The following is a 72089-nucleotide window of genomic DNA, read 5'->3' as shown; positions in this document are numbered from 1 at the left end:
AAAGGCATCACCACGAACTCGTAGTGCCCGTAACGAGTCCTGAACGTTATCTTCTGGATGTCCACATCTCGCACCCTCACCTGATGATATCTAGACCTCAAATCGATCTTGGAGAACTAAGATGTTCCCTGTAACTGATCGAACAAATCATCGATCCTCGGTAACGCGTAACGGTTCTTGACCGCTAGCTTGTTCAATTCCATGTAATCAATGCACATCCGATGTGAGCCATCCTTTTTCTTAACAAAAAGGATAGGTGCTCCCCACGGCGAACTGCTCGGCCGAATAAACCCCTTCCCCAGCAGCTCCTGAAGCTGTGAGGATAACTCTTGCATCTCTGGAGGCACAAGGCAATAGGGCGCATTGGCGATAGGCACAACCCCCAGAACCAAATCGATACAAAACTCCACCTGCCTCTAGGGAGGTACACCTGGTAACTCCTCCGGAAGTACATCTGGGAACTAACGCACTATCGGAACCTCATCAACAGACCTGGGTTCTCCGAATCAACCCTTGTATCCATCACATACGATACAAATCCCTTACAGCCCTGCTGTAGACTCTGTCTCACTCTAGCAGCTGAACAAAATGTCGACCCAGAACGCGTACCCTCGCCGTACACCGTAAGAACTCCCCCACTATGGTCTTGTATGGTCACCAACTATGTCTCGTAGTCAATAACCGCTCCAAATTTGCTCAACCAGTCCATGCCCACGATGATGCAGACATCTCCCATCACAATAGGAACTAAATCAATCAGAAACTCAACGCCAAAAATCTCGAGTACACACCCTCAGATCACCTTGGTGGCATACACCGCTCTCTCGTCAGCTATGGAAACTCTCAGGGGTCGACTCAACGCCTCTCGACTAATACTGATGTGCTAACTAAAGGACAAAGATACAAAAGAGCGACTCGCCTCCGAGTCAAATAACACCAAGGCAGGTACATAACTTACAAGAAAAGTACCTACGCATATCATAATATAAGCACAATATCTCAACATAAAAGTAAATACACGAAAGAATACATACCAGCCACGACATCGGGCACTGCGCGGACCTCTTCTGCAGTTAACTGGAAGGCTCTCCCTCGTGCCTTCAGTGCCTCGGCCTTTACGGGCCGACTGTCCGTAGCTCTCACTGCAGCAAGGGTAGATCCCAGAGAAGCTCCCTGAGCTGTCCCTCATAACTGTGGACACTCTGCCTTCTAGGGTCCGTTCTGGTTGTAGTGAAAACATACTGCAAATCCCTTGGGGAAATCCTTGGCCATATGCCCCTCCTTGCCACATTTGTAGCAAGACCCTGCTCTGCACACCCCATCGTGGCTCTTTCCGTACTTGCCACAAGTGCGACCCTTCTGACTCCCATATCTCAAATTAGCGGGCTTGGCCCGCTTGGCTGTCGGCTGAGCCTGCGCCTGTTGCCGATCCTTCCCCAGAGACTCAGCCTCCTCCCTAGCCTGGGTCTCTAGCTAGATCTCCCTATTTCGGGAATTTGCATGAAGCTCAACAAATATTCGGTACGTTGAGTTCGACATGAAATCTTGTATATCACTCCTCAAAATGCTCAGATATCGGCTCATACGTGCCTGCTCGGAGGACACGTGCTCTGGGCAGAACATCGCCCGCTCATCGAACATCCTCGTAATCACTGTGACAGACTCATTACCCTGCTTGAGGGTCAGAAACTCCAGGGCCAAATGCTCCCTCTCCACCTGGGGAACGTACTTTTCTTGGAACATAGAAGTGAACCTCTCCCAAGTCACTGCAGCAAGCTCAGCAGGCGAATAACTCGCCGTCACAAACTTCCACCAGTCCTTCGCTCCCAAGAAAAGATGGTTCAACGCGAACCGGGCTCTCAAATGCTCTGGATATGAGCAGGTGAAGAAACACCCCTCGATGTCTGAAATCCACCTCATCGCTACAATCGGGTCCTGGGTCCCATCAAACTCTGGTGGTTTTGTGTCGCTGAACTCCCGGAACAGCAACGCATCACCACCTTACAGAGTTAGGGCCCCAAAATACCACACATAACACATACTAGCCACTCGAGGCTATAACTCTATGGGCCCTTGGGCCCTAACTCTGTGGACCCTCTGGTCCTAGCTCTGTGAACCTTCCGGTTCTAACTCTGATATACACATGGCATAAATCACATAGAAATAATGCAGTGCAATACATCACATAAATAGCATACAATAACTCTATCACATAACTCTAATTACCACTCAAGGTAAAGTATAGTGAGAAGACTCACCTCAGATGTCTCGGTAAATCCCTGACTCGGTAGCAATATAGTCTAGCCTTCACTTAATCACATAAAATAAGATACGCTCATAAATATAACTCTCGAGAATAGACCCAACCCTCTCTTAGCATCCTCAGATGGGTAAAAGACCATTTTACCCCTCTCTTGACTCAAAGACCCCATTGTTGACCAATCCCTAAAAGTCAACATAGTCAACGGTCAAACTTTGACCTAACTCGTCGAGTGCACTTGGGCGACTCGGCGAGTCCACACATGAAATCTTGTCCTCTGATTCTCTTTTGACTAACCGAGTCACTCACTTAACTCGGCGGGTCAGTCTCTAGATTCTTAGTCTCGGGACAACTCGACTTGACTCGTCGAGTCTATTCATGGACTCAGGGAGTCCAATCTATGCTCACTTCTAATGGATTCCTAAGGTCAGATCTGATGCTCTACTCAATAGATCTATCCTTTCTAGTCCCAATAATCACGTAAAGTTTGAAGCTTGATGCCCATGCAAAGGCTCCAAGGTTCTATTTAAAGAAATGACCTCTAATATGGCATCCTAAGTTCATATTCACCATCAATCCACATAAAGCTCAAAGGAGTAAGGTCTCTGGATCCAGATCCAAGACCATAATACGAAAAGGAACCATATACTCAATCAAAACCATCTACCAAAGGGTCTAGAAAACCCTAACTCTATAAACAATCACCAAAACAGAAGATGGATCGAGATTATACCTCAAATAAGCACTCCTGAGCTCAGAATTCCTCCAATAGCACCTCCTTCAGCCTCCTCTTGATCTTGATCACCTTCTTCATGCTAAACCAATGATAGAAAGATCAAATATGGCCTCTCCTCCTCACAAATGGTTTAGCTCACTTAGGGTTTCTCTCAAGGGATTGGTAGCCGCAATGGGAGGCTATGAGTGCCCTTAAATAGGCTCTAAAACCCGGTCTTTAGGGTTTCAATTGCCAGTGCAGACTCGGCGAGTCATATGCCTGACTCATCGAGTCTCATCGCAAAGATTCACAGAAACTTTCTCAACTACTCGACGAGTCGTGGCACCAACTCGTCGAGTCCCTCCTTTTCCTTGAATAAATAAATACAATTAAATCATACCCGAAACTCTAGATGTTACAATGATATTGATTTCATAAGACTTTATCAAAATCATACACTTTTCCTTAGATAGCTCAGATGTGTTTAGACCTTTTACCATTCTCACTATTTAGTGTGTCAGTTAACCACACGTGCTACACTAACGACATGAGAATGCAAATATCAGAATTGCGTCTACTTGAATTCTACCTAGTGAAAGCGTTTCCTCACCATCATTTTCATGAATCAAATAGAAACCTTATGACACTTATATTTTCTGGTGTATGTGTTCCTATCCATGTGAATTTTTCATAACCATAATCTCAAGACAAGGTTAGTGACAAATCCAAACTCATATGGACTGAAATTGCTCAATCTCATTTTCTTGCCACGTGGAAACACAAGGTCCTACCATTGCTTCCAGGTTGTTATATAAACAATTGAGAACTTATAGTAGTCACAATCATAGTCAACATAAAACTGGAGTGGGCCTAGAAATATGCAAACACAATGAGTTACAAACCTGAAGTTGTGTGGTAACGATTAAACAATGGGTTTTATTCTTTATTAGTTCTTGAAACTTTTCCAAGATCTTTAAGACTCCCGCTATCCTCTTAACATATAAGATTCTCTTGTCGAACCATTCCTTAACAAAACAAATATTCAAGAGTTAGTGTGGATTCTTATCAAGATAAACACTTCTCACGATTGGTCTTAGTTGGTATTTGTTTTATCCAAAACATCACAACCTACCAATTTCAAATGTACAAGAGTAAGAAACATGTTACTTTACATTTGATAAGTGTTATAAACCTTTCTTTTTAAATTATGTCACTCAAGTTACAATCTTTGATTATGACTATAAGACTTGATTTTGGAACGAAGTATGATTTATCTTTTGATTTAACCATTTCAATAATTCATGATTCCTCTCCTTAGCCAAACAAATGCACTAAGGTGTCTTTAGAGGATCAATTGTGATACGGTTTTATAATCACATAGATAATCATAAAACAAGACACTTAAGTACTCTCCCATCTCTTCATATTGGAGAAAATTTGTATCTTTCTGCCTAATTTGGTTCTTCTTATTCATTCTGCCAATCATTGAAACCTTTCAAATGTTTTAGAATTACACTTAAACTTGTAAGCATAAAAATATTTACTAAACTTTAGTAAATCATAATGAATAACCTTATTCGCCTTTGTAGTGGACTTGACCAGTGCACAACCTAATGTACCTGATCCTGTAGTCCTTCACTTAACGTACATGTACATATGAATAAGGAATTAGTCTTAATTTACAAAAGATGAAAATTCTCATTCATCATACAATACAAGTTGCATGATTCCAAGTTTCTATCCACCTGAAACTTGGGTGATGAGAATCTTTCCTGATTTGGTAAATTATGACACTACCACAAATGAAAGAATCAAATCCATTTTCCAATGCTGCTATAAATGAAATCATATAAACGATGTTTTTTTTCACAAATTCCATTGTAAGGATACTTAAAATAAATAAAATCAAAACTTTTATTTTATTTTAAAACTTGCGGAAAAACATATCCTTATAATGAAAATACATATGAAAAACATGTTGTTATCTATTCCTAAGCAATCTATCATAATTCTTTAAGCAGCAGCTCATAATTCTAATCACCGAACCATGCGATTGAAATCCATCTCTTCACTATCAGAATCAGCATACTCTTCTTTAAGCTTCCTTTGATTCTCCAAAACATCAAAATGCAATTACATTACATCACGTATTAGGAATCTCCAAATAGGAACTTAATAGAGTTAGATAATGGCCTTTACCTGAAGAAAAGTCAAACTATTTGACTTTTACCATCCTTATGAACTTTCAGGTATATTTGGCAGCTTCACAACCAATGCCCCTTCTTTTGGCAGAACAAACATATAGAATCTTTGGAAATGGTACACTTGATTGTCCAGAATTAGCCTTTCATTTTACCATTCAGTCAAACGACTTGACCATGGCCGATCCCTTTCCATTGGGAAGATAAAGTTTTTCTGGACTTCCAATGTCACCATCGTCAATGTCCAAATAGTTTTGGGAAGTAGCTCTTCCAATAACATTTGCTTTACCAGTGCTCCAAATCATTGCTAATTTTAGCAGCAAAAAGCAAATAGGTAAGATCATTAAGGGTGAAGTCAAGGTCTATCACATAGTAGTCCTTAAAGAGCTCACTATATGACTTCGGAAGTGATTGAAGAACCCAGTCAATAGTCAACTTCCTTAAGACTTTGACACTCAACTCTACCCGCTTGCCAATATGTGACTTAATCTCCAAGATGTAAGCACATATAGATTTTGCTTGCTAAATAGGGATTAAGTGACCTTGAACTTGTAGGTCAGGGAGAATTATTGGAGGAGGTGGAGGAAGTGACGTATGATGTCTAATCCTATTAATGAACAACAAAGGGATTGATCTTTCACCTTGATTTCTATTTGGGATATCATCTTCTTTAGGAAAGCTCTATCCAAAAGGATGTGGAAGATCATAGTTGTTTGAACTATACATCTATGAGGGAGAAATTCAAGTTTCAGTTGATTTAAGTCCTTAACATAACACCCAATATGAAATATTAATGTTAGGACCCAACAAACTATTTTATAACTTGGAAGATAGATGCCGTAATCCAAGATACAAAATATTTGAACTTAGGTAAATGACGATTTACCAATTTCCACTATGAAAAACAAAATAAATTATTAAGTTTTAATTGGATTTGAAACTCCTAGATCTTTTGAGATTCATTGAACTTTCAATGTCATGTTTAAATCGCGATTGTGGCCTCTCAAGTTTGTGACTGGTATGTCGAGGATCACAAACAAGGTGAGAATAACAATGCAAATTGACTTGGTACCCTTAATTTTATAACCCAATCGATGTGCCAGTTAACCACACGCACTCCACCGATCTATGATAAAACTTAAGTCAACATTTGCCGCACATTTTCAGTCCCATGTTAGTGTTCCAGTTAACCACACACACTTCACTAACGACTTAACAAGGGTGCAAAGTGTAATTTCATGGTTTAGCACCAAATTCACATTTTCCTAAGTAACTAAGATTAGGAATTTATAAGTGTTTAGTTACTTGGTGTTTATCATTATACTTTTAATGAAAGGAGAATTAGAGTCCTATCCAACCCGTTCGGCTAACAACCCTCCACCATTCAAGGAAGCGGAGGGTGAGAGTGGACACCCATTAAAATGCCATTTTATAGGCAGTAACCTTATACCCCCAGTAAGAGATTGACTTCTTGAATGAGTCCTAAGAACGGTAAGATTCACTTTACTCTTATACATACACACAAATATATATATATATATATATATATATATATATATATATATATATATATATATAATCATTAACTTTTAATATTATAATATTATAATGCTTGAATTTTAAACTATTAAAATTCTAGGGTTTTATTTGGAATTACAGTATATATCGGGAGGTAACTTTTCAAATTCCAAAACTTGAGGGGATGTTTTGGAACTTTTCAAAACTCTTAGATTTTCATAACTTATGAGTTTAATTAAGGTTTTAAAAATATTTAATAAAGAGACTCTTGAACATCCATAACTTGAGGACAAGTTACGGAGTTCATAAAACTATTTATGAGAAAAAGACTCTTCATTTTGTAACCTATGGCAATTTTATGAGTTTTAAGAGTCATAAATGTGACCTTTCATATAATCTTGAGGACAAGTTACAAAAACACATTTTATGAACTACTTTTATATCAATTTATATTGAAAACAACTAACACATAATTTTTTTCATTCATTTAGATTAACTCATAAAACAAGGTAACACAAAACTTTTGGTGTTCCATAACTTGAGGAAAAGTTATGGAGTCCATCCAATGTCATTGAGATAAAAAAAATTACACTAACAAACAATCTGCACATAATTCTTATGATCTACCAAAACCCATAAGCATGAACAATCCATATAAAAAATTTTCAAGAATCATATAAACATATATAAAACTTGAAACTCTGATAATAACCTTGAAATTGGTTTACCATAATCATTACCACCTCAAAAACAAGTTTTATAAGTCCAAAACAGTTTAAGGTAATGATTCTAGACCAATTATAGCCTTAAAACTCGAAGATATGTTGTCTGGGAGTCCAAGTCGTCGAATGCATGAACCAACTTAACGAGTTGAATGAATTTGTGCATTGACTCAGCGAGTCCACTGTCCATAACAGTAGAAAATCGTTTTTTTCAGTATTTTTCAGCAATTTTCATGAAGTATAATTGAAAACAAGCCTTAGGTCTGATACTACTATTGGGTTTTGAGCATTCTAACACTCCTAAGGTGTTCATGCAATCCAAAATACCTTGCATCTATGTTTTCACTAACTATAAATGCAATGGTGTTTGCAAGGTGTTAAACCTAAACTAGCATACAATTGTCATATACTACACAAGAATCTAGTTAGGATAACATACCTCATGGTGGAGATTGAAGTCTTGATGTATCTAGCCTTAAGATTTTAGCCCCAATAGTGTGGAAGCCTCAAATGGAATCACAACACATCATGGACAAAGGAGGAGCTTGAGAGAGAATCTTCATGCACCCAAAACCACCATGAACTCCAAGAATACACAAGTGTCGATTTTGGGCAATGAATTATGTATTTATATGTGGGATTTCTAGGGTCATTTATATAACCCAAATCCATACTCATGGATCTTATGATCCATGGTTCATGTGGCCCAACTTTTTATATATCCATACATAAACTTGGCCTAACATGGATCATAAGCCCAACACACATAAATATAACTAATTAACATAATTAGTCCCCATAGATTTAATTAGTCTCTTTTTTATCACTAAATCAAATCTAAATTTATTCTTGATCAATACTAATTAAAATCATATGATTTTATATTAATATATTAATACTTATAATATATTAATAAATCATATATAATCTTCTCTCAACAGTCCATCCTAACAAATTGTCCTGATGATATGCAACCCAAATGGACCATGCTATTCCCAGGTCAAGTACATACCAATAATAGTTATGGGCTTAGACATCTAATCCAACAATCATGATGTTCTTTCTCAATGACATCCTACTTTAGCCACCGCATCATAGGGAAAAGTACATTGCCTTCTTTCTCTTATGAAAAACACTCATCGTACCAAGAAGATCTATCCACTGTGTTGTTCTTCCAGTCTTGACAGCAGCCCTTGGCAGATTCTATTCCAACCTTAAGACATTATTCTTTAATCTTCAATCCTTCATAAATTCTTCGTTACTAACACGTTTTTTGTGTTCTTTATATCCATGAGAAGGTGGGAACATACTATAAAAATTTGTTAAGTGATATGTTAGTAAAGTATTACGGGTCTTAATATATTATGTCACAAATTTTGCCTAAAAGCATAAAGTTTCCCATTTTACCCTTTTGCTCAAAATGCATCTTCTCATGCTTTCTTTCTCTTCAACTTACTCATCTAACATCTTCTAAGTGACTTAAACTCTTTTTTTCAATTCTTTTGAAGTGAAAACTTCATAATATGATATCATAGTTAACCATTTTTAACCTTTTAGTCAATAGTTGATTAAAAGCCAACTTTCTCTAAATTTCGGGTCTATACACTTACGGTCCTTAATAGTGCTAGAAAGATGAAAAACAATAGGATAATAAAATCATGAAGCATTAAGACAAATAAACTCGTTTTTTTTTTTTATCTTTTTGGGGGACTTAGTAAGATCCTCTTTAAAGCTCTTCCCTCGAGAACAGAAATAGAACCAGGCACCACTACCACATATATGGAAAAGGTATTGAAACAAATCAAATTTGGGCACAACAAGAGAAGCATGACACAGTAACTCAAATCAAATTATATTCGATACAAAATTTGGCTTCAGTTTGCACTTATGAATCATGTAAGCCTTGATAACTTGCCCAAGGAAGGGTAAAGGGGCAATCCTTAAACCTGCCTCAAAATAATAAAGATATAGGATGATATTACTGGAAGGAAGATGATTGATTGTAGAAGTGTCACCAAGGATTACAACATTCATCCTCTTCAATAAGATGATACTTTTCTAAAATCTGAACCAATCGGTCGAGTCACTTTTGATGGAAAAATAGGCATGGTGGATCGCGACATACTTTTAAAGGAAATAGAGAAACAATGGTGAAATAGGATAACTTGCAATAGATAGAAGCACAACTGATGTGATGGACAGTTACAAGAGAAAATAGGTAGGAGTGTCGATTTATGATGAACCAATTGCACCAGTAGTTATGTGAGTGTATAAGCGCGTATAATCTACTTCGGGCGGTTCATTCTCCGAGTACCTAAAGGATATTTAAAGCCCATTTATTCAAAATTGTTTAGCACCAACCTTTAACAATTAGGTTGGGGACTTAATGGTGTATATGGGTTACCCTATACATAGAAGTAATATGACAACACTAATAAAGGTCTAACGAACACGATGAAACTACAGCCTACCAGACTCTTTCATGGAAAAGGAAATACTATTATATTAAAGGGCACTACCCTCGCAACCTTTAGGAAATGGTGTAACTTGATTAATTATGCAAGGACCCAGACTCTTTCATGTTTATATGAAGACCACGACACACCTTGGTAAAGACAAAAAAAAAAAAAAAAAAAAAAAAAAAAAAAAAAAAAATCTTAACAAGCAATTTAGCAACACTCACAATTGATATCTAACATAGGCATCAGAGAGCAATATCGGAGCTCCATCCCTTTGTATCGCTTTCTAACTTAGCATTTTCCTACTTTTGCAGTCGGGCTTCCAGTTTGAGCAATAGAAGAGGAGACAACACGGACTACCAAGCATACAAGAGGCTACGTAGCAATATGGGGTTCATTTTCTTTCGGTTAGACTAGATTATCATTGTCTGTAGAGGTTTATTAGTCGATTAATCTGATTATCAGTTTATTCAGTTTGGTTTAATCAATTTTTTACTTCTAAAATATTAACCAAAACCGAACCGAATAAGATGCGGGTAAATCGGTTTTCAGTTTAATTTGTTCGGTTCTCGATTAAATCCAAATAACAAAAATCAACATATCAAATATATTAATAAATATTGATTTATCCAAAAATAAGTTAACAGACAACGTCTAAGTGAGTCGTAGGTCAAAAAATATGAAAAAAATGATGAAAACTATAACATTGCATATATGCAAATTTGTGCATAATTGCACATATATACACATTACAAAAATATTGTTTTTTTTACTATTATGGTGTTTCTTGCTTAGACCATGCTCTACGGGTGGTTTTTTTGTTGTTGGTTTTGATTTTGATAAATTTTAACCAAAAAAAGTTTTCAAGTTCTTAGACGATTATTGTTTAAAAAATTGATTTTGTTCAAATTTAATCATTTTCGTTATTATATATTATATATTATATAAATTATTGAAAGTGTTCATATATTACTCTTATAACCTCAGCTAACCAATCACAATGGTAAAATGTGAACCGTTTCAACAAGTTGTTTGATAAGTAATGTATAAAAACAATAATAATAACTAAACGTAAACAAAATCAAAAATTCGTTCAATTCCTAATTCATTTTCGTGTGAAAATCTCCTTAGATGAGTCTGTCGGATACCATGTTGCTCAAGTGGCTTTATAAAATATTTATAATTTAATAGCTTAAGGCTATAGGGTCGAGTGTAAATTATTCAATAGTCTTTTTTTTTCTTCTAGTAAATATAAAATTAACTTTTGTGATTGAAAACAAAGGTATTAACTACAATGTCAATATTCTCTTGTTTTTAAATAAATAGTACTTTTTTCTACCAAGATATTGTAAAACAGAGAACTTCATACTGCTGTGATTAATTTTATTTTCTTGGAGTGGTGGTATCTTTGAACATGCAAGACTAGAAAGCGACTAGGTCAAAAAGAATGTATATCGAAGTAAACAAAACCTATAAAAAAAATCAAGTAGAAGAGATTCACTAGAAATTACTTTAGAACTTGCGTTACACTACGTAAACCTCATATAATCGCTTTTTTCACCTGAAAATAATGACTTTATGTAGACTTCTTGACCAAGAATTGTCCTCTTAAATATTTTGGACAAAAAAAACAATCAATAGTTAAGTATATAATTTTAGAAAAGTTCTACTTTGAAGTAATAGTCCTTTCAAATTCAAAGAATCTTAGCCGACAATCTATGCAAGTGTTGCAATGACGTGTGATTATAATATCATAAAAAGAATTTGGAAAGAAAATGAAATAAATAATAAAAAATAAATTAATAATTATAGAAAGTATATGATAAAAAGCAGTGGCCATGAATGACATTTGACGATGGTATGAAAGATTCGCCATGCATTCCAGGAAAATGTAAGAACAACCGTAGACATTAATTTGTTTCTTTACAAAAAGAACATGATGTGCATTACTTTAAACAGTAGCTTAACTCTAGTTACTTGACCCTGTAAACTTAATCAAGAAGATATATCATATATGATAAATAGATGATTAAGCCAGTTATTTAAGTGCATGTTACATACATTCATCGACGTAATATGGATGCATATATATGTATGAATAAAACCTCCATGCAACCTAAACAACTCTTCCAAGTTTAAATACATACAACTTTCATACCACTCCATCTTGCCATTCACATGTACATATACTTACCTGCACATTCTTATATATATATATATATATATATATATATATATATATATATATATATATATATATATATATATATATATATATATATATATATATATATATATATATAAAGAGAGAGGAAAAGATAAAAAATATCCAATAAATAATTATTATTAATCAAAGAACCAATTTAAAACGTTAGATTTTAAAACGATCACGACAAAAGAAAAGGTTATAATAAATCTCTTTCTTTTTTTTCTTAACTTTTTTTAAGCTATGTTTTTATTATAAAAAACCGAATATACTTTTGTTCATGATTTCTAGTCCTTTTTCAATAGAGATCTATATTTATATATACAAAAAAATGATTTTTTTTTCCAATATAATCCATTTTATTTTTTTGTTTTTTGAAAAGTTAAGCTTTATTTTTTATCAAAAAAGTTTAATAAATATATCAAAATTCATATTTTTTTTGTTACTTTTTAAACATAGATTCATATTGGTATAAAAAAATTCTATTTAAATTCACATTGTGAATCTAGTTATATTCACATTATGAAAAATAGTAAGTAAGAATCATATTATTAATTCTGAAAACTAAATTATAAACCGTTCAGATTCACAATATAAATAAATCAATTTGTTGATTTTACAAAACTAATTTATACACAACCAAAACGTAAAAAAATATTTTAAAATTACATTAAAGTATATTTCGATTTATTTGAAAATTTCAATAAATTAATTTGTGAATGATCAAATATTTGAAATAATAAATCAAATTTACATTAGGAATGTTAAATTGAGATATCATAGTTCAGATTCACAGTTTGAATCAGAACCTAAATTGACCGAGGTTTTTTTTAATTGGTTGATGTTAATTAACAGAAGACAAAATTTTGAGACTTTTGGTATAGTTAGTTTTTTTGGATAAAAAACATAAATATTGAAAAAAAAAAAAAACAACAAAATGAAGTGTGTTTTTTCGGAAAAAAAAAATAAAAATAACTTGTTTTTAATATACCAATGATGTGTGTGAAACCAACTAGTTTTAATCCTACTAACTTAGACACAAAATAAACACACGAAAGGCAGTGTACCTATCGATTAGTAATATAGTTCAAGCAAGTAGGGTATCGAACACAGGGAACGGTAAACAATTAAAATAAATGCTAATATTATCTAAATAAAACAAATAATAAAAAGGGGGTTTTCTCTAGTTTTGCAAGACTAGAAACTTAAACAATTAACTAAAACTTAAACTAAGAAACTAAGAGCTAAGCAATTAAAAATCAACTAAATTCAATAATAAAGAGGACTTCTGTTTAGGTTCGACTCATTTGTTCCCATGGATGATTTCAATGTATCGGATTAATTCTTCATTGGCTACCGACTAAGATGATTAGTTTTACGTTTGCTATTACTAATCCTTAGGAAACAAATTAACTCAAGCAGTGGCCAGTTGTCTAAATCAATGAATTTCCTAGTTTGTTGATTCAGGTTTATAAAGACTTGTAATTAGCTAATCAAACTGGTGATTCAATTAACCTCTTGTTGATGGTGTATCAAACAAGCTCACACATTAACTTACCTATCTTCAAGTTAATTGTAGTTTCACATTCGTTATTCCTAGACATACAACTATGTGGTCACGTAAATCATATGAAATTAGCAACTAAGAGATGTTCATACAACTTAATTACTGATTTATTAACAGAAGAATAGTTATTGTCAACACATAAGGTTCTTTAACAAGCTTAATAAAACATAATCACCAATTAAAATTAATCATAATCAAATAATCAATCCATGTTCACAAATTCATCTACCTAAACAGAAGTTATGAGTTTTTATCTCATAATTACAGCAGAAACAAGCTCAAAAACGAAATCAATTGGTAAAAACATAGTTCAAACAAGAGATTAGGTAAGAGTAAACTTGATTTTGACTTGATTCTCCTTAAAATTGAATGCAGGGTTGATTCCCTTGCTTCCCACGCTCCAACAGCACCTTTAGTCGACAATTGGCCTCCAAGGGTTCATCTATATGATAGGGTATCGATCTGAAAATCCCTTTATATAGATTTTCACAAAACAGGGGCTACTCGGTGAGTCCATTGATCTACTCGGCAAGTCCATCACTTAAAACCCGTGTGCGGCAAGTCAGCGCGTCCAGAATCGCGAAACTTCTGACCAACTCGGCGAGTAATCGACCCTACTCGCCGAGTACGTCTGGAATCAGCATTTTCTAAAAACACGAAAGTCGTCCGAAATGGTGTCTAGTTTTCAGAACATTTTGAATCTTGTCAATCAGAGTTACGGTTCATGAGATATGGCCAAAACACTGACGAGGGGTCAAGCTGTCCAGCAACATCCTTCTTTCTTCAAAATCCAAGATCCAAGCTTCCAATAGCTAGTTCTGCTTCATTTTCCTTTCGAGCATGTCTTTGTTGCTGAAAATGAAATATTTAATCTAATTAAGCACCTTTTGTTCATTAAATGAGACAAAATCAACATAAAGTATTAAGATCATGCATGAATTTTATAACTAAAGATGCCCATATCAAAATACCCCACACTTGACTTTTGCTTGCCCCCAAGCAAAACTGAATTTTAGTACACTAATATTACATAAGACAATCCCAATCAAACCCAACCATTATGCCAATACCGCAACGCATGCATTTGTGTCTAAAATATTCCTAATAACCCCCCATACTCCAAATACTCACAATCCACATAAACATTCGCCCACTTTTTCCGAACAATGCTCATTTTATGCATCCCTCCGAATCCATCCTCAGAAAACCTGTTAACCTCAAGGTATTTTTGGTTGAGCAACCCAAGCATACATAATCTAGACAATTACAATTTATGATACCACATTGAAACTCTTTGGAATTCTTCATTTCTTGATAATTTGATCTTGGATATCTTTGAATTCACCACCTTTGTTGTTTGATTTTTGTTATCTTCAACTTTTCGGATTTCTTCGAATTTTGATCTTCAAATCTTTACTTCATTTGCTCCAAAATTCTTACAATTTTTCTTGTAATTCTCTTTTTTTTTTTTTTTTTTATTTATTATTTTTTTTTTTTTACATGTATACCTCACTTTTTTTTCACTCAAATTCCTACATGCTTAAGCAGGGGCGCTCAATCTCAACCTTTATTGGCTAATGATAAAAATTTTCCTAGATACATTTCTGGTACACGATGCTAAACATATTGCATCCTTCAAACTAAGCGAGGTCGTGTTTTTGTCCCATGATTTCACTGAAATAAGGAAGCCACAAATGCACTAGAACGTATATAGGCTCAACTAAACATTTGGGTTTTCATGCAATCATCAAATATAATACTAGCATGATCCCTAATTGCTTTACCAAAATTTTCTAAATTAATCCTAGCAAATTTTATGCAAAACTTTAAATTTTAACTAGTGTAACCAACCAACCCCCTACCCCACACTTAATTTATGCAATGTCCCCATTGCATATCATGCATGATAAAGAACAATAAAATAAAGGGGGAATTGGAACAAACTCCCCTGGGATAGTAGTTCCAAGGTTGAACTTCTTCATTTAAAGCTCCATCTTCAGCTGACTTTAGACATGGGAACAGCTCATCCATGTCTTGGGTGTCAAAATCTCGTGTGGTACAGTCTTTATAAAAGCTCCAAATATAAGGGAAAAACTCTTGGAAATGCTCGGAAAATGATCTTCAAAGAATAGAATCAATGCTCATATCAAATGTCATCAAATCTTCAGCTCAAAAGTAAGAAGAACGAGCGACTCGTCGAGTCAGTATGTAGACTCGCCGAGTTGAAGCGTAAATGGCAGAAGAATCGTGAATTTTCACATGGACTCGGCGAGTCCATAAGATACACTCGACGAGTAGACTGCTGTGTGACAAAAATTTTATTCTGCCCAAGTCCATTTCTGATGTATGGGGGTTATATAAACTAATAATTTCCCTCATTTTTCTTTATGTAATAAACACTATATAACCCTTCTATCAATTGGACTCATAGCTTGACTCAAAACTTCGTTTCCTCTCTCGCCTAGACTCGATTTCTCGCTTCATCAGCCTTGACTCTAGATCCTCACATGCATCCTTACACTCAAACTGAAAAGATCAAAAACAAATACCAAGTAATAATAAAAATAAATCAAAATAAAAATCCTAAACTATCCCTAAATACTAGAAGTTTAGAAAGAAAAAGAAAAGCAAACTCTAATGACGGGTTGCCTCCCGCAAGCGCTTCTTTTTGTGCGAGTTTTAGCTGGACTCCCAACCTAATAAACTTCTAATAAATTCGATGCCCATCCATCCGTTGCATTGAATATCTTCTTTGGTGGACCAATTTGTGAAATTTGGCTCTTTACTTCTAAAATTGGCCAAACGAGCTTGAATACATAAAACCCAAGAATATTGACAAGGGTTGGAACCAGTTGGATACTAATCATAAATGGATCATGATTTAGAACTTTCTCCAAATTTGGAATCGTCACCCCATGCTTTGAAACACAAACCGGAAGAACAGGGGGGCATGTCGTGGTAATGGTCAAACCACAACTTGGTTCCTGCAACTCAGCTTGTTCTTGTTCTTCATCTGACCTTTCTGCTAGCAATCTTTCCAACTCCTCCAAGTCTCTTTTTGGATTAAATTCTTCATCTTGTAACTTTAGCTCTTGTGACTCCGATTGTTCTTGTGTGTTGGGCAAGATGTTATCTAACCATCTATCAAATTTCTTCAAATCATCATCTGAGTCATAGTCCTCATCTATTTGCTCATTTACCTGCACTACTTCCTCAAGAAAAGCATCAAGAGCATCGAGATTTGGAAAATACATAATAAATAAAAATAAAAATAAAAATAAATTAAACTAAAAAAAAAATTAATCAACAAATAAAATAAAAACAATATGATAACAATTAGCAAATAAAATTAACTATTTAGAACCGTTCCCCGGCAGCGGCGCCAAAAACTTGATGTGTGTGAAACCAACTAGTTTTAATCCTACTAACTTAGACACAAAATAAACACACGAAAGGCAGTGTACCTATCGATTAGTAATATAGTTCAAGCAAGTAAGGTATCGAACACAGGGAACGGTAAACAATTAAAATAAATGCTAATATTATCTAAATAAAACAAATAATAGAAAGGGGGTTTTCTCTAGTTTTGCAAGACTAGAAACTTAAACAATTAACTAAAACTTAAACTAAGAAACTAAGAGCTAAGCAATTAAAAATCAACTAAATTCAATAATAAAGAGGACTTCTGTTTAGGTTCGACTCATTTGTTCCCATGGATGATTTCAATGTATCGGATTAATTCTTCATTGGCTACCGACTAAGATGATTAGTTTCACGTTTGCTATTACTAATCCTTAGGAAGCAAATTAACTCAAGCAGTGGCCAGTTGTCTAAATCAATGAATTTCCTAGTTTGTTGATTCGGGTTTATACAGACTTGTAATTAGCTAATCAAACTGGTGATTCAATTAACCTCTTGTTGATGGTGTATCAAACAAGCTCACACATTAACTTACCTATCTTCAAGTTAATTGTAGTTTCACATTCGTTATTCCTAGACATACAACTATGTGGTCACGTAAATCATATGAAATTAGCAACTAAGAGATGTTCATACAACTTAATTACTGATTTATTAACAGAAGAATAGTTATTGTCAACACATAAGGTTCTTTAACAAGCTTAATAAAACATAATCACCAATTAAAATTAATCATAATCAAATAATCAATCCCTGTTCACAAATTCATCTACCTAAACAGAAGTTATGAGTTTTTAGCTCATAATTACAGCAGAAACAAGCTCAAAAACGAAATCAATTGGTAAAAACATAGTTCAAACAAGATATTAGGTAAGAGTAAACTTGATTTTGACTTGATTCTCCTTAAAATTGAATGTAGGGTTGATTCCCTTGCTTCCCACGCTCCAACAGCACCTTTAGTCGATAATTGGCCTCCAAGGGTTCAACTATATGATAGGGTATCGATCTGAAAGTCCCTTTATATAGATTTTCACAAAACAGGGGCTACTCGGTGAGTCCATTGATCTTCTCGGCGAGTCCATCACTTAAAACCCGTGTGCGGCAAGTCAGCGCGTCCAGAATCGCGAAACTTCTGACCAACTCGGCGAGTAATCGACCCTACTCGCCGAGTACATCTGGAATCAGCATTTTCTCAAAACATGAAAGTCGTCCGAAATGGTGTCTAGTTTTCAGAACGTTTTGAATCTCGTCAATCGGAGTTACGGTTCATGAGATATGGCCAAAACACTGACGAGGGGTCAAGCTGTCCAGCAACATCCTTCTTTCTTCAAAATCCAAGATCCAAGCTTCCAATAGCTAGTTCTGCTTCATTTTCCTTTCGAGCATGTCTTTGTTGCTGAAAATGAAATATTTAATCTAATTAAGCACCTTTTGTTCATTAAATGAGATAAAATCAACATAAAGTATTAAGATCATGCATGAATTTTATAACTAAATATGCCCATATCAAAATACCCCACACTTGACTTTTGCTTGCCCCCAAGCAAAACTGAATTTTAGTACACTAATATTACATAAGACAATCCCAATCAAACCCAACCATTATGCCAATACCGCAACGCATGCATTTGTGTCTAAAATATTCCTAATAACCCCCCATACTCCAAATACTCACAATCCACATAAACATTCGCCCACTTTTTCCGAACAATGCTCATTTTATGCATCCCTCCGAATCCATCCTCAGAAAACCTGTTAACCTCAAGGTATTTTTGGTTGAGCAACCCAAGCATACATAATCTAGACAATTACAATTTATGATACCACATTGAAACTCTTTGGAATTCTTCATTTCTTGATAATTTGATCTTGGATATCTTTGAATTCACCACCTTTGTTGTTTGATTTTTGTTATCTTCAACTTTTCGGATTTCTTCGAATTTTGATCTTCAAATCTTTACTTCATTTGCTCCAAAATTCTTACAATTTTTCTTGTAATTCTCTTTTTTTTTTTTTTTTTTATTTATTATTTTTTTTTTTTTACATGTATACCTCACTTTTTTTTCACTCAAATTCCTACATGCTTAAGCAGGGGCGCTCAATCTCAACCTTTATTGGCTAATGATAAAAATTTTCCTAGATACATTTCTGGTACACGATGCTAAACATATTGCATCCTTCAAACTAAGCGAGGTCGTGTTTTTGTCCCATGATTTCACTGAAATAAGGAAGCCACAAATGCACTAGAACGTATATAGGCTCAACTAAACATTTGGGTTTTCATGCAATCATCAAATATAATACTAGCATGATCCCTAATTGCTTTACCAAAATTTTCTAAATTAATCCTAGCAAATTTTATGCAAAACTTTAAATTTTAACTAGTGTAACCAACCAACCCCCTACCCCACACTTAATTTATGCAATGTCCCCATTGCATATCATGCATGATAAAGAACAATAAAATAAAGGGGGAATTGGAACAAACTCCCCTGGGATAGTAGTTCCAAGGTTGAACTTCTTCATTTAAAGCTCCATCTTCAGCTGACTTTAGACATGGGAACAGCTCATCCATGTCTTGGGTGTCAAAATCTCGTGTGGTACAGTCTTTATAAAAGCTCCAAATATAAGGGAAAAACTCTTGGAAATGCTCGGAAAATGATCTTCAAAGAATAGAATCAATGCTCATATCAAATGTCATCAAATCTTCAGCTCAAAAGTAAGAAGAACGAGCGACTCGTCGAGTCAGTATGTAGACTCGCCGAGTTGAAGCGTAAATGGCAGAAGAATCGTGAATTTTCACATGGACTCGGCGAGTCCATAAGATACACTTGGCGAGTAGACCGCTGTGTGACAAAAATTTTATTCTGCCCAAGTCCATTTCTGATGTATGGGGGTTATATAAACTAATAATTTCCCTCATTTTTCTTTATGTAATAAACACTATATAACCCTTCTATCAATTGGACTCATAGCTTGACTCAAAACTTCGTTTCCTCTCTCGCCTAGACTCGATTTCTCGCTTCATCAGCCTTGACTCTAGATCCTCACATGCATCCTTAAACTCAAACTGAAAAGATCAAAAACAAATACCAAGTAATAATAAAAATAAATCAAAATAAAAATCCTAAACTATCCCTAAATACTAGAAGTTTAGAAAGAAAAAGAAAAGCAAACTCTAATGACGGGTTGCCTCCCGCAAGCGCTTCTTTTTGTGAGAGTCTTTAGCTGGACTCCCAACCTAATAAACTTCTAATAAATTCGATGCCCATCCATCCGTTGCATTGAATATCTTCTTTGGTGGACCAATTTGTGAAATTTGGCTCTTTACTTCTAAAATTGGCCAAACGAGCTTGAATACATAAAACCCAAGAATATTGACAAGGGTTGGAACCAGTTGGATACTAATCATAAATGGATCATGATCTAGAACTTTCTCCAAAGTTGGAATCGTCACCCATGCTTTGAAACACAAACCGGAAGAACAGGGGGGCATGTCGTGGTAATGGTCAAACCACAACTTGGTTCCTGCAACTCAGCTTGTTCTTGTTCTTCATCTGACCTTTCTGCTAGCAATCTTTCCAACTCCTCCAAGTCTCTTTCTGGATTAAATTCTTCATCTTGTAACTTTAGCTCTTGTGACTCAGATTGTTCTTGTGTGTTGGGCAAGATGTTATCTAACCATCTATCAAATTTCTTCAAATCATCATCTGAGTCATAGTCCTCATCTATTTGCTCATTTACCTGCACTACTTCCTCAAGAAAAGCATCAAGAGCATCGAGATTTGGAAAATACATAATAAATAAAAATAAAAAAAAAATAAAAATTAAACTAAAAAAAAAATTAATCAACAAATAAAATAAAAACAATATGATAACAATTAGCAAATAAAATTAACTATTTAGAACCGTTCCCCGGCAGCGGCGCCAAAAACTTGATGTGTGTGAAACCAACTAGTTTTAATCCTACTAACTTAGACACAAAATAAACACACGAAAGGCAGTGTACCTATCGATTAGTAATATAGTTCAAGCAAGTAGGGTATCGAACACAGGGAACGGTAAACAATTAAAATAAATGCTAATATTATCTAAATAAAACAAATAATAGAAAGGGGGTTTTCTCTAGTTTTGCAAGACTAGAAACTTAAACAATTAACTAAAACTTAAACTAAGAAACTAAGAGCTAAGCAATTAAAAATCAACTAAATTCAATAATAAAGAGGACTTCTGTTTAGGTTCGACTCATTTGTTCCCATGGATGATTTCAATGTATCGGATTAATTCTTCATTGGCTACCGACTAAGATGATTAGTTTCACGTTTGCTATTACTAATCCTTAGGAAGCAAATTAACTCAAGCAGTGGCCAGTTGTCTAAATCAATGAATTTCCTAGTTTGTTGATTCGGGTTTATACAGACTTGTAATTAGCTAATCAAACTGGTGATTCAATTAACCTCTTGTTGATGGTGTATCAAACAAGCTCACACATTAACTTACCTATCTTCAAGTTAATTGTAGTTTCACATTCGTTATTCCTAGACATACAACTATGTGGTCACGTAAATCATATGAAATTAGCAACTAAGAGATGTTCATACAACTTAATTACTGATTTATTAACAGAAGAATAGTTATTGTCAACACATAAGGTTCTTTAACAAGCTTAATAAAACATAATCACCAATTAAAATTAATCATAATCAAATAATCAATCCCTGTTCACAAATTCATCTACCTAAACAGAAGTTATGAGTTTTTAGCTCATAATTACAGCAGAAACAAGCTCAAAAACGAAATCAATTGGTAAAAACATAGTTCAAACAAGATATTAGGTAAGAGTAAACTTGATTTTGACTTGATTCTCCTTAAAATTGAATGTAGGGTTGATTCCCTTGCTTCCCACGCTCCAACAGCACCTTTAGTCGACAACTGGCCTCCAAGGGTTCAACTATATGATAGGGTATCGATCTGAAAGTCCCTTTATATAGATTTTCACAAAACAGGGGCTACTCGGTGAGTCCATTGATCTTCTCGGCGAGTCCATCACTTAAAACCCGTGTGCGGCAAGTCAGCGCGTCCAGAATCACGAAACTTCTGACCAACTCGGCGAGTAATCGACCCTACTCTCCGAGTACGTCTGGAATCAGCATTTTCTCAAAACACAAAAGTCGTCCGAAATGGTGTCTAGTTTTCAGAACATTTTGAATCTCGTCAATCGGAGTTACGGTTCATGAGATATGGCCAAAACACTGACGAGGGGTCAAGCTGTCCAGCAACATCCTTCTTTCTTCAAAATCCAAGATCCAAGCTTCCAATAGCTAGTTCTGCTTCATTTTCCTTTCGAGAATGTCTTTGTTGCTGAAAATGAAATATTTAATCTAATTAAGCACCTTTTGTTCATTAAATGAGACAAAATCAACATAAAGTATTAAGATCATGCATGAATTTTATAACTAAATATGCCCATATCAACCAACATGGATCTTTATAGAAAAATGATGAAATGTTGTGAACAACGGTATATTAGTTTTTTTTTTTGATAAAAAAAGATGGCCTAAAAAAAATTAAAAAAAAAAAAAAAGAGGTGGGATTTGGTGAAGAGATCACTTATTTTGTATAATCTAAATATATTTGTGTCAAATATACAAGTGTACATTTGATCGTTAATCATTATTATTTCTCTATTGAACAACACCTCTTATATATATATATATATATATATATATATATATATATATATATATATATATATATATATATATATATATATATATATATATATATATATTTGTGTGTGTGTGTCAATATTTATGTGAAGTTAAATGTATTCACAAAACCAAACAAAAAAATTTCTTTTAGTCATTCTCACAGGATAATATTGTCCATACGACGACACAATAGATGTTTATCTATGTATGAACCTAAAGACACACACACACACACTCTTTCTCTCTCTCCCTCTATTTGTATCTCTCTCTCTCTTTCTCTCTCTCTCTCTCTCTCTATATATATATATATATATATATATATATATATATATATATATATATATATATATATATATATATATATATATATAAGGGTAGGTTCAAATATGGATTAACATGTATTGCGTGGACGTGTCAAAAGTGTCATTCTATGAGAATGACTAAAAGAATAGGTTGTTTGGTAATATGATTATGTTCAACCTCACACAACTATCCACATTATCATGCATTCTCATTAATTCTTATTTATTTTTTGTTCTCATACATAAATTTTCACTCATTTTCATTCTTAAATAATACGATTACTAATAATATATTCTAACAACATTCTGACAGAATGAAAATCATAAGACAATTTTTAATACCTTATAGACGATTTAATTATTGAGAATGCAAGATAATGACAATAGTTATGTGAGGTTGACTGTATTCATATTACCAAACAACATTCTAACAAAATAGCCTTGTCACACGTCTGCACAACAGATATTCATCCACATATCTCAATTTTTTTAACATTTTTGGATTTTTTTGTAGTTGTTAATTAAAAGGAGTCATTTTCTCTACTTTTGTTATAGCTACTGCATCTGCTGAAACTACTATTTTACTCACTATTTTTTCATCAATTTATCGTAGCAGAAAATCAACTCGTATAAATCAATCGAATTTTATGAATAAGTAATATTATCACATAAATTAGAATTTTCATAAATTAATAATTAATTCAAATTAGCTTGTCTGCCACATAAGGTATTCTAATGTTAGCACAAACATACAAAATCAAAATATTTTGGTGTTGTAATCCAAAAGTAGATTAATAAAAAGAAAATTAGGGGAACTCATCGATTCATCTAGTATATAAATATATAATTCATTTATTAATTTTTTGGATTAAAACCTTTTCACTTTCAAAAATGGATAAATCCAATGTCACTTAATAAGGATTTATGATATATGTATCGGGTGTATTCAATGTGTCCTAGCCTGTCCCACAGATGTACTAGAAATCATGCCTTAGGAGGGATGTAAAGCCAAACAAATAGCTTTCGCTCTAAGAATAGAGGTTTATGTCAGTTGTAAGAGATGTGAATCTGCCTAGCCAATAGATTTCTTGAGTGTTCGAGTTTATTTATGGCATGAAACAACCCGTAACATGGGTAGAGCTTATTAATATGTTACATAAAACCCTACTTAAGCCCATTTTTTACCGCGCAAACATGTGCTTAAAAATATGTTATTTTTTAGGCATAGGTTTTTCTGGTCCAAGTGTATCTTGTAGTTGCCACGAAAAAGTTTCATTGTTAACCATAATTCTAGTTTTACCAATATTTACGGGTTCCTTTAGTTTATTTCTTCCACATAAAGGATATAGGGTCATTATGTGGTATACTACATGTATATGCATATTAGAACAATTTCTAACCAATGCCTTCTGTTATCATTTTCAATTGGACAATCCATTAATCCAACTAGTAGAGGATTATAAAGGGATCAATATTTTTTAATTCCGTTGAACATTAGGAACATATGGACTTTCTATAGGACTTGTTTTTATTAACAGGATTCGCTTCTACTTTAGTAGCCTGTCTATTACTTGGGATTCTCGATTATTCCATTTCTTGATATTAGCAATGTAGAGTGGTTAAATTGGATCATTTTCTTCTCGGGAGCTTTTACTTTTTTCGTCATGTGGGAATTTGAATTAATTCTTGTTTATCTAATTCTATCCATGTGGGAAGGAAAGAAATGTCTCTAGTCTGCCACAAACAAATTTGTACACGGTGCGAGGATCCATTTTTTTCTTAATCGGGAGTTATAGATGCCAGTTTATATGTTTCTAATTATGTTACAGTCTAGAAATTCAAGCCAATTTAAACTTTTCAAAAACATCCCAATTTCATTAAGTTATTACAAAAAGGTTTTCAATACATTTATTATCAGAGTATTCCCATAACCACAACATCAAACATAAACATGAGGAGCGGTACGATCACGTCTTCGCCTTGCCACGGTCTCCAAAAGTAACTGGAAAACATTAAACCAAAACTGTAAGTCCGAAAGCTTACTGAGATACCCCCAAAATACCAACCACATATACCACGCGTAAAATATCATCACCGAACAGAACAACCATGCATTTCGGGTCTACTGTGTGACTGGTCCGCCGCACCGGGCCTTCAGTCCACCTAGTCCACCCTCCGAGTCTACAGTATGACTGGTCCGCCCGCACCGGGCCTTCAGTCAGCCTGGTCCACTCTCTAAGCCTCGGCACGTCTGGTCCGCCCTCATGAGGCCTACAACCTATCCGGACCGCTCGTTGGGCCTTCGGGATAACCGGTCCGCCCTGGGTATGTTGGCCTACAGTACAAAGCAGGACCCACCTTAACCCAACCCCAGTCAAACAACCATGTGCACATAAACATACAATCATATAACCATTCACATCTAATCAAACCGATCTAGCAAATCGCATAACATAACATAATCTAAACAGGGTAGCGACTCAACCAGTCAATAGCATAGCATCATCCTATATAACAGGATACAGACCTTAACTAGGTCTCTAACATATACCATCCTAACTACCAGAATGCAAACATAGCAAAGCAACAATATAACACAATACCCGGATCACAATCTGATAAAGGGCCGGCCTTGGTGCCTTAGACCCGGTTGATATAGTGAGGATAATTCACCTTGCAACTGCTGACTGAAAGGATAAGATCACGCTGCTCCAACCTCCGACACGAACTTCGACCCTGATAATACCAAAAGGCCGAATCCAATAAATACCAATGATTATCAAAATGCCCTTGGAAGTCAACTGGTCAACACTCGGTCAAAGTCAAAGTCCTCAGTCAAGGTCAAACTTCCTGACTGACTCTACTTGCCGAGTCAACCCGCTGACTCACCGAGTCCCCCAACTCTGAAAAATCCCATCTCAACTCACTGAGTCATCCCTTGACTCACCGATTCTCAGCTTAACCAGAAAATCTAGAACCTCAAGACCAGATTCGCCGAGTCCAAGAACAGACTCACCGAGTACAAGGCTATCTTCAACCAATTCGCCGAGTTGTTCTTCCAACTCGTCGAGTTCCTGCCCACCTTCAAGCAACTCGCCGAGTACACCCTAGATCTTAATCCATACAGAAGCTTTCCAGGCCATGCAGATGATCCAAACCATAGATCTACCCTTCTACCACCCATCCATCACATAAAGTGGCAAACTTTAAGTGAATCCAAAGATATCTAAGCATATAACACTCTAGAGTTAGGGTTTGGGACAATATGGCTTCACCAATCACTCAAGAACAGGGAATTTAATGCACTCTAGACGTTCTCCATTCCAGATCTGAGGTAGCAACCCCAGATCTAACCTCCAAACTCGAAATATCACAAGCTAATCATTCCAAATACTCCAAAATGATGAATCTAGATGAATAACAGCCCAAGCAATGAAATAATACCTCAAAAGGAAGCTCCAACAGAAGAGAAATTCGAATCCTAGCAAAGCCCCTTGCTCCAAGCCTCCTAACTCTCCAAGATCTCTTCCAAAATCTCTTCTCCAAGGTTCAAATGCTCTCAAGTTACTCTCCAATACGCAACAGGGTTTTTTGGACTTCAAGAGAGGGTAAAGAGGCTAGGAAGAGGGTATTATGTTCATTATATAAGGCTCAACCCCCGGGATTAGGGTTTTCTCCATACAACACCAACTCGCCGAGTCCACCCATGAGACTCACCGAGTTGGTCACTTATCACTCGACCTGAATGCGACTCAACTCGTCGAGTCTAACCATGGACTCGCCAAGTTGCTCTTCCATATTTACACTTTGAACCCTGAACTTGCACTCCTGAACTCGGGATGTTACAATTCTCCCCCACTTAAATTAGGCTTCGTCCTCGAAACCTGCGGCAACAGAATTCCAGAACTACTCTCACAATGCACCTCCTGGCATTAGGCTTCAAACACAACCATCGAAACCCAAAACCCAACTTTCCTTCTTGCGGTGTCCTGACCACCGCTTCAAGCCGACCACTGGCCTCATCCTATGATAACCACACTTATCAACCGAGTACCACTCCATGATACTTCACTCGCTCCAAATCAAAACAATCACTTGGCTCATACGAGCTAGAAATAATCCGGAACCACCGGAATCCCGATCTGCGTCCAACTTTATCCATTCCATGCTGGCAGGACGACACATCCCTCAGTCTCAGAGCAACTCCTATGAGTTCTCCTCCGTAATCTCATACCCATGCTAGACTGGCTCTAGCATCCTCGGGTTGGGAAAACCCGATACACTGACGAAATCTCCAAACATCCCCCAGGATGAATTTCCACTACATACATAATTCCTTGATCAAAATCAAACTGGAAATTCAAGATTCCAGTCCTGCATCCCTTCCGAGCCTCTTAGCCCTATACTCGCGGAATTCCTTCTGCGACCTCAGCAAACGTCCAACCCGAATGTGATACCATACCACCAGCGCAAACAAACTGCTCAACAACCATGATTGGAACACCTCAATCATGCCTCTACTACTGCTTTCACTTCCGTGAACTTACACTCCCTCTCGGAACTACATACCTTTCCCTTTCCTTATCCAAGGAAATCTACTTGGCCGCCTTGTCACTACGACAAGTGCCACAGTGGTCGCCCAACGCTACACCATTCCCTTATAGCATAACCACTATACCATGCACCCCGCATACTCTGAATCTGCTTGCAAGGGCTCTCGAGTCCAAGCACTACCTACCACTAATCACGATTAATACCCAGGGCCAGACCTTCTGATGTTATCACATCGTGACATACTCATTCCATTCCCTCGTACCGATCTATCAACACATGCAGAGTCTTCAGCATGACTGGACCGCCTTACCAGGCCTTCAGCCCATCTGGACCACTCTCAGAACCTTCAGCAGGTTTGGACCGCCCTCCAGGGCCTTCACCCTGACTGGACTGTTCTCCGAGCCTTCGGCCTGACTGGTACACCCACCAGCCTTCAGTCTATCCGGACCGCTCAACTAGCATTCATCATCCCGCGTTATCTATCTAGGAAAACCATCCCATGCATACTGTTCTATCCCTCTAGGGGTTCCGAACTCTATCTCCATCCTACATACTCAATCACGGCCCGATCCTAGGCCTTCCACAATCAATCACCCTTGGTCTGCATCCCGCCCCATCTATCTGACACTTGCTCATACTAACCTACGCTCGGTTGACAAAACCACTGTTAAATCCCAGGAAGCTAATCAACCTCTAATGCTTGCCGACCTTCCGGAGAATTTTCCAATTCTCCCCACTTAGAGCTCTGACTATCAACCACCAGTCGCCATAACCGACCTCTCTTAGCATCCTTACACAGTATATTCCTTTACACGCGAACCGATCCCCACTAGAACGAACATCCTTCGCAAAATCCCATATCAATACCGATCATCTCGGACTTGAAAGAAGTCCGACCTTCAGCTAACCATTCTTCAGACCACATATGCTACTCGACATTCGAACCAGGAACCTAATTCCCCACTAATAAACTCCATGAATGATAACCAACAAAACTCCCAGTACCAAGACCCTTAACCATACCATAACTCTCGAGGAAAAACAATTACAATACCAAAAAAATCACACCACGAGACTAGAAAATATACAATAATACATAATAATCATAAGATAAACAAATATCAAGAAGGAAACATACCCGCAGCTGTATACGACACTGCCCTAACCTCTTCTGTTCTAAGCTGAAAAACACAACCCTGAGCCCTCGGGGGCTCTGCTCCACCCTGACTTCCACCTGTAATCCTCAACGTGGCCGGTGCCGGAGCCTGCACTAGTCCTGCAGTAAGCTGTGGATAGTTGGCCCTCATATGACCAACCTAATGGCACTGGTAACAAATCCTCATATCCTGAACTGGGGCTGACTGACGACAATCCCTCGCATAATGCCCCTCTCTCCCGCACTTACAACACGCACCTCCAGGCCTACAAACTCTGGTGTGACCCTTCCTGCACTTCCCACAAGTGCGGCTGCCCTGACTGCCCAAACTGGATTGTACCGGGGCCTGTCTCTACTCCCTCAATTGTAGCTCAATCTCCAACTCACGCCGCCGAGCGGTCTCCTGCAACTCCAACAAAGTCATGCACCTCTGCATAGATACAAACTGCCTGATATCCCTCTTGAGCATACTCAGATATCGAGACATCTGAGCCTGCTCTGAAGCAAACTCCAGGAAAAACATCACCCTCTCAGTGAATATCCTGGTGATCTCCGTTACCGACTCGGAATCCTACTTCATCTCTAGGAACTCCTAAGCTAATCTTTACCTCTGAACTCACGGAACATAGCGAGTACTGGACAACTAATCCCAAGAAACAGCAGCTCGTTGTGCATCAGAATACGATCCTATGGTCAACCTCCACCAATCCTTTGCCCCGAGCCTCAAAAGGTTCAGAGCACACCTCACCCTCTGATCAACAGGGCATGAACACGTAAAGAAACACCCCTCCACGTCTGACAACCATCTCATAGCAACAATCGGATCCTGAATTCCATTGAAGGTAGGGGGCTTCGTATTATCGAAGGCCCGATACTGAAAACCTCTATCGGCTCCTCCCCTGTCGCTGCTACAGCCGCTGTAGCTGCCGCGGTAGCCGTCTCTGCAAGAGCTGCATAACGCTCATCAAAATACTCAACCATAGCGGTCTTGATCGACCCAAACAGTTCCGACAACTTGGCACGGAACATCGCAGCAACCTCATTATGCAGGATCTCGCGAATCCTAGCATCCAAATCGTCTGTGCTCATCTGACCGATAACTTCGGGTGGTGCTGACCCACCCTGACCGCCCTCTCCTGCTCCCGATCCTGATCCGGATCCACTTCCAACATGCCTCGTAATCACCATACTGAAAAACACCTCAAACATCAAATACCTCCCACTAACCCGGGAACTGACTCTCAACACCGCCCTACGGGTTGTGACTTCCTTGGTACGCGTATAGGTCCTGTGATTTCAGTAGTACGGGCCCATACTACCTTCCACACCTACCTATATTTATACCAAGCATCACCACAACACCAAAGAGAAGAATAGGCATACCAAGCACTCAAACCTCACTCCTAGAGGAATCACTTGAAATCTCATACATAAAGAAACCCTAGGCTACCAGGCATCACGAATTAGGCAATACTATCATGCAACTCATGAAGATCCTTAGCCTAGTACTAGCATGTTGTTCTATCATAACACATAAACAAATAACTTGCATGGCATTTTGGGGCTACTTACTGACTCCGGATGATCGCACCTCCGTGTACTCTTTTACATATTTTAAAAACCATTTTAAATTCTCTTTTGAAAACTCTCCTTGATTTGAGACTGGATTCACACGAATGTTCCTCCAGTTCACTCAAACCAAGGCTCTAATACCAACTTGTAGCAGTCTAGAAATTCAACCCAATTTAAACTTTTCAAAAACATCCCAATTTCATTAAGTTATTACAAAAAGGTTTTCAATACATTTATTATAAGAGTATTCCCAGAACCACAACATCAAACATAAACATGAGGAGTGGTACGATCACGCCATCACCTTGCCACGGTCTCCAGAAGTACCTGAAAAACATTAAACCACAACTGTAAGCCCGAAAGCTTAGTGAGATACCCCCAAAATACTGACAACATATATACCACGCAAAACATATCATCACCGAATAGAACAGCCATGCATTTCGGGTCTACTCAGTGACTGGTCCGCCGCACCGGGCCTTCAATCCACCTGGTCCACCCTCCGAGTCTACAGTGTGACTGGTCCGCCTGCACCGGGCCATCAGTCGGCCTGGTCCACTCTCCGAGCCTCGACACGTTTGGTCCGCCCTCCTGAGGCCTACAACCTATCCGGACCGCTCGCTGGGCCTTCAGGATAACCGGTCTGCCCTGGGTATGTTGGCCTACAGCACAAAGCAGGACCTTCCTCAACCCAACCCCAGTCAAACAACCATCTGCACATAAACATACAATCATATAACCATTCACATCTAATCAAACCGATCTAGCAAATCGCATAACATAACATAATCTAAACAGGGTACCGACTCAACCAGTCTATAGCATAGCATCATCCTATATATCACGATACCGACCTTAACAAGGTCTCTAACATATACCATCCTAAATACCATAATGCAAACATAGCAAAGCAACAATATAAGACGATACCCAGATCACAATCCGATAAAGGGCCGGCCTTGGTGCCTTAGACTCGGTTGATATAGTGAGGATAATTCACCTTGCAACTGCTGACTGAAAGGATAAGATCACGCTCCTCCAATCTCCGACACGAACTCCGCCCCTGATAATACCAAAAGGCCGAATCCAATAAATACCAATGATTATCAAAATGCCCTTGGAAGTCAACTGGTCAACTCTCGGTCAAAGTCAAAGTCTTCAGTCAAGGTCAAACTTCTTGACTGACTCTACTCGCCGAGTCAGCCCGCTGACTCACCGAGTCCCCCAACTCTGAAAAATCCCATCTCAACTCACTGATTCATCCCTTGACTCACTGATTCTCAGCTTAACCAGAAAAGCTAGAACCTCAAGACAAGATTCGTCGAGTCCAAGAACAGATTCGCCGAGTCCAAGGCTATCTTCAACCAATTCGCCGAGTTGTTCTTCCAACTCATCGAGTTCCTGCCCACCTTCAAGCAACTCATCGAGTAAACCCTAGATCTTAATCCATACATAAGCTTTCCAGGCCATGCAGATGATCCAAACCATAGATCTACCCTTATACCACCCATCCATCACGTAAAGTGGCAAACTTTACGTGAATCCAAAGAGATCTAAGCATATAACACTCTAGAGTTAGGGTTTGGGACAAGATGGCTTCACCAGTTACTCAAGAACAGGGACTTTAATGCACTCTAGACGTTCTCCATTCCAAATATGGGGTAGCAACCCCAGATCTAACCTCCAAATTTGAAATATCACAAGCTATTCTTTCCAAATACTCCAAAATGATGAATCTAGATGATAACAGCCCAAGCAACAAAATAATACCTCAAAAGGAAGCTCAAACAGAAGAAAAATTCGAATCCTAGCAAATCCCCTTGCTCCAAGCCTCCTAACTCTCCAAGATCTCTTCCAAAATCTCTTCTCCAAGGTTTAAATGCTCTCAAATTACTCACCAACGTGCATTAGGGTTTTCTGGAATTCAAGAGAGGGTAAAGAGGCTAGGGAGAGGTTATTATGTTCATTATATAGGGCTCAACCCCCGGGATTAGGGTTTTCTCCATACAACACCAACTCGCCGAGTCCACCCATGAGACTCGCCGAGTTGGTCACTTATCACTCGACCTGAATGGGACTCAACTCGCCGAGTCTAACCATGGACTCGCCGAGGTACTCTTCCACATTTACACTTTGAACCCTGAACTTGCACTCATGAACTCAGGATGTTACAAATTAACCAACATTAAATTTTGAAACATCAGTGAATCAGTCGTATCCTGTGGTTTTAGAAATAATATTCTACATTCGATTTTTTTTCTATCAAATTACCGATTCTACCCCTACATACAGGATTACTAGATACCCACAAAGTGGCACATTGTAGTACTTGTATGCTTTTAGCCAGAATATTATTAATAATGGGACCGTATGGATTGATCCAGATTAATATGGAATTATTAGCACACGTTCATTCTATATTTTCTCCTTGGTTGATGATAGTAGGTAAAATACAAATAACCTATGCAGCTTCAACATCTCCCGACCAACGCAATTTGAAAAAAATAGCATATTCCTTCGTATTACATATGGGTTTCATGCTTATAGGAATTTCTTCTATAACCGATTCGAGACTCAATGGAGCTAGTTTACAAATAATCCTTCATGGGTTTATTGGTGGTGCACTTTTTTTCTTGGTAGAAACGAGTTATAATAGAATACGTCTTGTTTATCTCGACCAAGTAGGTGGAATAGCTATCCCCATGCCAACAATATTTACGATGTTTACTAGTTTTTCCGGGGATTCACTTTCATTACCGAGTATTAGTGGTTTTGTTGCAGAAGTGTTAGTACTTTTAGAAATAATTACCTACCAAAAATATCATTTAATGGCTAAAATTACCATCACTTTGTAATGGCAATTGGAATGATATTAACTCATATTCATTCAATATCTATGTTACGCCAAATGTTCTATGGATTTAAGTTATTTAATACTCCATACTCTTATATTTTTTATTCTGGACTGTGCAAGTTATTTGTTTCGCTCTCCATTTTTCTACCTGTAATATGTATGTTATGTATCCAGAGTTTGTTCTTTCAGTATCAATTGACAAGGTTGAAGGTATTCTATCTAATTATTTGTATACATAGTTTTGTTAGAGATAGAAACTCCTATGATTATTAAGAGTTGGTTGACTAATGAATAGAAAGAAGAAGAAGAATTTTTATTCTCTTTCATCATAAATAAAGTAAAAACAAAATATGAATTTGAATTTTCACCAATAACTTGGTCTTTGCGGGAACCGTGTGAATGACTACATTACTTGACTTGATTCACACAGTTGTCATCGGCTGATGCAAGGTGTTTTATATACATCATATTCCATTTGTATTCATAAGATTTTTTTTGGAATTTAACTAGAGGTTAATGTAAATGAACCATAAATATGTAGCCCTATATTTACTGGAAAAATAACATATTCAAATTATAAGAAAGCCTAGAGTCGCTATAATTGAGAAATTTCTCTCTTGAAATTTTTTATTTGTTTGAATATGCAAATAAATTGCAAATACGATCCAAGTAATAAAGGCTCATGTTTCCGTCCAATATGATTCGCATGCTTCATTAGCCCATACTGCTCAAGATATGGTTAAAAATATAAACCCTAAGCGAATAACACAATTACTCCAATAATCTAATTGTTGAATCAATTGGGCCTTGTAGCGTTCAAACCATATTCTAAACTCAAAAAAGATTTGACGATTTTTTTTGAAAAATGTTCACATAAATATGCATTCATGAATATATATATATATATATATATATATATATATATATATATATATATATATATATATATATATATATATATATATATATATATATATATATATATATGAATCAACAATCATATAGGCATTTGCAGTAAATAAGACTAACCACACTTAATTCTCAGAATTTTCACAAATCTTTAAATTTTACAATAACTCAACTATATATATACATATATATATATATATATATATATATATATATATATATGTGTGTGTGTGTGTGTGTGTGTGTGTGTGTGAAGTTAAACGCATTCACATTACCAAACAAAATATTCTCTAAGTGATTCTCACAGAATAACATTGTCCACACGTCCGCACAATTGATTTTTATCCACATATGAACCAAACTCACTCTCTCTCTCTCTCTCTCTCGCTATATATATATATATATATATATATATATATATATATATATATATGTGTGTGTATGTGTGTGTGTGTGTGTCTGTGTGTGGAACTAGGATTAAATGTGGATTGATAACTCTTGTGTGGGTGTACGGACCAATCAAAATATAATAGACAATAAATCATAAAGCAAATCAAAAAGGGTATATTTATAATATTAAATATATATTAATTAATATCTAAATTTAAGAAATGGATACCCATTATTTTAGCAATTGGTTTTTAAATTACCCTATTAAAACCCACCTCGAACCCACTTAGTCGTACAATTCCTACTTCAGTGCTTCACGAGCGTTGAGCGTTACATCGCATGTTTAACTCGAACCCACAAAGTCACAAAATCATCTTAGTCAAACAGTCACAAAGTCAGTTTGAAAAGGCCCAAAAGGTTCATTCGGAAGAATATGGTATGTATGTTACTAGGGTTTAAGATTTAGATACAACTGACTTATTGTATGTTCCTACTATGATTGAAGAAGAGATAGCGGTCGAAGTCTCCCCTTGTATCGGCGATGATGGTGTCGGTCAAAGGAGACATCTACCCCTTTCTTGTGTGTACGATCGGACACTCTCAATCAAGTGTAACGTCCTGAAAATAAGACCCAAAAATTTCATTTTTAATTTTATAAAAACAACAATCCAAATATTTTCATACAACTCAAGAAGACCAAAGTGTGTCACTATGTCATATCATACTAGAGTAAATCTCAAAATGTAGAAAAATATGGTGTGTGCTTTCCAATCATCCCGGCCTCTTCCCTTTTCGATCCTAAAGTACCTGAAACATACAGTTAAAACTATAAGCCTAAGGCTTAGTGAGTTCCCCAAACTACCACATACCATACATAAATAAACACATACTGGGCCCCCGCCCCACATCGGGCCTCGACCGATATCGAGTCCTACTCGGCCTCAGGCCCTACCCCACATCGAGCTATGCTCGGATTATAGATTTTTCATTCATTACACCCACCTAACTTTAGGCCCCGCCCAATACACATAATAAGCATATAAAAATATAATCATGCTAACACATGCAATTATCACAAACTAATAGCATACACTACAGTCATTGGGCCTCGCCAGACATTGAGCCTCACTCGATATACCAGCTCATACACATGCAAGATTCATGTAGATATCTAGCATCTTATCATAATAATCATGGGAGACATTGGTGCCTTCGACCTGCTAAACACGGAGAGGAAATTCACCTCACATTGCTGAATCTAGTAGATAAATCCCAAGCTGCTGAGCCACTTAAATCCTCACCCTATGAATCACTAAAATACATCCAATAAATAATTGGATCCCAACTCACACTAAGATTCCAAACTAGTATAAAATACCTTTTTACCCTTTACCCAACGTGGCCCAAGGCCAAAGCCCATTCCAACTTTTCAAAAGCCGAAATTCCAAAATAATCAGCCAAAGCCCAAATATGGCCCAATTTTCCAAATTGGGCCCAAATCCTTTTCATGGGCCTCCAACCAAAGATTCCAATATAATAGCATCAGCCCAAAATAATATTCTGATAGCCCAAAAAAACCCTAGACTCCAAAGGTCCAACATTGGCCCAAAACCGAAAAACCTGAAGTTCTAAAACCCATCTACTGAGTACACATGGCGTACTTAGCATTTACGCTCAGTGTACATGCAACGTACCAACTTGTATGCCCAATGTACTCCACAGTTGGCCAACGTTCTTCATTCAGTCCTTAATCGTTTAAGACATCAATCCATTTTTCAGAACTGACTTCCTAAAGGTGGTTAATCACGTAAACTTGGCAACTTTACGTGCATGCATGAATTAATTGGGTTCTATAGCTAACAAGAACTTAATAAAGGATCTTAACACATGAAAAAGTCCACAAACTCCTCAAATCTTACATTTTTATAGACAAAGGGACCAAAAGGACCCTAGATCTATCATCAACCACTTCTAGAGTGAATCAAGAGGCTCAACCATCATTCCAAGGACTTAAAAAGCAAAAAATGGCACCAAAACTAGATCTTGCATCATAGAATGGCAAGATGGAAGATTTTTACCTTACAAGGATAGAAAATGGTGAACAAATCTTAGATCTTCAAGCTCCATGTAAAACCCCAAATGGCTCACTTCCTATTCTACGTCACAAAGCACCAACCAACACACTTTAAGGCCCAAACACTCAAGATCTCACTAGGGTTTCAATTTTCTGGACAAGAGGGGATGGAGGTTGTCTAAACATAACTAAATAATGCCATCATAAGGCTTAAATACGATACAATACCCTAAAAATTAGGGTTTCACTAATCCCACGTATGCCATGCGTACACAATGTACACTCTACGTATGTGGTCCGAAGGTGCGATCCAAATCAGGCTAGTATGCTAAGCGTACCACCCTGTACATCCCACGTACTAGCTTAAGGACCAATCTAGAAAAAACATTAGATTAGGGATTAAATATGAAACGTACAAATTTTCAAGTGTTACAATTCTCCCTCACTAGAATCAGACTTCTTCCTCAAAGTCTGATGCACTGAATAATTCTAGATAGTGCTCCCTCATCTTAACTTCTGGCTCCCACGTCCATTCAGAACCGTTACGATGCTGCCACTGAACTTTCACCAACTGAACAAGCTTATTTGTGAAGGTTTTTGTCTTCTTGTCAAGAATCTCCACCGGTCCCTCAATATAATTCAGACAGTCATCCTCCTGAATATCCCTTAACAGGACCACTGCGGAATCATCCACTAAGCACTTTCGTAGCTGAGACACATGAAACGTGCTGTGAATCTGGCTGAGTTCATCGGAAAGATCCGAGCGATATGCAACCCCGCCCACCAAGTACCAAACCATTCAAGGACCGATATACCATGGGCCTAACTTACCCCTCTTCCTGAATCGGATGATACCTTTGCAAGGCGACACCTTTAGGAGAACCATATCCCGCACTTGGAACTCTAGATCTAATCAGTGTCTATCAGAATAACTTTTCTGCTGAATCTGAGCTGTTTGAAGCCTACTACGAACCTGTTGGATCAACTCGGTGGTCTTAAGGACCACTTCAGTATTCCCCATAACCCGTTGACTGACCTTGCCCCAACAAATTGGGGTTCAGCATTTCCTCCCATAGAGTATCTCAAAAGGCGGTCGATAAATGTTGGTGTGATAATTGTTGTTATACAAAAATTTCACTAATGGAAAATATGTATCCTAACTCCCACCAAATTCTAAAACACATGCCCGAAGCATATCCTCTAATGGATAAATCATCTGCTCATTCTGACCATCGGTCCGCCAATGGAGTGTTGTGCTGAAATGAAGACGAATGCCCAACTCGTCATGGAACCTATTCCAAAACCTGGAAGTAAACAAACATCCCTATCTGAAACCAATGAAACTGGCACCCATGACGTGCCACAACCTCCCTGATATAAACTTCAACCAATTTCTTTGTAGAAATACTCTCCTGAATCGGGATGAAATGCGTGCTCTTGGTCAACTGATCCACGATGACCCATATCGAATCCCACTATGTACGCAGTCATGGGTAGCTTTGTGACAAAATCCATGGTAATGTTCTCCCATTTCCATATGAGAATCTCCAACGGCTACATCTCGTCGTGAGGTCGCTGGTGTTTGGCCTTGACTTTCCTATAAGTCAAGCACCGCTTTACATACCAAGCCACATCCCACTTCATGCAAGGCCACCAATAATCAGGACGAGGATCCCTATACATCTTCCTCATCCTAGGATGAATGGAAAACCTAGACTTGTGCACCTCCACTATCAGAACCTGACACACACCACGTCAATATGGAACCTAAACCCACCAATGATGAGTCAACAACCCTTGGCTATCACAATCGAAGGAATCCACCTGACCCACAATATGCTAACTCTTCTGATACTCTTCCTTCATAGACTCGATCTGAGCATCCCGAATCCTCTCCAACAACGGATTAATTATGGTTATCCTCAAACATATATCCCTGATCGGAGCCGCGACCGCCTTTCCACTGAGAGCACCAGCCACCAGATTGGCCTTCCGTGGGTGATAAAGAATCTCATAATCATAATCCTTCACCACATCTAACCACTGGTGTTGCCTCTTGTTCAGATTTGGGTAATCCATATGATACCTTAGGCTCTTGTGATCTGTGTAAATAGTAAAATGAAACCCATATAGGTAATGCCACCAAATCTTAAGGGCGAAAACCACATCCCCCACCTCCAAATCATGAATCGAATAATTCACATCATTAGGCTTCAGCTGCCTCGAAGCGTAAGTGATCATGCGATCCCTCTGTATCAACACTGTCCCTAAACCTATGATCAATGCATCACAATAAACCACAAAATCCTTAACATCCTCTGATAAGGTCAAAATTGGTGCCTCACATAACCGCTGTCTCAAGGTCTCAAAAGATAGCTGCTGCTTAGCCCCCCAGCAAAAAGTAACCGTCTTCTTTGTCAACAGAGTCAGAGGAACAACTATCTTGGAGAAATCCTAGATAAACCTCCGATAATAACCTGTTAGACAAAGAAAACTCCAAATCTTATATGGAGACCTCGGAAGCTCCCACCGTATCATGACCTCGACTTTGTCGGATCGACCAAAATACCGTTCTGATTGACAAGGTCCCCCAAAAACTACACCTCACGCAACCAGAACTTAGAATTGGAGAACTTTTCAGAAAGTCTCTCCCTCAAGTCTCTAGCACTTCCCTAAAGTGCTCCAAGTCCTGCTCCTGGGTCTTGGAATAGATGATGATATCATCGATAAATACAATCATAGGTTTATCTAGCATCGGCCTACACACATGGTTCATGAGATCCATGAATGTGGTTGGAGTATTGGTCAGAGCAAAAGGCATCACGAAGAACTCGTAATGACCATAACGAGTCTGGAAATCTGTCTTCTGCACATCCTCATCTCTAACCATATCTGATGTAACCTGATCGCAAATCAATCATGGAGAACCAAGATGCACCTTGAAGTTGTTCAAACAGATCATTAATCCTTGGAAGTGGATAAAGGTTCTTCACATTAACCTTATTAAGCTCCCGTTAATCGATGCACATATGATAGGACCCATCCTTCTTCATCACAAACAAGATCGGTGCTCTCCATGGGGAACTGCTCGTTCGAATCAATCCCTTATCTAATAGCTCCTGCATTTGTGTAGACAACTCCTGCATCTTGGGAGGATCCAACCAATATTGTGCTTTGGATATTGGAGCCGCACCTAGAACCGGATCAATCCTGAACTCAACCTCCCTCTCTAGAGGCACCCTAGGAAAATCCTCTAGAAACACATCAGTATATTCTCGTACAATCGACACATCATCCACGGCCACCTTACACTTATCCCGGGTATCCATAACATAGGCGACAAACCTAGCACAACCATTCTGAATATAAATACTGGCCCTCGTTGCTGAACACAAATATGACCCACTCTAAACTCTCTCTCCCTAAACCAATTACTCTCCCCCGCCTGGGGTTCGAATCCGAACTAAATGCTGCTCATAATGGATCATTGCCCCATTAGGGCTCAACCAATCCATGCCTACGATAACCTTGAAAGGAGTGGGAACCAAATCAATCGGATATTGTTCCTTAAACATCTGAAGAGTACAGCCCCCATGAACCCTTGCTACCTGTATAGATCGATCATCTGCAATCTCAAAATCTAAAGGATAATCCAGCTCCCCCGAAGCTCCAGCAAAGCTCTTGCTAAGTACAAGCGATACAAATGATCGGGTAGCCCCCGAATCAAACAATACCAAAGTAGAAATACAGTTCAAGAGGAACAATCCTAAAATATAACACAAAAACATTAAGCAACAATATAATATAAATGACGTGATAAGGAGAAGATACATACCAGTCACCACATCAAGTGCCTCACGAGCCTCCGTGACTATCAACTAAAAAGCCCTACTCTTCACTATAGGTGCATCCACCCGACGCTGTCAGCCTTCAGTGATCCGAAGAGTCGCAGGAGCGGGTGCTGACGGGATGCTGTCAACCTTCATTGGGCCTTCTTGTGGCCCCTCTGATTACAATGAAAGTGTAACACCCCAATTCTGGTATGATATTTATATTTTTAATTATTGTTATTTTTCTTCAAGTTTTAAGGGGAACTCGACGAGTCGGTAGCTGGACTTGTCGAGTAGATCCAGGATTTCGAGCACGTTTAAGTTGGCGACTCGGCGAGTTTGTATTCTGGACTCGGCGAGTCTGCCAGTCTGGATGAAACCCTAATTTCAAGGGTTTGCACCCTATTTAAACAAAACTTTTGAGGCCACAAGTCAGCCCCCATCAGCCCTCAGAGCACTATTCTCGAAACCCTAGCACCCTCTTTGCATTTTGTGTGATTTTGGTGTGTTCTTTGAAGATCTTGAGAGATAAAGGAAGGTAGATCAAGAGGAGAAGAAGGAAATCCTAGATCCTTTAGGAATTTCAGAAGATAGTAAGGTATATCTTGGCCCTTTTCTATTTCTATTCTTAAATCCCCTTTTAGAATCCATTAAAGCTATTCTTGAACAATTTCTTGGTTTAGTAGTAGGATAGGGGACTCATGGAGTTGATTAGCTTTCGGATCTAGCTAGGTTTGAATTCCAGAAGCTTAGATCTAGCACCTTTATGGATCCATTTTGCATGGAAGCTCTAGATCTACTATTATAGTGTGCTTTGAACCTTAAAACCTTCATTTGATGTTATTTACACGTAAAGTTGGAAACTTTACGTGTAAATCAAGTCCCAGGAACCCAGATCTATTAATGGTATGGACTGGTTTCAAGCAGAATCGAGTATATAGTGTTTGCATGCATACGACTCGGCAAGTCGTTCTTCTGACTCGGCGAGTCGAGTCGTGAGTCCCCTGTTTTTCCTATTTTGATTTATGCCGAGTGGAACCAGTGAGTGAGAGATGGACTCGGTGAGCTAGAGGGTTAGATTCATTCGTGGAAGAACTCGACGAGTTGTTTATACAACTCGGCGAGTTACAGCTAGAATGATCATCTGATGAAGGAGAACTCGACGAGTTGTTCATACAACTCAGTGAGTCGGATGCAGATTGTCTAAGTGTTAGTAGCAAAGAGGATCTCGTCGAGTTTTCACCAAAACTCAACGAGTAGTAGCGAGTGGAATCAAGAAAGTAAGAGTAAGGACTCGATGAGTTGACGACCCAACTCGACGAGTCAGGTCAACTGAATGTTGCCTTTGACAGTTAGGTTGACTTGGACCAGGGGTAGGAGAGTCATTTTACCCTCAGTATTATTATTAGTATTTGATTGTTGGTGCTCATGGATATTGTAGCCGGAGTGAAACCGGAGACGCAGCAGACAGATTCCAGAGTAGTCCTTTCAGCAACTAGGCTACGAGGTGAGTTTCCTTCTAGTAGGAATGGGTCTAAGGCCAGAATGCCGACCCGTTTATTTAGTAGTAGTTTCCAGACTTTGGTCCTATGCAGTTTTTAGTGTGTTTGATGCCTTCGTGGCTTAGAAAGGATTTATGTGTTATGTGTTCTGGGCTACGGCCTGACGTAGTATACAGTATATGAGTTTATGATGATGTGTGTTACGCTAGTTGATTAGTGTTTATGCTATACTATGATCAGTTAGTTCCAGACTTCGGTCCGATGCAATCAGTTCCGGACTTCGGTCCGATGCAGCTAGTTTCTGACATCGGTCCGATGCAGGGGACAAGGTCCCAGTCAGTTCCGGACTACGGTCTGATGTAGTTTCGGGGCTTCGGTCTGATGTAGAGGGTAAGGCCCAGTACGTGCTTATATGTTATTGTATTGTATGTGGTTGTTTGGGGGAGCTTACTAAGCTTCGTGCTTACAGTTTCAGTTTTGGTTTCAGGTACTTCTGCAAGTAAGGGCCTGACGTAGTATACAGTATATGAGTTTATGATGATGTGTGTTACGCTAGTTGATTAGTGTTTATGCTATGCTATGATCAGTTAGTTCCAGACTTCGGTCCGATGCAGTCAGTTCCGGACTTCGGTCCGATGCAGCTAGTTTCTGACATCGGTCCGATGCAGGGGACAAGGTCCCAATCAGTTCCGGACTATGGTCCGATGCAGTTTCCGGGCTTCGGTCCGATGAAGAGGGTAAGGCCCAGTACGTGCTTATATGTTATTGTATTGTATGTGGTTGTTTGGGGGAGCTTACTAAGTTTCGTGCTTACAGTTTCAGTTTTGGTTTCAGGTACTTCTGCAAGTAAGGGGAAGAGCTTGGGATGATGGCATCACACACACCACAGCTTCAGTCTTTATCCTGGGAGTTTGTTTTGATTCATAGTTTGATTTGATACAGTTGTTTCACAACATTTTATTACGAGTTGAGATATTTGACGTATGGTTTTTATGATATGACGATCAGTATATGATTTTTATTACTATTAAAAAAATATTTTGGTTCGTATTTTAGGATGTTACAAGTTGGTATCAGAGCCTTGGTTTGAGGGATTCGGGCACACTCTTGGGTGTGTCTAAACTCAAACTAAGGAAGTGGTAAAATGTTTTTTTAAAAAGAAAAGAGTTTTAGAAAAGTGAAGAGAATTTTTTGAAAGAAAAGAATTTTGAAAAGAGAAAAGGGGTGTGGTGCATGTGATCACTCGAGCTCAAGTAAGTACTCATAAATTACCCATACAAGTGTATGTTATGAGTTATCTGTTTTAGTATTCAGTAGAACAACATGCTAGAATAGGACTAAGGTCTAAGAGGATGACATATGTGCTAGCTATATGTGCTTCTGCTTTATGAGAATTTCATACTAGTTGAGTGGGAAGCAGTAGGATAGCCTGTTTAGGTTATGCCTGATATCATGAGCTTAGCATTGTATGCTAGTATAGGCCCTTGTTATGAGAATAGAGTTAGTTGAGTAGTTTCATGTGTCTGAATGCTGCTTGCTTTGTGCTTTGTGGGGCTATGAGTGATGGGAGTTAGCCATTAGGTGAATACATCACGTCACATGTGAACAGGCTTGAATAATCTCAGAGTTCTAGACTTGGCTCTATTGCGCAGCTCCGATATGACTCTAACCGTGGTAGGGCGGGTCTTTACTCGAAGGATTATCTGAGCCTCGCCACATATGATGGTATTCAGGTAATGGCTAAATGGCATTACAAGGAGGATTTCAGCAGTTGAGGACTGGTTTGGGTAGCGTCAGAAGTTCCCTAGGGCAAGCCTAGGAAGGTAGTATTATAGATCAGTAGTTGTAAAGTGACTTGGTGGAGTCAAGGCAGTTCTTGAGGAAGGTACGGATAGATGTGGAAGGTAGTATGGGCCCGTACTACTGAAAGCAGAGGATCCGTACTCAAATCAAGAAAGCTGAGATGAGACCAGGAAACTTGTGATAGTAGTGATCCCTCGAGATATATTTATGATTCTGAAATTTATTTTGATGTGTTTTCAAAATGGTGGTATTGCGTCTTCGACCAACAGTCGGAAGTTCAGGTGCCGAAGGGGGATCAGGATCAGGCCCGGAGGCCGGGCAGATGGATGAGCAGACCAGGGAGTTTCTCTCTTCAGAGATTACTCGCACCATACTTGAGCAGACTACTGTGATCTTTGGTTCGATCAAGGAGGATATCTTGGAGTTGATGGATGAGAGACTGAGTACTTTCCATGCTGAGGTAGCGGCCATGATGGGGCCGCGCACGCTTATATTCAGGGAGTTCCGTGCATGTGGAGCTAGAGATTACCATGGGGCTCGGGACCCCATTGTGAGTACCAGATGGTTGGCAGATGTGGCCAATGCATTCCGCACGAGCAGATATCCCGAGGGGGACAAGGTCAAATTGGCATCCTATCTTCTGAAGGATAGGGCACGAGACTGGTGGGAGGAGGTTGGTCATGCTATTGGGGATGACGCGGCTTTGGATGCCATAACCTGGAAAGATTTCTCTACCAGTTTCAGAGCTGAGTTCAAGCCCATTATTGAGGTGCAGTAGTTAGCACGTGAGTTCCAGGAGTTGACTCAGACTACAGAGATGGTGGCGGAAATTATCGCCAAGTTCAGAGAGAGGGAACTTCTCATTCCTCAGTACGCAGCTGATGAGGAAATGAAGAAAGCCCGTTATCATGAGATGATGCGGAGTGATATCCGCCAGTTCGTGAGCCGATCCAGCTGTAAGACGTTGGATGACATGATTGATAGGGCTCGAGAGAGAGATAGATAGAGAGGGAGAGAGAGAGAGAGAGAGAGAGAGAGAGGGAGAGATTGACCTTGAGATGGAGAGAAAGAGGAAGACGGCGACGGCTCCAGGTTCAGGGAATTTGGGCAAAAAGTCCAAGGGTTCAGATCATAGAGCTAGGAGTCAGCAGAGCCACGCTCGGTGTGGCAAGTGTGGGAGATTGCACGATGAGGCGTGCAAGGTAGGGAGTGTCGGCTGCTACAAGTGCGGCCGGACTGGGCATATGAGCAGAGATTGTACAACCACTACCACCACCATTGCGGCATTGGATCTGATTTGCTTCCAGTGCAATCAGAGGGGATATAAAAAGTCCTAGTGTCCGAGTTTAGCGGCAGCGGGGAAGGTGTCAGCACCAGCTCCTGCTACCTTGAGGATTTCAGATGGCCGTCACGGCTGAGTCGAGACGTCGGTGGCGACAAGTAGGGCTTTTCAGCAGACAACAGAGGAGGCGCGAGCGACTCCTGATGTGGTGGCGGGTATGTATTTTTCCCTTATCTCAATATTTATTTCCTTATTTTTTCTTATGGTTATATGTTTTGTACAGGGTCGTTCTCGGTGAACGGCATCTCAGCTACAATATTCTTTGATTCGGGAGCTACCCGATCATTCGTCTCTCTTGCACTTAGCAAGAGGTTTAGCAGAGCTCCAGGGGAACTAGATTATCCACTTGAGGTTGAGATAGCAGCTGATAGGACCGTTAGAGTTGCAAGGGTGCATAGAGGGTGTTCTCTGCAGTTATTCGATGAGTAGTTTCTAGTGGACTTGGTCCCTATTCCCTTACGAGGGAATAAGGTCATAGTAGGCATGGATTGGCTGAGCCCCAATGGGGTGGTGATAGATTGTGAGCTACAGTTGGTGAGGGTTCGCACTCCCAGTGGGGGAGAGTTAGTGATTCAGGGAGAGAAGTCACAGCGCAGGCCAGTTCTGTGTTTAGCAGCGAGGGCAAGACGCTACTTTCAGCAGGGTTGTTTTGGCTATATTGCCTATGTTTCAGATGCTCGGGAAAAGGGCAAGATGACAGTTGATGATGTTCTGGCGGTGCGAGACTACTCGAATGTATTTCTGGAGGAATTGCTTGGGGTACCTCATGAGAGACAGGTTGAGTTCGGGATTGATCTAGTCCGTGGTGCGGCTCCGATAGCCAAGGCATCATATCGGTTGGCTACCCCAGAGATGCAGGAGTTGTCTACGCAGCTGCAAGAGCTGCTGGACAAGGAATTTATCAGGCCGAGCAGTTCGTCTTGGGGTGCACCGATTTTATTCGTGAAGAAAAAGGATGGGTCGCACCGTATGTGTATAGATTACCGGGAGCTAAATAAGGTAACAGTGAAGAGCCGTTACCCACTTCCGAGGATAGATGATTTGTTTGATCAGCTTCAGGGAGCGTCTTGGTTCTCCAAGATTGATTTACGCTCCGGATATCACCAGATGCGGTTCAGAGGCGAGGATGTGCAGAAGACTGCCTTCAGGACCAGGTATGGCCATTATGAGTTTGTGGTGATGTCGTTTGGGCTCACCAACGCTCCGTCTGTGTTCATGGACCTCATGAACCGCGTGTGCATGTCGATGCTGGATCGGTCTGTGATAGTATTCATAGACGATATCTTGGTGTATTCCAAGACCCAGGAGCAACATGAGGAGCACCTGACAGAGGTGCTAGAGGTTTTGAGGAGGGAGAGTCTTTTCGCGAAGTTCTCCAAGTGCGAGTTTTGGTTGCGCGAGGTGCAGTTCCTTGGTCACCTCGTCAACCAGAAGGGGATTTTCGTAGATCCGGCCAAGATTGAGGCCGTGATGCAGTGGGAGGTTCCGAAGTCTCCATCCGAGATTCGGAGTTTCCTATGATTGGCAGGGTATTACAAGAGATTCATCCAGGATTTGTCAAAGATAGTAGTACCGCTCACCCGACTAACCAAGAAGTCGGTAGCGTTTCGTTGGGGGCCTGAGCAGAAGGTAGCATTTGAGACCCTCAGGCAGAGACTGCGCGAGGCACCGATTCTTACCCTGCCAGAGGGAGTAGAGGATTTCGTAGTCTACTGTCATGCCTCGATCACAGGTACAGGGAGTAGTGTTGATTCAGCGAGGCCGTGTGATAGCTTATGCCTCGAGACAGTTGAGGCCTCACGAGGCTAATTATCCTACGAATGATTTAGAGCTAGGGGCAGTGGTGTTTGCCCTCAAGATTTGGAGACATTACCTTTATAGGGTCCGTTGTACCATTTACACGGATCACAAGAGCTTGAGGTACCTCATGGATCAGCCGAATCTGAACATGAGGCAGAGGCAATGGTTAGATGTGTTGAAGGATTATGACTGTGAGATCCTTTATCACCCAGGGAAAGACAACGTAGTGGCCGACGCCTTAAGCCGCAAGGTAGTAGCGGCCCCGATCAGAGACATTTGTTTGAGGATGACGGTGATTGCTCCAGTGTTGGAGCGAATTAAGGAGGCACAGGTAGAAGGCCTCAAGGAGGAGAGACAGAAGTGTGAGAGGATCGTGGGCCGAGCAGCTTCTTTTGACTATGATAGTAGAGGATTGTTGACCATTCACGGGAGAGTTTGGGTGCTGTACTGGGGCGGAGTACGGCAAGTGTTGATGGATAAGGCCCATAAGTCTTGATTTTCCATTCATCCAGGGGCTACGAAGATGTATAGAGATCTTCGACCCTATTATTGGTGGCCCTGCATGAAGAGGGATGTCACCTGGTATGTGGAGAGGTGCCTGACCTGCAGGAAGGTTAAGGCAGAACACCATAGACCTCACGACAAGATGCAACCGTTAGACATTCCGGTGTGGAAATGGGAAGACATTACCATGGATTTCATCACGAAGCATCCCAGGACTGCGTGTGGAGTGGATTCTATATGGGTTATTGTGGATCGGTTGACGAAGAGTGCTAATTTTATACCGATTTAGGAGAGCATATCAGCAGAAAAGTTAGCTGATATTTATGTGAGGGAGGTGGTGGCACGTTATGGAGTTCCTGTTTCAGTGGTGTCATACCAAGATATCCGTTTTACTTCCAGATTCTGGAAGCGGTTTCATGAAGAGATGGGTACTCATCTCCATTTTAGCACCTCTTTCCATCCTCAGATGGACGGACAGAGCGAGAGAACGATTCAAACCCTCGAGGACATGCTGCGGGCATGTGTTTTAGACTTCAGTGGTAGTTGGGATACGTACCTTCCGTTAGCGGAATTTTCAAATAACAGCAGTTACCACGCGAGTATCGATCGACCTCCTTTCGAAATGCTCTATGGGAGGAAGTGCATGACCCCGATTTGTTGGGGCCAGATCGGTCAGCGAGTCATTGGAAGCACCGAGGTGGTATTCAAGACGATAGAATTGATCCAGTAGGTTCGTGGAAGACTGTAGACTGCGCAGAGTCGGCAGAAGAGTTACGCCAATAGGAGGCGTTCAGATTTGGAGTTCTAGCTGGGCGATATGGTCCTCCTGAAGGTATCGCCCTGGAAGGGTGTTATGAGGTTTCGGAAGAGGGGCAAGCTGGGCCCTAGGTTCATTCATCCTTTTAGGGTTTTCGCCCGGGTGGGTTGGGTTGCTTATCGGTTGGATCTTCCATCAGAGCTTAGCCAGATCCACAACACTTTCCATGTTACTTAGTTGAGAAAGTGTTTGGTGGACAAGTCAGCAATAGTGCCCATTGAGGATATTCAGGTTGATAGCAGCCTGAATTATGTCGAGAAGCCAGTTGCGATCTTGGATCGGAAGGTGAAGACCTTGAGGAACAAGGTGATTCAGTTGGTAAAGGTACAGTGGCAACACCGGAAGGGTTCTGAGTGGACGTAGGAATCCGAGGAGGAGATGCGGGGGCATTACCCCTCGTTGTTCCTAGATTCAGCGGCAGCAGACTTCGAAGGCGAAGTCTGAGACAAGTGGAGGAGGGTTGTAATACCCTAATTCTGGTATGATATTTATATTTTTCATTATTGTTATTTTTCTACAAGTTTTAAGGGGAACTCGATGAGTCGGTAGCTGGACTCGTCGAGTAGAACTGAGATTTCGAGCATGTTTAAGTTGGCGACTCGGCGAGTCTATATTCCGGACTCAACGAGTCCGCCAGTCTCGATGAAACCCTAATTTCAAGGGTTTGCACCCTATTTAAATAACTTTTGAGGCCACAAGTCATCCCGCATCAGCTCTCAGAGCACTATTCTCGAAACCCTAGCACCCTCTTTGCATTTTGTGTGATTTTGGTGTGTTCTTTGAAGATCTTGAGAGATAAAGGAAGGTAGATCAAGAGGAGAAGAAGGAAATCCTAGATCCTTTAGGAATTTCAGAAGATAGTAAGGTATATCTTGGCCCTTTTCTATTTCTATTCTTAAATCCCCTTTTAGAATCCATTAAAGCTATTCTTGAACAATTTCTTGGTTTAGTAGTAGGATAGGGGACTCATGGAGTTGATTAGCTTTCGGATCTAGCTAGGTTTGAATTCCAGAAGCTTAGATCTAGCACCTTTATGGATCCATTTTGCATGGAAGCTCTAGATCTACTATTATAGTGTGCTTTGAACCTTAAAACCTTCATTTGATGTTATTTACACGTAAAGTTGGAAACTTTACGTGTAAATCAAGTCCCAGGAACCCAGATCTATTAATGGTATGGACTGGTTTCAAGCAGAATCGAGTATATAGTGTTTGCATGCATACGACTCGGCAAGTCGTTCTTCTGACTCGGCGAGTCGAGTCGTGAGTCCCCTGTTTTTCCTATTTTGATTTATGCCGAGTGGAACCAGTGAGTGCGAGATGGACTCGGTGAGCTAGAGGGTTAGACTCATTCGTGGAAGAACTCGGCGAGTCAATGCCCTGACTTGGCGAGTCCAAGGCCATCTTCATACTTCAAGAACAGACTCGATGAGTTGTTCATACAACTCGGCGAGTAACAACTTGAATGATCATCTGACGAAGGAGAACTCGACAAGTTGTTCATACAACTCGGCGAGTCAGATGCAGATTGTCTGAGTGTTAGTAGCAAATAGGAACTCGTCGAGTTTGCGCCAAAGCTCGACGAGTAGTACCGAGTGGAATCAAGAAAGTAAGAGTAAGGACTCGACGAGTTGACGACGCAACTCGACGAGTCAGGTGATGCGGGCCCTAGTGTTGAGGATCGGGCCCTTGCGTTCCTAGAGGCCCACGATCATGTGACTAAAGGGGCTTCACAGATATGGCCATAACTTTTTCTACGAATCTCCATTTCGAACCTACGACTAGTCAAATCGAAGCTTGGAGCAAGGAGCATGTCCATATAATTCCCCAAAGGGGACTTCCCCATTTTTGAGTCCAGAAATCGCTTTCTAAATGGAGTTATGAACAATTTTGTCATTTTTCCTTAATTTTTGGGTTTTGTTTTTGGGTTTGTATTTGGCCCATGGAATTTTAGGGTTTCATTTTAATTTCTGCTTCTTATTTAACTGTTTTTGATGTAGTTTGGATGGTCGATCATTAATTTTATGAACGTTCGATTTTCTCCCAAATTCTTTGTGTTAACCCAGATTTTGAAGCCAATCCCACGGTATTCGTACAATCAACGTGGTTTTGAAGAGATTGTCCGGGCTATTCTTTCAGAATCAACAGGTTCATTCTTGGTTATCTTTGTGTTGTTTTTTTGCGCTGAATCAGTTGGTATCAAAGCCGAATTCCTTGTTCAAAATGCCTCCGAGGAGAAACTGGATGCCCGCTAATGTTCATGAGCAAGAACTAGAAGAACGTATTATGGCACGAATAGAGGAGAGGATGGATCAAATGGTTGACCAACTGACTGATAGGATGGTCGAACTGATGAATCGAGGAGGGCAAAGGTCTCGAACACATTCTCAAGTGGAAGATGTTGAATTTGGGAACCCATTCGGCGGCAGTGACGGTTCATATTCTGAAGACGATCTAGAAAGGCGGCCAAGGCGTGATCATAAAGGTGACAATAGGCATTGGGAGGCCGGAATGAGAATTGATATCCCAGAATTCGACGGGGTCAGTTTGAATCCGGAGGGGTTCATCGACTGCTTGGCTACTGTTGAGGAAGTTTTTGAGTTCAAAGAAGTCCCTGAAAACAAAAGAGTGTCATTGATTGCTAACAGGCTACATGGTAAGGCATCTGCATGGTGGCAACAACTGAAACTGACGCGAGATAGGCTCGGAAAGTCAAAGGTCGTGACTTGGAGGAAGATGAAGAAGTGTTTACGATCCAACTTCCTACCCCATAATTTTCAAAGGTTGATGTACCAACGGTTGCAAAATCTGAAGCAGGGTGCCAAATCAGTTGATGATTACACATCTGAGTTCTACCAATTGATTTCCCGAAACGATATCCAGGAGATGGAGGAACAACTCGTTGCTCGATATATTGGGGGTCTACAGGTCCAAATCATGGACTCTGTAAATATGTTTGACCCGGTATCTATTTCTGAAGCGTACCAACGAGCGTTGGCTTTTGAGAAACAAAGTCATCGGGTGGGCGGTTCGTCTTCAACTGCCAATATTGGAGGAAGTTCCGGGACGGGTGGTATGGTACCCAGTGTTGTGCCTAATCAACAAAGACCGACATCTAACAATGTTGGGCCAAATCCTAGGACAGCTGTTAGTAGCATCTTGAAGTGTTTTAGTTGTGGGGAGACAGGTCACTGACAATCAGAGTGCAAGAAGGTCGGAAAACATCATTTGCTTTCTGAGCAAGATGATTGGAAAAATGATGATGCCGGTGAAAATTACGAAGATCCCCCTGTGTATGACGAAGAGCATCAATGCGAAGAGGAAGTTGTAACTGGAGATGTGGGGGTAAATTTGGTGGTAAGGCGGTCTTGTTTTACACCAAAAGTTGTTGGTGATGATTGGCTCAAGCACAACATCTTTCAGTCGACATGTACTATTTTGGGAAAGGTTTGTACTTTTGTTATTGATTCAAGAAGTTGTGATAAACTTATATCTGAAGAAGCAGTTCAAAAGTTGGCTTTGAAAACAGAAAATCGCCCTAAGCCTTACAAGCTACAGTGGCTTAAGAAGGGTGGTGAGGTCACCGTATCTAAACAAGCCCTTGCTCAATTTTCTATTGGTACCATGTATAAATACGATGTGTGGTGTGATGTGGTTGCTATGGATGCTTGTCATTTGTTGTTGGCCAAACCTTGGGAGTATGATCGTAACATAGATCATAACGGGCGGACTAATACTTGTAGTTTCTTGTTTGGTGGTGTGAAGATATCATTGGTTCCCAATAAGCCAAAGGAGCCAGTTCCAAGACCTTCGGGTACTCTACTGACCCTTAATCAGTTTGAAGACGAGTTGGAACCGGAAGGTGAAATTTTTGTATTGCTCTGGAAGGAAGTCGCTAAGGAGGTTGAAATCCCTGAGGCTATGGTTCCTCTGATCAAGGAATTCGCTGATGTTTTCCCTAATTAATTACCTGATAGTTTTCCACCTTTATGTGACATCCAACATCATATTGATTTACAACCAGGAGCTCAGTTACCTAATAGGCCACATTACAGAATGAGTCCCGAAGAGCATGAGGAGTTGCGAGGACAGGTGGAGGACTTAATTTCAAAATGTCATGTTCGGGAGAGCATGAGCCCGTCTGTTGTTCCTGCTTTGTTGTCTCCTAAAAAGGATGGTACTTGGCGTATGTGTGTTCATAGTCGCACCATCAATAAGATCACGATGAGGTACAAATTTCCAATTCCTCAACTTGATGACCTACTTGACCAAATTAGCGGTGCCTCTATCTTTACAAAACTAGACATGAAGAGCGGGTACTATCAGATTCGACTTAGGCTTGGGGATGAGTGGAAGACTACCTTCAAGACTCGTGAAGGATTGTATGAGTGGTTGGTGATGCCTTTCGGTTTATCAAACGCTCCTAGTACATTTATGCGTGTGATGAACCAGTTGTTCAGGCCCTTTATTGGTAAATTTGTTGTCGTTTATTTTGATGACATACTTATTTATAGTGCTACTTTTGGTGAGCATGTAAACCATATGAGGAAGGTTTTGACCGTGCTTCGACGGGATAGTTTGTATGCAGCTATGAAGAAATGTGTGGTTATGGTTCCTACAGTCTTGTTCTTGGGGTACATTGTTTCTGGGGAAGGAATACAGGTGGACGAGTCTAAAGTAGCATCTGTCAGACAATAGCCAAGTCCAACTACCATCACTGAAGTTCGAAGCTTTCATGGCCTTGCTTCATTCTATAAAAGGTTTATTCCAAACTTTAGTTCTATTATGGCACCGGTGACTGATTGTATGAAAGGGAAGACCTTTACTTGGACTGAAGCAACAGAATCAACTTTCCAATTAGTAAAAGAGAAGCTTACTACATTACCGATTCTTGTATTGCCATAATTTTCTCAAGTGTTTGAATTACACACGGATGCTTCCAAGGTTGGGATTGGAGCAGTTCTAAGTTAAGGAGGATGACCGGTTGCCTATTTTAGTGAGAAGTTGACGGGGCCAAAGCTGCATTATAGCACTTATGATGTTGAGTTCTATGCAGTGGTCCAAACTGTAAAGCATTGGCGCCATTATTTATTTCATAAGGAATTTGTTTTGTTCACAGATCATGGTTCATTAAGACATATACGCAGTCAAGATAAGGTGTCACACAAACATGGGAGGTGGATGTCGTTCTTGGAAAAATTCACTTTCGTGGTGAAACACAAGTCTGGGATGTCAAATCGGGTGGCTGATGCATTGAGTCGGAGGAGTAATTTTCTAGTTTCCATGAGGGTTGGTGTGCCGGGTATACAATCTAGACAGATGTCTAATTTATATTGCATGAAGGTTTTCTTTTCAAAGGCAATCAATTGTGCATCCCTGGTTCTAGTCTCCACCTTCAAATCATTAGGGAGCTGCATGGTGAAGGGCATGTCGACCGAGATCGCACTTTACAGTTGGTATAATCATCTTATTTTTGGCCTACAATGCGCAAGGAGGTGGATAGATATGTTAAACGGTTCCGAATCTGTCAGGTGTCAAAGGGCACATCTACCAATGCAGGACTCTATATGCCTTTGCCTGTTCCATCACAAACTTGGGTAGACATCAGCATGGATTTTGTGTTGGGTTTACCACATACTCAAAAGGGGAAATGATTCAAAATTTGTGGTTGTTGATCATTTTTCTATGATGGTGCACTTTATTCCTTGCAAAAAGACGACGGATGCAGTTAATGTGTCCAAGTTATTCTTTCGAGACATCTACCATTTTCATGGATTTCCGTCTTCTATTGTTTCAGATCGAGACACTAGGTTTTTGAGTCATTTTTGGCGCAGCCTATGGAAAATGGAGAACACTCAGCTCAATTTTAGTAGTGCATATCATCCTCAAACAGATGGCCAAACAGAGGTTGTCAATCGATCCCTTGGTAATATTTTGCGGTGCTTAGTGGGTGATCATGTGAAGACCTGGGATCAAAAGCTTTGTCAAGCTGAGTTTGCTCATAATCATGCTATCAACCGAAGTAATGGATATAGTCCATTCCAGGTGATCTATTCTGTTCAGCCACGGGGACCACTTGATTTGATGTCACTGCCTGTTTCTAGGGTTGTTCCAAATAAAGTGTAGGATTTTGTTGGAGGACTGTATGATGTTCATAAGGCTTTTCATGAAAACTTGGTCGGAGCTAACTCCAAGTACAAGCAAGATGCAGATAAAAAACGCAGACAAGTTGATTTTGAAGTAGGTGACTTTGTTTGGGTTGTTTTGACTAAAGATCGTTTTTCGGTTGGTGAGTACAACAAGCTGTCAGCTAAGAAGATTGGACCGGTTGAGATTGTGGAGAAGATTAATTCCAATGCTTACCATCTACAGTTGCCAAGCCACATTCGTTGTTCCGATGTTTTCAATGTAAAGCATTTGCTTCCTTATTATGGGGATTCTTCTGATGATGACCATGGTGCTCATTCGAGGTCGAATTTTGTCTACCCAGGAGGGGATGATGCGGGCCCTAGTGTGGAGGATCGGGCCCTTGCGTTCCTAGAGGCCTACAATCGTGTGACTAAAGGGGCTTCACGGAAATGGCCATAACTTTGGTTATGAATCTCCGTTTCGGACCTACGACCAGTCAAATGCAAGCTTGGAGCAAGGAGCACGTCTAGATAAGTCCCCAAAGGGGACTTACCCATTTTTGAGTCCAAAAATCACTTTCTAAATGGAGTTATGAACAATTTTGTCATTTTTCCTTAATTTTTGGGTTTTGTTTTTGGGTTTGTATTTGGCCCATGGACTTTTAGGGTTTCATTTTAATTTCTGCTTCTTATTTAACTGTTTTTGATGTAATTTGGATGGTCGATCATTAATTTTATGAACTTTCGATTTTCTCCCAAATTCTGTGTGTTAACCAAGATTTTGAAGCCAATCCCACGGTATTCGTAGAATGAACGTGGTTTTGAAGAGATTGTCCTGGCTATTCTTTTAGAATCAACAGGTTCATTCTTGGTTATCTTTGTGCTGTTTTTTTTGCACTGCATCATCAGGTCAACTGAATGTTGACTTTGACAGTTAGGTTGACTTGGACCAGGGGTATGAGAGTCATTTTACCATCAGTATTATTATCAGTATTTGATTGATGGTGCTCATGGGTATTGTAGCTGGAGTGAAATCGGAGACGCAATAGACAGATTCCAGAGCAGTCCTTTCAGCAGCGAGGCTACGAGGTGAGTTTCCTTCCAGTAAGAATGGGTCTAAGGCCACAATGCCGACCCGTTTAGTTAGTAGTAGTTTCCGGACTTCGGTCCGATGCAGTTTTTAGTGTGTTTGATGCCTTCGTGGCTCAGACAGGTTTTATGTGTTGTGTGTTCTGGGCTATGGCCTAACTTAGTATGAAGTATATGAGTTTATCATGATGTGTGTTATGCTAGTTGATATGTTTTTATGCTATGCTATGATCAGTTAGTTCCGGACTTCGGTCTGATGCATTCAGTTCCAGACTTCGGTCCGATGCAGCTAGTTCCGGACATCGGTCCGATGCAGGGGACAAGGTCCCAGTCAGTTCTGGACTATGGTCTGATGCAGTTTCCAGGCTTCGGTCCGATGCAGAGGGTAAGGCCCAGTACGTGCTTATATGTTATTGTATGGTATGTGGTTGTTTGGGGGAGCTCACTAAGCTTCGTGTTTACAATTTCAGTTTTGGTTTTTGGTACTTCTGCAAGTAAGGGGAAGAGCTCGGGATGATGGCATCGCACACACCACAACTTCAGTCTTTATCCTGGGAGTTTGTTTTGATTCATAGTTTGATTTGATACAGTTGTTTCACGACATTTTATTACGAGTTGAGATATTTGACGTATGGTTTTTATGATATGACGATCAGTATATGATTTTTATTACTATTAAAAAAATATTGGGTCATATTATAGGATGTTACATAAAGATATCATATCAGAGCCTAGGATGGCGGTGGTAGCAGTACAATCCCTACTACAATGACCCGTCCGACTACAATTGAAGTTGCCCGAACCACCCACCATGCACGGTCCCTCATGCACCTTGTCGCACTTCCCATATCAGCTCCAACCCTGCTAGCCTCTAAATCTCGAATCCTGAACCTTGGGACTTTTTCCGATCCCCCCAAAAACATGAGCCTGATCTGACTTCCTCTTCCTCTCCATCTCAATATCAATCTCCCTCTCTCAAGCTCTTGCAATCATTTCCTCCAGAATCTTGCAACTGGACCAACTAACAAAGTATCGAATATCGCTCCTTAACATCTTTTGATACCTCACCTTCTTCATCTCTTCATCCGTCACATACTGCAGAACCAAAAGTGCCATATCCCAAAACATTGCGGTGATCTCAGCCACCGTCTTGGTAGTCTGGCGGAGATCCTGAAAATCCCGTGCCAACTGCTGCACCTCAATCACTGGTGCAAACTCGGCCCTGAGCTAGGTAACAAATTCATCTCGTGACATGGAATCAACAACCTCATCATCAATGGATCTCCTAACCACCTCCTACCAATCTCGTGCCCTGTCCTTCAGAAGACAAGATGCAAGTCTAACCTTAGCCCCTTTAGGGTAACTGCTGGTGCGGAAAGCGTTAACAACATCTGCTAACCATCACCTGCTCGCTATCAAGTTCTTCTCCCCAAAGTACTTAGGAGCCCCATATTCCCGAAACTCCATGAATATCAAAGAACGCACCCCTACCAAGGCCACCATCTCATAACGAAATGAGCTCATCCGCTCATAAAAATCTCTAGAATTTCCTCCTTGACCATACCAAAGATCACAAGGGTCTGCTCAAGAATGTAACGCTTAATATCCGACAAAATGAACTCCCTCGTCTGGTCATCCAACTGCCCGACTCCATACTACCTTCCACATCTATTTATATAAATACAATTAACCCTCAGCAAGATAAGACTCCTTGTCACACCCCAAAACCGAGAACAGTGGAATATGTTCTGAGGTGGAGGACGTCATGTACAGTATCATAACAATTGCATAATAGTAAAAACAAGCGACAACATCCATTTCATTAATATAGTGATTTTAGATACAAATGTGTTATGTACAGTTGATAGACACCAAAAGTATAACAAAAATAAAAGATGAGTCTTGTATATGCTCCATCTTCTCAAAAGCTGCACCAGTACCTGTCTATCTTTGACTTGAGGATACAAGTTATTTTGAAAACGAGTATCAACATAAAGCTGGTGAGTTCATAAGATTTTAGTGTCATTTCTTGTATAAGAGTGTTTACAATCAAGTAATATAAAAGCTGAAATAAATGTTGAGAGTAGTAGAAATCCCTAGAAAATCCTATATTTTCTAGTTTTAGATATGTGTAAGTTATAGCCATTGAGTGTGTAAAAGTATTTTCATTGAGACTATCAGTACTAAAATAAGGTAGTGTGTTTCATACAAGTAGCGTAACTGAGTAAAAGTGTTGGTGATTTATTGTAATAGTGTAGCAAATTCAATGTATGTTCATTTACTTTGGGAGTTAGCTTGGACTTTAATTATTAGTGTCTTAATTTGGATATGGATATGATTTCTCATGTAACTAACTGAGTGATTATAGAGGGTACGATGACCTTCACGGTCATATGCATTGCATTGATGTAGTGCCATCCCTGGGACTAGTCGGCTTGGACTGTGAATAACAGTTGGGATGTAATAACGTCCGTCCTGTATAGATCTTTACATGTAGTGTTGCTTTCCTTTCGGGAAGCCCTGGTTATATGGTATTTACGTAGTAGAGTGTCGTATAGAGGTATAGTGTGTTATATTCTGGATTAGTACATTCTCTTGCATTATAGTATAGTAACTTATAGTATAGTATAGTGAGTGTTTTCTTAAATGTGTCTTAACTCGTGTTGGTAGTAATTATAGCGGGTATCATAGTGATAGGAGTAACAAGCAGTAGTATTAACTATACCTATTATAGTTATATAGAGTGTAGAGTCGCATGCCTTTGATATGCAAGGGTATTATATAAGATGAAGACTTTCACATCTAACAAAATATATATGATATATAAATAACAAATAAACGACAGTCAGACGGATAACAATATACCCTAAGACCACAATCAAACAAGAACAGGAAATAAGGTGAGCAGTCGGTCCTAAGTCCTTCAAGTCTTGTTTATATAATTATATTGATGTTGATATAGTTTAAAAGAAGACTAATTCAAATACAACTTGAAAATATTTTAACAACAATTTAGTTTAGAAAAATGTGTTTGATGAATATTTTAGACAATTTTATTGACAAATAGCTAAAAGTATAGAAAATCCCTTTTGGTTGTAAGTTATAAATCAAATATGATTAGGAAGCAGAATTTGTTACATTTACTTGTATCCCCCCCCCCCCTAAAACATGTAAAAACATTTAAAAACATCAATTAAGGGGTATGAACTCACCTGAAGCGAGTAGATCGGGTGGAAGTTTCGGTTGAGCGTTTGGTGCCAAGTAAAGACTTGTACACCCTTTATGACCCTAGTAACATATGAATACATATGTTTACAAGTAATTAGTTATTTAAACACTAATTAAACACATATAGACATCCTAATGTGAATAAAAGCTCTATGGTTAAGTGCTAGAAGACTATTAGGTTGCAAGGAAGGAGTATAAGACCTTACCATGGAGTCTACTCTTCTAAAACTCACCTTAAGTGAGTTTACGGTTGGGTGGGGGGGGGGAGATTTACTCCATGAGTTTACATCCATAAACTCATGGAAGAAGTGGGTTTGAGTGCTTAAAGGATTCATACACTACTAGGGGTAGTCTTAGGGCTTTATCCGAGGCTTAAGGGGTGTTTAGGGTTAAAGGAGGGTACTCCCTTGGAGTTTACGGTCCTAGGACCACTCCTTGGGAGTTTACAGTCGTAAACCCCGTGGTTTACGGCAGTAAACTCTTGGGAAGCCCTTAAACTTCGTTTTTGAGGTCCTTTGCTCATTCTTAACCACTTCTAAGTGAAGGTATAAGTCCAAAATGGGGTTTAAGGCTTGATTTGCATGGATTGAGGGAGTTTACGGCCTAAGAATGTTCTTGGGCCGTTAACCATCTTTCAAGCCCCCAAACTTGATGATTTATGGGTCAAACACTTCAATGTTTAATCCTAAACTAGTTTCTAAGCCTAAAGGAGAGATTTAGGGTATGTTTGGCATCTATTTAGGGGTTTACGGCCTAAGAGTGTTCTTGTGTAGCACCTGGTTCCTGGTATGTAATTCTTATTTGAGTATTTTTCATTTTTAGCCTTGGACTCAGCGAGTCATAGGTCCGACTCACCGAGTAGAGCCGGGACCTGGGACACGTTATAAGTTGGCGACTCGGCGAGTCCATATCCTGGACTCGGCGAGTCACCGTTGTTGGATGAAACCCTAAGTTTCAATGGTTTGCACCCTATTTAAACTCTCATTCTGCCCCAATCTCGCCCCCATTCACCCTCAAATCTCTATACCTTGTTCAAGAGTTGTTTCCTTGTGAGTTTGAAGCATTTGGGTGCTCTCTTGAAGTTCTGGAGTGGGAAAAAGAGTAGATCAAAAAGAAGAAGAGGAGGTCAAGCATCTTTGAGCTTTCTTAGTGTGTTCCCTAAGGTATCACTCGATTTTCCCCTTGCTTTCATGCTTTTAGTCCCTTATAGCTCCATTAAAGTCTTTCTTGAACCATTTCCAAGCTTGTGTATGTGTGGGGGTTCGTAATAAGCTGAGTAACCTCTAGATCTAGGCATGGTTGAGCTCCAGGAGCTCAAATCTACTCTTTTGGTGCATTTTGAACCCTAAAACCCTCATAGATGGATATTTACACGTAAAGTTGGAAACTTTACGTGTTATTCATGCTCTAGGAGCCCAGATCTACGAATGGCATGGACTGGATTCGAGCAAAATCGCGTTTATGGCTCTTGCATGAAGCAAACTCGGCAAGTCGCACATCTGACTCGGCGAGTCTGGTTGCGAGTCTTCCAGATTGTCTCCTTTTAGCTGTGTCGAGTTGTGTGGTGAGTCCAGGGTGGACTCGGTGAGTTGGAAGCCAAAACTCACCCATAATAGAACTCGGTGAGTTGATGCCCAGACTCAGTGAGTTCAACCTTAGATTATGATCAGACTCGACGAGTTGTTCATACAACTCGGCGAGTCGCAGCATAAGGGTTCATCGGATGAAGATGAACTTGCCGAGTTGTTCATACAACTCGGTGAGTAGGATGAAGGACTTGAGCATCAGTTTGGATGGAGAACTCGTCGAGTCAACGACTAACTCGACGAGTAGAAACAGAATCCAGGTCGGTCGTTTGGATGTGGACTCAACGAGTTGGAGAGCCAACTCAGCGAGTCGAGTCAACTAGAAGTTGAATCTGACTTTGACTTAGGGCATGATCAGGGGTAAAGTGGTCATTTTACCCAAAGGACAGTTAGCAGTTTTTGACTAAGTGTTTGGTGGGAATTACAGCCGGAATATTTCCGGAGCAGCAGCAGCAGCAAATAGACTATTCCCACACAGACCAGCAGCTACTCTGAGGTGAGTTTTCCTACCAGTAGGAACGGGTCTAAGGCACCAAGGCCGGCCCGTATAGACGAGATGTTAGTATTATAGTGTGGGACGAGCCCGTATCTCTTGGTTGAGTTGATTATGATATATGCCAATATGATAGATTTGTCTATACTTGTTGTCTGTGTGATACTTGTATATTATGGGATAGCGGCTAAGTGTGGGCAAGGCCCGTATCTCTCTGAGAGTGGAGTGTGGGCTAGGCCCGTATATCCTAGGTATTAGTGTGCGGGCGAGGCCCGTATCTTCTGGCTAGCGAAGTGTGGGCAGGGCCCGTATGTTCATGAGTGTGGGTGAGGCCCGTAACCCTAGTTGAATGTTGTATGTTATATGCTTGCATGGTATGAGGTATTATGGGGGAGCTCACTAAGCTTCGTGCTTACGGTTTTCAGTTTTGGGTTTCAGGTACCTCTTCAGCTAAGGGAAAAGAGCCGGCGCGGTAGCAGCATATCACACATACGCTTTTGTTTTTCCGCACCATGGATTTTCTAGGATGTACTCTGAATTCTTATTATGATGTCACCGGTTTTCAGACATGGATTATTATCATGAATGTTATGTAATGATGTTTTACGTTTTAACCTAAACTAAAAATGATATTTTTAACCGGTAAATTTTGGGGTGTTACAAGTTGGTATCAGAGCCCTGGTTTGAGGGATTCGGACACACCTTCGGGGGTGTCTGAACTCAAATCGAGGGATTAAAAAATTTTCTAAAAGAAAATGTTTTCTAGAAATTAAGAAAAGCGTTTGAGAAAGAACGAAGTGTGTGATGTGCGCGACCGGCCGAGCTCAAGTAAGTATTCCCCAAAATAGCCATACAAGTTTATGTTATGTTTATCAGCTTTTGTAGAACAGCATGATAGAGTACGACTAAGGATCTAGGAGTGATGCCTTATGTGCTTGCTTTATGTGCTTCAGTATATGAAAGAATTGCATGCTAGGGTTGAGTAGATAGTAGTAGGGTAGCCTGTTTAGGTTATTTCTGATAGTACGAGTTTAGAATTGTATGCTAGTTTAGTTCTCTCTACTAGGATAGAGTTGCTTGAGATTGTTTTCCATATGTCCAAATGTTGTTTGCTTTGTGCTAAGTGGGCTTTGAAGTGATGGGAGTTAACTGTTAGGTGAATACGTTAAAGTCACATGTGATCAGGGTTGTATAATCTCAGAGTGTTGGATTTGACTCTATTGCGTAGCTCTTGTTTGAGTCCTAACCGTTGTAGAGATGAGTCCCTTACTCAGAGGATTATCTGAGCCTCATCACATGTGATTGTATTCAGGTAATAGTTAATTGGAATCACCAAGAGGCCTTCAGTAGCTGAGGACTGGGTTGGGTGGAGTTAGAGGTTTCCTAGGGTAAGCCTAGGATAAAGAGTAGCAGTGATCAGCGGTAGTGGAAGGGACCTGGTGGAGTTGATGCAGTCCTTGAAGAAGGTACGGATAGATGTGGAAGGTAGTATGGGCCCGTACTACTAAGAGCAGAGGATCCGTACCCGAACCAAGGAAGGCCAAGATAAGACCAGGGAACTTGTAGTGAGTGGGATCCCTCCAAGGGTATCAGTATCGCTAACAATTGTTATTTCTTTGTATTTCAGAATGGTGGTACTACACCCAAGGCCAGCAGTTGGTGGTTCAGGAGAGGGGTCGGGTTCGGGATCAGGTTTCAAGCCAGTAGATGAGAGGTTGCACGAGTTCATCGCGTCTAAGATCGCCAGAGGTATCCTTGAGTCGACCCCCATTATCTTCGGGTCGATCAATGAGGGGATATTGGAGATGATGGAGGCTCGCCTCCGGGCATTCAGGAGTGATATGGCATCTAGCCGGTCAGGATCTCGCACACTGTCCTTCAAGGACTTTAGGGGCAGTGGTGCGTCGGATTTTCACGGGGCGAAAGACCCCATAGCTGCTAGGCGATGGATTGCCGACATTGAGTCTGCATAGATGATTAGCTTCTGCCCTGAGGGGTCGAAGGTGAGGTTCTCAGCGGGGTGTTTACGAGATCGAGCTAGGAATTGGTGGGAGTCCGTGGGGGACTCACTGGGTGCCTCGGCTGTCGAGGCTATGACCTAGTCGGACTTTGCGACGAGGTTCAGGGAGGAGTTTGCGCCAGCCGCCGAGCTTCAGCAGCTGGCCAAGGAGTTCTTGGATATGAGGCAGATGACAGAGACTGTGGCGGAGATCACCGCCAAGTTCCGGGAGAGGGCTTTGTTGGTGCCCCAGTATGCAGGTGATGACGATATGAGGAGGACCAATTATCATGACATGCTACGGGCTGACATCCGGGAGCATGTTAGCTTGTCAGCTTGCCCTACCCTGGACTCCATGATTGGCAGGGCTAAGGAAAGGGAGATCGATTTAGAGCACATCCGGAAAAGGAAAGCAGAGGCAGGTCCGGTGGTTGGGGCTTTGGGGAAGAAGCCCAAGGGATCAGATGGGAGGCCGAAAGGCCAAGGGGGACCAGGCCGCTGCAGGGAAATGCGGCAGGACACATGAGGGAGCATGTCGGATGGGATCAGCAGGCTGCTACAAGTGCGGCAAGACAGGGCACTTTAGCAGGGATTGTACTACTCCTATTTCAGCTATACAGACATTTGAGTTGCTGTGTTTCCACTGCAACCAGAGGAGCTACAAGAAGGCCAATTGCCTCCAGTTGACAGTTGCAGCGTCAGTGAAGGTGCCAGCTCCAGCGACCTTGCGGATCACGAATGGTCGGTAGGGCAAGGAAGAGGCTCCAGTGGTGAGGAGCCGGGCATTTCAACTGACTACCGAGGAGGCACACGCCGCCCCCGATGTGGTGACGGGTATGATTCTTTCCCTCTATTTATTTTTATGATGTTATGATATTGATACGTGCTCCGTGTGTATATGTATGCATTAGGATCGTTCCATGTGAACGACATCGCAGTTCAGGTGTTGTTCGACTCGGGAGCATCTCGATCATTTGTTTCACTTGCGCTTAGAAAAAAGTTTACTGAGTCCTCAGGCGAGTTAGATTTCCCTCTAGAGGTAGAGATTGCTGATGATCGATCGGTGCAAGAATTGATGGAATTTCGAGATTGCGTATTGCGTTTGTTTGAGGAGCGCTACTTGGTAGACCTGGTTCCCATTCCGTTGCGTGGGAACAAGGTGATTATAGGAATGGATTGGTTGAGCCCTAACGGGGCGGTGATAGATTGTTCACAGAAGCTAGTGCGAGTCAGGACCCCAGGTGGGGGAGAGTTAGTGATTCATGGTGAGAGGCGACAGTGTGGACCCACGGTATGTTCAGCAGCGAGGGCTAGATGATACCTTCAGCAGGGATGTGCAGGTTATGTCGCGAAAGTGAAGGACACCCGGGAGGCGGGTAAGGCGACGGTGAGCGAGGTTCCTGTGGTGCGAGATTTTGCAGATGTCTTTCCGGAGGAGCTTCCTGGGATACCTCCGGAGCGACAGGTGGAGTTCAGGATTGACCTCGTTCCTGGTGCGGATCCGATAGCCAAGGCACCATATCGGTTGGCTCCTCCTGAGATGAAGGAGTTATCTACACAACCGCAGGAGCTGTTAGACAAGGGATTCATTCGACCGAGTAGTTCGCCCTGGGGAGCCCCGATTCTGTTCGTGAAAAAGATGGACGGTTCGCATCGAATGTGTATAGATTACCGGGAGCTAAACAAGGTAACGGTGAAGAACCGTTACCCAATCCCGAGGATTGATGATCTCTTTGACCAGCTTCAGGGAGCATCTTGGTTCTCCAAGATTGATATGCGTTCGGGTTATCATTAGATGAGGGTCAGGGAGGAGGATACGTAGAAGACCGCGTTTCGGACGCGCTATGGCCATTATGAGTTTGTGGTGATGCCGTTTGGGCTCACCAATGCTCCTACCGCGTTCATGGACCTCATGAACCGCGTATGCAGACCGATGCTGGATCGGTCTGTGATAGTCTTTATCGATGACATCTTGCTTTATTCCAAGACGCAGGAAGAGCATGAGGAGCATCTAAGAGAGGTATTAGAGACCCTGAGGAGGGAAAGCTTGTATGCCAAGTTCTCCAAGTGTGAGTTTTGGTTGCGAGAGGTGCAATTTCTCGGACACCTTGTCAACCAGATCGGGATTCTGGTCGATCCGGCCAAGGTCGAGGCCGTGATGAGATGGGAGGTTCCGAAGTCTTCATCTGAGATTCGGAGTTTCCTAGGATAGGCAGGCTATTATCGGAGGTTCATTCAGGATTTCTCCAAGATAGCAGTACCCCTGACACGGTTGACGAAGAAAGTCGTGGTCTTTCGGTGGGGACCCGAGCTGCAGGCTGCGTTTGAGACACTAAGACAGAGATTGTGCGAGGCGCCAATCTTAGCCCTGCCAGAGGGCATAGAGGATTTTGTGGTTTATTGTGACGCGTCCATTTCAGGGTTGATGCGGTACTGATGCAATGGGAGCATGTCATTGCCTACGCTTCGAGGCAGCTCAAGCCTCACGAGGAGAACTACCCGACGCATGATCTGAAATTGTGGGCGGTGGTTTTGCCCTCAAGATTTGGCGGCATTACCTCTACGGGGTTCGATGTACCATCTACACGGACCACAAGAGTTTGTGGTACCTCATGGATCAGCCGAATCTGAACATGAGGCAGCGTCGGTGGTTGGATGTGGTGAAGGATTATGATTGTGAGATCCTTTACCACCCGGGGAAGGTCAACGTGGTGGCCAATGCGCTTAGCCGCAAGGCGGTGCCGATCAAGGATATTTGCATGAGGATAACCGTAGTGACTCCCCTGTTGGAGCAGATTCGGGAGGCTCAACAGGAGGCTATCAAGGAGGAACATCGGAAGAGTGATCGTGTGGTGGGTCAGGTTTCCTCCTTCGATTATGATAGCCGAGGACTATTGACACTACACCGTAGGGTGTGGGTGCCGTATCACGGGGGTGTGCGCCAGATCTTGATGGAGGAGGCGCACAAGTCCTTATTCTCTATTCATCCTGGGGCGACGAAGATGTATAAGGATCTTCGTCTAGATTATTGGTGGCCCTGCATGAAGCGGGATGTGGCATGGTACGTCGAGCGGTGCCTGACCTGTAGGAAGATGCAGCCGTTGGACATACCGTTGTGCAAATGGGAAGATATCATGATGGATTTTATCACGAAGCTTCCCAGGACCGCGCGGGGAGTGGATTCGATTTGGGTAATCATTTTTCGATTGACCAAGAGTGCTCACTTTATCCCGATTCAGGAGAGCATATCGGCCGAGAAATTGGCCGACATCTATATTAGGGAGATCGCGGCGCGGAACGGGGTGCCAGTATCGGTTATCTTGGATAGGGATGTGCGTTTTACTTCCAGGTTTTAGAAGAAATTTCATGACGAGTTGGGCACTCGTTTACATTTTAGCACCGCCTTTCACCCGCAGAAGGATGGTCAGAGCGAGCGGACCATCCAGACTTTGGAGGATATGTTGCGGGCATGCATGTTGGATTTTGGTGGTAGTTGGGATACCTATCTTCCCTTGGCCGAGTTCTCATACAACAACAGCTACCACGTGAGCATTGACCGTCCCCCATTTGAGATTTTGTATGGTCGGAGGTGCAGGACCCCAATATGTTGGGGTGAAGTTGGCCAGAGAGTAATGGGGAGCACCGAAGTGGTGTTCAAGACGACCACAAGCAGGTTCGGAACAGGCTTCAGACTTCTCAGAGTCGATAGAAAAGTTACGCCGACAAGCGTCGATCCGACTTGGAGTTCCAAGTCAGGGACATGGTTTTCCTGAAGGTGTCGCCATGGAAAGGCGTAATTCGATTCAGGAAGCAGGGCAAGTTAGGCTCGAGATTCATCAGACCGTTCAGGGTTATAGCCTTGGGCAAGGTGGCGTATAGGCTGGATCTACCAGTCGAGCTCAGCCAGATCCACAACACTTTCCATGTCTCTTAGCTGCGGAAGTGCTTAGTGGATGATTCAGTAGTGGTGCCGTTGGAGGATATTCAGGTTGACGACAGCCTGAATTACATTGAGCACCCAGTCCCAATCCTCGACAGGAAGTCGAAGGATTTGAGGAACAAGAGGGTGGAACTAGTGAAGGTTCAATGGCAACACCGCAAGGGTTCGGAGTGGACTTGGGAGCCGGTGGAAGAGATGATTGAGCATCACCCCCGAGCTGTTTCAGGATCGACCAACAGACTTCGAGGACGAAGTCTAAAATAAGTGGGAGAGATTTGTAGCACTTGGTTCCAGGTATGTAAATCTTATTTGAGTATTTTCCATTTTTAGCCTTGGACTCGGCGAGTCATAGGTCCAACTCATCGAGTAGAGCCGGGACCCGGGACCCGTTATAAGTTGGCGACTCGGCGAGTCCATATCCTGGACTCGGCTAGTCACCGCTGTTGGATGAAACCCTAAGTTTCAAGGGTTTGCACCCTATTTAAACTCTCATTTTGCCCTAATCTCACCCTCATTCACCCTCAGAGCTCTATACCTTGTTCAAGAGTTGTTTCCTTGTGAGTTTGAAGCATTTGGGTGTTCTCTTGAAGTTTTGGAGTGGGAAAAAGAGTAGATCAAGAAGAAGAAGAGGAGGTCAAGCATCTTTGAGCTTTCTCAGTGTGTTCCCTAAGGTATGACTCGATTTTACCATTGTTTTCATGCTTATAGTCCCTTATAGCTCCATTAAAGTCTTTCTTGAACCATTTCCAAGCTTATGTATGTGTGGGGGTTCGTAATAAGCTGAGTAACCTCTAGATCTAGGCATGGTTGAGCTCCAGGAGCTCAGATCTACCGCCTTTACGGACCTACGTTGCATGAAAACCTTAGATCTACTCTTTTGGTGCATTTTGAACCCTAAAACCCTCATAGATGGATATTTACACGTAAAGTTGGAAACTTTACGTGTTATTCATGCTCTAGGAGCCCAGATCTACGAATGGAATGGATTGGATTCGAGTAAAATCGCGTTTATGGCTCTTGCATGAAGCAAACTCGGCGAGTCGCACATCTGACTCGGCGAGTCTGGTCGCGAGTCTCCGAGATTGTCCTCTTCTAGTTGTGTCGAGTTGTGTGGTGAGTCCAGGGTGGACTCGGTGAGTTGGAAGCCAAAACTCACCCATAATAGAACTCGGGCGAGTCGATGCCCAGACTCGGCGAGTTCAAGCCAATCTCCTTAGATCAAGATAAGACTCAGCGAGTTGTTCATACAACTCGGTGAGTCGCGGCATAAGTGTTCATTCGATGAAGATGAACTCGCCGAGTTGTTCATACAACTCGGTGAGTAGGATGAAGGACTTGAACATCAGTTTGGATGGAGAACTTGTCGAGTCAATGCCTAACTCGACGAGTAGAAATAGAATCCAGGTCAGTCGTTTGGAAATGGACTCGACGAGTTGGAGATCCAACTCGGCGAGTCGGGTCAACTGGAAGTTGACTCTGACTTTGACTTAGGGCATGATCAGGGGTAAAATGGTTATTTTACCCAAAGGACAGTTAGCAGTTTTTGACTAAGTGTTTGGTGGGAATTACAGCCGGAATATTTCCGAAGCAGCAGCAGCAGCAGACAGACTATTCCCATACAGACCAACAGCTACTCTGATGAAAGTTTTCCTACCAGTAGGAACGGGTCTAAGGCACCAAGGCCGGCTCGTATAGACGAGATGTTAGTATTAGAGTGTGGGTCGAGCCCGTATCTCTTGGTTGAGTTGATTATGATATATGCTAGTATGATAGAGTTGTCTATACTTGTTTTCTGTGTGATACTTGTATATTATGGGATAGCGGCTGAGTGTGGGTAAGTCACGTATCTCTCCGAGAGTGGAGTATGGGATAGGCTCGTATCTCCTAGGTATTAGTGTGTAGGCGAGGCTGGTATCTTCCGGCTAGCGAAGTGTGGGCAAGGCCCGTATCTACATGAATATGGGCGAGGCCCGTAACTCCTAGTTGAATGTTGTATATTATATGCTTGCATGGTATGAGGTATTATGGGGGAGCTCACTAAGCTTCGTGCTTACGGTTTTCATTTTTGGGTTTCAGGTACCTCTTTAGCTAAGGGAAAAGAGCCGGCACGGTAGCAGCATGTCACACATACGCTTTTGTTTTTCTGCACTATGGATTTTCTGGAATGTACTCTGAATTCTTATTATGATGTCACCGGTTTTCAGACATGGATTATTATCATGAATGTTTTGTAATGATGTTTTACGTTTTAACCTAAACTAATAATGAAATTTTTAACCGGTAAATTTTGGGGTGTTAGATCTTGGGTCGTAAACTCCTTATTCATGCCCTTTTTGGATGATTTTCAAGCTATAATTACATGCAAGGATCATTAGAACAAGCTAGGATGAGAGAACTTACGTTTTGGAGGCGGAAACTTGCAGTTTTTGGGATGAAATCGGAGTTAAGGAAAGAGAGTAGATAGACAGAGTGTTTAGGGTGGTAAAGGGTTCAAAAGAATGTCCACTCACCCTTATATAGGGCTTGAGTGTTGTACCCGGTATACGACTACCCAATACTTATGTTAAACGAGGTTTAAAGTTTTACCCAATTAAACGGTCGTAACCCGGTTTACATTGTACGTTAGATTTTTCCTAAAAAAAATTAAAGTATTACACACGTTTTGTTTATTTCAATAAATATGAATATAAAATAAAACGTTATTTTATTTGTTTAACCCAAAAATTTATTGAAACAATAATAATAATAATTATTTTATTAGCGGAAAGTGGGTTACAATGATGGGATAAATTTCGGGTTGTCACATCATCCCATCGTTAGAGGGAATTTCGTCCTGAAATTTAGGATTTAGGTAGCTGAATTATACAATACAACTAAGAAAAGAGATGGGAATACTTGAGATTCATTTGGTCCTCGCGCTCCCAAGTGAACTCCGGTCCTCGTTTGGCGTTCCAGCGAACCTTCACAATTGGGATGCGGCTTTGTTTCGTTCGTTTGACTTCTCGGTCAATGATCTCGGCAGGCTATTCCACGAAGTTGAGGCCCTCGCTAACCTCAATCTCGTCGAGTGGGATTACGAGAGTCTCTTCGGATAGGCATTTCTTTAGGTTTGAGACATGGAAGGTAGAGTGTATGTTACTGATCTCGCAGGGTAGATTAAGTTTGTAAGCTATGGGGCTGATTTTGGCGAGAATCTCGAAAGGCCCTATGTATCTTGGATTCAGCTTTCCACGCTTCCCAAAGCATATCATGCCCTTCTAGGGAGATACTTTCAAAAAGACTCGGTCTCCTACCTGGAATTCCAAAGGTTTTCTCCATTTGTCTGCGTAGCTCTTCTATCGATCTCTAGTGGCTTTTAGTCATTTGCGAATCTGTACAATCTTCTCGGTCATTTCTCGAATGATCTCCGGACCCGTGAGAGTGCTTTCAGGAAATCGTCCTTTAGCTAATTGAGTGTCACCCACCTCAGCCCAGCACAGAGGGGATCTGCACTTCCGGCCGTAGAGGGCTTCGAACGGGGCTGCCTTGATTCTCGTGTGATACCTGTTATTGTAAGAAAACTATACAAGGGGTAAGTAGGTATCCCATGCCTTACCAAAGTCAATCGCATAGGCCCGCAGCATGTCCTCCAGGGTTTGGATAGTTCTTTCACTTTGCTCATCGGTCTGCGAATGGTAGGCTGTACTCATTTCCAACCTCATCCCTAAGGCGCTTTGCAGTGATTGCCAAAATCTCAAATTAAACCTACTATCTCTATCAGAGATAATAGATTTAGGGACACCATGCAGCCGTACTATTCCCTTAATGTATGTTCTTGGGAGTTTCTCCATCTTGTTTGTTTCTTTGATGGGTAGGAAGTATGCGGACTTGGTCAATCTGTCGATGATGATCCATATGGTATCCAGCCCACCCGTTGTCCTTAGTAGCTTAGTTATGAAATCCATAGTGATCCGCTCACACTTCCACTGCGATATCTCCGGTTGCTGTAGAACATCGGATGGCTTCTGGTATTCGACCTTGACCTTCGCACAGGTTAGGCATTTACTCATGAAGGTAGCAATCTTTGCTTTCATATTAGGCCACCAGTATAACCTTTTGAGATCCAGATACATCTTATCTGAACCTGGGTGAACGGAATATCGAGTGTTATGTGCTTCCTTCATGACCAAGTCTTTGAAACCACCATGACGCAGCGTCCAGATTCGGTCCATGAGATAATAGGCTCCGTCACCCTTGACCTCCAAGTTCTTATCCATTCCACGTAAGGATTCTCCCGCCACATTCTCAGGCTTTAAAGCTTTGAGCTGAGCCTCCTTAATATGTGCGGATAGATGCGAATGGATAGTCATTGTTAACGACTTGACCCTTCGACCAGAATACTCTTTTCTACTTAGGGAGTCTGCTACTACATTGGCCTTTCCCGGGTGATAATGAATGTTGCAGTCATAATCATTGAGTAGTTCGAACCACCATCGTTGTCTCATATTGAGCTCCTTCTGGTTCAGTATGTGTTGGAGGCTTTTGTGGTCAGTGTATAATGTGTTGTTCGTACCATACAGATAATGTCTCCAGATCTTCAGGGCGAATACGACCGCTCCTAACTCGAGGTCATGCGTGGTGTTGTTAATCTCGTGTGTCTTCGGTTGTCTCGAGGCATAGGCAATGACCTTACCTCGTTGCATCAGGACACAACCGAGCCCTTGATTTGATGCATCACAGTACACCACGAAATCATCTGTCCCTTATGGAAGGGACAATATCGGTGCGGTGCATAGGGTTCACTTCAAGGTTTGGAATGCCTTCTCCTGTTTCTCTCCCCAGTCAAATTCCACGCCTTTATGAGTCAATGTAGTGAGGGGTTTCGCAATCCAAGAGAAGTTCTGAATGAATCGAGTTTCTGTAGGCGTCTTTGGTGCTGACCAATTCTCGACAGCTCTAACCTTAGATGGGTCCACGTGGATTCCTTCCTCACTAACCACGTGTCCTAAGAATTCGACTTTTTGAATCCAAAATTCACACTTGGATAACTTCGCGTATAACTGCTCCGATCGTATAAAGCTTGGTCTTATAAAGACTGGTGCTCCCCAGGATGAGAAGCTTGGTCTTATAAAGCCCTTGCTGAGCAGCTTGTTAAGTTGACCGGACAGTTCTTTGCATTTCTGCAGGTGCTAGACGATAGGGCGATTTAGCTACGTGGGTAGCTTCTGGGATTAGGTCGATTCTGAACTCAACCTGACGTTTGGGAGGTAAACCTGGGAGTTCTTTTGGGAAGACGTCAGGGAAGTCGCACACGACGGGGAAGTCTTTTAGATCTTTAGTTTTCTGGCTCGTATCGACAACGTGAGCAAGGAATACGCGATATTCCTTACGGAAGTATTTCTGGGCTTGAATACTCGAGATGATGCGAAGGTTCGTACTGGGTTTGTCCCTGTATATTAA

This window comes from Lactuca saligna, chromosome 5, assembly GCF_052625555.1.
Source record: "Lactuca saligna cultivar CGN05327 chromosome 5, ASM5262555v1, whole genome shotgun sequence".
In the NCBI taxonomy this organism is placed as follows: domain Eukaryota; kingdom Viridiplantae; phylum Streptophyta; class Magnoliopsida; order Asterales; family Asteraceae; genus Lactuca; species Lactuca saligna.
This window is presented reverse-complemented; position numbering follows the sequence as displayed.